Genomic DNA, 72,089 nt, shown 5'->3' on the forward strand with positions numbered 1-72,089 from the left:
ATGTGACATATGGCCTCCATATTGAATATGGCATAGTACTACATAGCCATCTATCACTGTATGAAGTTTCATGAGTTTTCATCAAGCGTTGGTTTTTATAGGCTTTTGAAAAGATACTGCGGAAAAATAACAATCCTAACAATAACAATAGGGTTCCAGCAACTTCGTTGCTTGGCCCCCAACATTTGAGGCTTCCAGGTGCTTGGAGTCGAGAAATGTATGGCTTCAGACTCATAAAAATATGAATCAGATGAAGACACATGTTGACAACAATTGTTGCTTAAAGGTTTTGGTAAGTAGAGTATTCAAGGTCAAGTTCCCCCTCTTGTGGTCTAATATTTTAAGGAACAAGCCATTTCAATCTCAATAAACCAACTACACTTATTTGATTGAAATGTATCAATTTAATTACATTAGTAGTACCATCAATACTTCTAATATCATAATATAGTAGTAAACACTTTATTCTCTAAGTTTCATTTTGTGTACTTTAAAACACAATCTAACCATTTAAGTAGCTTTAGATTGCTGCTGCTCTCCATTTTTCCATTTACCTTCTCAAGCTTATTTAGCTGCATACCTGGTGTTTCATATAGTTATCACGTTGATTTCTGATGTATGCGTTATATATATTTACAGCTGGAAAAGCAAAGTATATCACTAAGGAGCAAATAGCTCCAATTAGTTTTTACTATTGCGCCTGACCGAGTATGTCTGTATGTCCGTATGTTGTCTTATGTTCAACTCTATAGAGCCAGCGATTAAGTTATCCATTACAGAAATTATCCATTAGGACAAGGCACATCAGGAGGTCTGTGCAATAGGAACAGTCTGGACACCATTTTAAGTTCCGAACGGAATTAACGTCTTTACTATCTACATATTTATTTATTTATTTATACATTGTTTTTTTTTGTTTTGTTTGTTTTTTTACATTTTGGCACAAATTATCCTCCAAACTATCCATGACAAAATTTAAAATAAATACATGGAGAAAATAATAAATACATGAATTAATGTGGAAATAAATAGATGGATAGATAAACAGATTTTGAATGAAATACAATAATAAATAAATCTCCATGTATTTATTAGAACATGTATTTATTTATTTCAACATTTATTTATTATTTTCACTGCGAATTTGTTTTAAATTTTAATTAAAAATAAATACAGTGAAAATAATCAATACATTAATACATAAATACATGTTCAAATGGACATGTCAACACTACTACATTTATTCATTTATTTATGTAATGTGAAGCGATTCAAGTAATGAATAAACAATGTATTTGCTAAAATAAATTTTGCTTAAACTTTAAGGGGAACTGCACCACAATTGTATCTTAATTCTGTTATTTGTATAAATTGTTTTAAATATAGCAATGTCACAAATGTCTGAAGTGAAGATATATTTATTAATATGATTTTCTTAAGGAATAGGTGGCCATTTTCTCTCCACCAGACCCTCGGTAACAGTCTGTACTAGTATGTGTAAGACCTGTAGGCAATACAAAGTAAAAGCATAATAATAATGATGATATTATTTATAACTAGAATGCTAAAGTTCCATGAGAAACATTGTGGAAGTACAGTAAGCAGTATGTTTCAGTGTACATGTAATATATTAAGTACTATAGTACATCACAAGGTACTACAGTAAACTATAGTATACAACAGGGTAGTTCAATATTTGTCTAAGTACCGTAGGAGGCACTATAGTACATTACAAGATACTATAGTATATCACGTAACAAGAGTATACTATAGTATAACAGTGTACTATCGTATGTCACACATTATTCAGTATACCATAGTATAAAAGTTTAGTGTGGTATACAACAGTGTCCTACAGTATTTGTTGTACTACTGTAGTAAGTACTATAGTATAATTGTATTGTTTTATTGTCTATCTTAATTGTAGTTTTAATATTTAATTAACTATATTTTCTTGTAAAGAGCTTTGCGATACACTATGAAATTTCCATGGAATCCGAATGTGTTCAATTTCGTTGGATTTCATGAAATCCGAATGCATGAAATTGCATGATTTAATCAGGTGAATACAGATTAAATCGTGATGCAATTGCATGCTATATAAAGGGTGTTTGGGAGTGAGACTACATGGTGAAGTTTTGAGTTTTGAAAGAGAAAAGCAAGATCAAGAGTGTAAATATGTATAGGAATATTTAGTTATGGCAGCTTCTGCCATGCTGTACATTGGCAAAAAGAAGATGGCTTCACTCACATCTATGCAAGTGTACACTCAGTATTTGTTGCAGAAATTAATGAAAGCAATACTAGTTTCAGTACTGTACTTCGCAAAAACATATTTGCATATTTGTTCAAAACTTGTACTTTAATATTTTTGCGATATCTAACACTGATAGTCCTACATTGTTTCATGTGAGCATGTATTTAAACAAAACAAAAACAAACAAAAAACAACATTGTTCTCTTTTCTTTGCTAAAACTATTTTTGTTACATTGAATCAGGGGTATGCATACATCTGGAAGGCACACTATATGTAATGGTAAGTTACAACAACATAAATGACAGTATATATATATATATATATATATATATATATATATATATATATATATACACTCACCTAAAGGATTATTAGGAACACCTGTTCAATTTCTCATTAATGCAATTATCTAACCAACCAATCACATGGCAGTTGCTTCAATGCATTTAGGGGTGTGGTCCTGGTCAAGACAATCTCCTGAACTCCAAACTGAATGTCTGAATGGGAAAGAAAGGTGATTTAAGCAATTTTGAGCGTGGCATGGTTGTTGGTGCCAGACGGGCCGGTCTGAGTATTTCACAATCTGCTCAGTTACTGGGATTTTCACGCACAACCATTTCTAGGGTTTACAAAGAATGGTGTGAAAAGGGAAAAACATCCAGTATGCGGCATTCCTGTGGGCGAAAATGCCTTGTTGATGCTAGAGGTCAGAGGAGAATGGGCCGACTGATTCAAGCTGATAGAAGAGCAACTTTGACTGAAATAACCACTCGTTACAACCGAGGTATGCAGCAAAGCATTTGTGAAGCCACAACACGTACAACCTTGAGGTGGATGGGCTACAACAGCAGAAGACCCCACCGGGTACCACTCATCTCCACTACAAATAGGAAAAAGAGGCTACAATTTGCACAAGCTCACCAAAATTGGACAGTTGAAGACTGGAAAAATGTTGCCTGGTCTGATGAGTCTCGATTTCTGTTGAGACATTCAGATGGTAGAGTCAGAATTTGGCGTAAACAGAATGAGAACATGGATCCATCATGCCTTGTTACCACTGTGCAGGCTGCTGGTGGTGGTGTAATGGTGTGGGGGATGTTTTCTTGGCACACTTTAGGCCCCTTAGTGCCAATTGGGCATCGTTTAAATGCCACGGCCTACCTGAGCATTGTTTCTGACCATGTCCATCCCTTTATGACCACCATGTACCCATCCTCTGATGGCTACTTCCAGCAGGATAATGCACCATGTCACAAAGGTCGAATCATTTCAAATTGGTTTCTTGAACATGACAATGAGTTCACTGTACTAAACTGGCCCCCACAGTCACCAGATCTCAACCCAATAGAGCATCTTTGGGATGTGGTGGAACGGGAGCTTCGTGCCCTGGATGTGCATCCCACAAATCTCCATCAACTGCAAGATGCTATCCTATCAATATGGGCCAACATTTCTAAAGAATGCTTTCAGCACCTTGTTGAATCAATGCCACGTAGAATTAAGGCAGTTCTGAAGGCGAAAGGGGGTCAAACACAGTATTAGTATGGTGTTCCTAATAATCCTTTAGGTGAGTGTATATATATATATAATCATCACAGTATAGTTCTTAAAAGATCATTCATCAAGCAGATTTAAACAAATTAAAAATGTCTATTATAATGACTGGCTATTATACAGTACACACTAGAAGCACTGACATTTCAAACTACCTACAAGAGCCAAAACTATAGTATAATAATGATCAAATAAAAAACTTTATTTGCGTTTATGCAGCTAAAATGCTGTAGGCATATTTAATACATATATTTAGGAAAAGTCAGGAATTGGTATCCATAGTGTATTCAGGAACACATAGTAATTCAAATTAAATCAGTCAAACTGACCAGCCGTGCACTTCTAGAGTTAAATTATAAAGGCATATCATGCAAAAAGATCACATCACGTGTACAGTATCAGCACACAAACTACAGGGTCACAAGCCACTAATGGGAAACTAAACTTTGGATTCAAACTCGATTTGTAAGGAAATATTGAAGACAAGGAAAGGTTTTCTGTTTCATTTGCATGCAATGCTTTTCTTACAAGAGCAGTGTAGTTTACAGTATAATTTGTGAGCACCCATTTGCTGTAGCAATTATAATTTAGTTTGCTTATTATAATGATTTGGTGTTTTTTAAATATATATTCCTATATATATATATTTTACCATTCATGTTACAGGGTTGTTTTTATTTTAATAAGTGCCCGATTAATCAGCAATTGCCCATTGATTAACCGATCAAATATTTGAATGGACTGACAGCCTTAATATATATGTGTGTGTGTTATTGTAATGAAATGTATGGTTTGTATTATTATTAGCAACTGTACGCTATCCAAAACAGAGGTATGGAATATTTTGCTTTTGACAGCTTAAAAAGAAAAATATGTGAACAAAGACCAATCAAGGCTAACTTACCAGTATACAAAATAACATTTATAAATATAAATGTAAAACTTTTTGAAGAGCCGGTATTAATGTTTTGTATAAACTGTATAATGTTTTATATTAATGATTGAAAAACATGTCAACAGAGCCAATTGTATTAATTGTCAAGCAAGCAAATTTTAGCAAGGCTGTTCTGACACTCCCAGCATCTCCTTCAAGATTTCTGTGGCTAATCTGTGGCTGGAGAGGTCACCTCATCATTATTGATCAACAGTTGCTTTGAGAACTATGAGACCAGACCTCTGCCAGTAGATCAAAGGAAGCCATCTGGTTTCCACATTCCTACACCTCCCCCCAGGAAGACAACCACAAACATTCAGAAACCTGACCTCAAGATAACACTTCGGGAAACCTGTGACTGTCCCTGCCCACAAACCCACATGTCATGTAATGTATAAAAAGCTGTTAACTTCTGCTGTTCAGAGAAAGAGACTCTTCTGAGGTGGAGAGCTTCCATGTCAGGCCCTTCCAGGTCTGGCATGTTAAATAAATACATTTATCCTCTGTGCATCAAGACTGGGTTCTTCACTGCTGTTCAAGGTTCCCAGTGATGTCGTAATAGGACTTTGCTCCATTGCTTGAAATCGCATGAAATCGGAGTTCATGGAAATTTCATAGTGTTTCATCGTGGCCTTTAGTATAACAGTCGCTATATAAATACATTTTAGCAGGGCAGCATCAGTAATAGTATGAAAAAGTAACCAGCTTAGTAACTGGAGTAGAATCATAGGCAGAGTTTATTATTATCCACAATAAACTTGATATGTTTATTCATTTATTTACAGTAGTTTACAATTAAGATTAAACATAAATTAGTACATTTTGTGCACCCCCAATTCCTAATATGAGGGGCAAAACTAACGAACTGAGCTTCCGTCCCTCAGTCCCAACAGCTTTCATATATATATTATTTTAATATAGTGATACAACATTTTGTGACATTCCTGTTTTGGATGCCCTATTTTTCAAGTTTGATTGTAATACATGAGTGTTATTAATGTTTTAACTTAGAGTTACAGACTACATTTGCTGGGCACATCTAAAGACTAGCAAAAATTTATATTTGGATTTCGTTTTGTGAACATTACTTCACGCTGGGGAATGATTTATTGCAGGATTTACATATGGTAAGAACAGTATAATTATTAATACTATGTATGTGTAACAACGGAGATAAAGTGCTCAGTTTAATTTATTTAAAAATGTGTTATGCTAATTTAGGTAAGGTAGCTGGGGTTTATTAGGGTGTGTGCAGGGGTTTTAGAGTTGGTGACCACGTGTGCGGAGCAACACCTGGAACTGTGTGAACTTCTACTGGGCAAGAGGCGTGTAGTTTTTTTCTTCAATAAATCTAGCAGCAAGTAAGCAAGCGATTTGTGGGCTACTTGTTTTCCCCCGCTGAAAATACTACATTGGCATTAGAAATGAGGATGGACACTTACGGCTCCTGGCCAGCAGACAGGGGAGGAGGGGGCGCAGGCCAGAGACTCCAGCTCTTCAGGCAGTGCCTCGCAGCCAAGCGTGAGCGGCAGATAAACCGGCAGTGTGTACAGTGTCGGTCTGCTGTGTATCGCTGTTTCAATAATTAAATTATTATTATTATATATCTCTTGGCAGACACCCTTATCCTTACAAAACAAAATAATAAATAATAATTCATAATAACCAATAAAATGCCCCCCCAATGCTACAGTATGTAAGTTACTATAAGTACATGTAAGTTATTGTTAACAGTAGTAAGCTACTAGTAGTAGTTTTTGAAAATAATCGAAACGTTAAACGATTTGAAAAAGGTGTTTAAGGAAAATAAGCTAAGGCTATTAGATAAGGATAATATAGGGAATTAATTGGCTGGTATGTATACTATGTTTCTACCAAAGTTGTAACAGGAGTTGGAATTTTGGGGGTAGAAGAAAAGCTGTAAAAATCCTCAGATTAAATTTAATGGATAATTATTTACTGAATATTGGCATATATCATTTGTTTGTACATTTTCTTATCTTGAAAATTATCAAAAAGAAATATAACAAACATTAGAATTAGAGTTACCCTGTGTTAGACTTGTGTCCTTAATTAGAGATAATTAGAGTTGCCTTGTGATAGACTGGTGTTGCTGTAGGGTTGGGCTTCGGAACACTTTAATTTTGTTAAAAAGTAAACAAAATTGGAAACATATATATACACACACATTTAATTGCATGTAATTAACTTAATTAAAAAAAAGTAAATTAAAAACTAAAACAGTAAAATATGTGTATACAAAAAAACAAATCAGTCTGTTACTATTTTTATATTATACATACTTATTTAAAATAACACATCATCCAATAGGCTTCTGGTTTGGAGCCAAACAATAGCACTAAATGCTACTCCTCATTGCTAATTGCAATAGATTGATTGCATTTTTTTTTTTACTTTGGATAGTTATGTCTGCTACTACAGGGAGAAGCTGTTCGATCTCCTCCACAGTCTTCAATCCCATCTGCCGTAGAAGGTCCTCCACTGGGGCAAGCAATTGCTCCCCTTTCTCTGTGAACAGTAGGAAACCTTCTTCGGTGTCACAGAACCTCAGGATGGTTTTCTGTTTCTTTTCTGTTTTTTATGTTGACTCCTGAATGAGAATTAATTAGATGCTTTTCTGGTTTTACCCAATTTATCCTGATTTCTAAAGGAATTAACGGAATGTAAAAAAGATTTGGAGAGGTTGAGCTTGAGGTGGTGTGAGTGCATCCAGGCAGAGATAGCAGACAAGCAGGAAGAGATGCAAGAGGGGATGAGAATGTCGGAGGAGGGAAAAGACAGGAAGATCTGGGCATCATCTGTGTAAAAATGGTAAGAGAAACCATGGGATGCAATGAGGGGGCCCAGGGAGTGAGTGTAGAGAGAGGACAAGAGGGGACCCAGAATGGAGCCTTGGGTTACACCTGTGAGGAGAGGTTGGGGGGTGGATGAGGAACCTCGCCATGTCACTTGGTAGGTCCCGTCGCTGAGGTAGGAGTAGAACCAGGTGAGAGCAGTTCAGAGATTCCAAGGTCAGCGAGGCAGGAGAGGAGGATGGAGTGATCGACAGTGTCAAATTCTGCAGAGAGATTGAGGAGGATGAGGACTGAGGAGAAGAAGGCCACCCAAGCACAGCTGAGGGAGTCAGTGACTGTAATTACATAAAATCCATTACCAGTAAAAACATGGAATATGCATACCTTACAAAGGTTACAGATATTTTTTTATCATTCTTGCCTCATTGAACTACAGAGCAGTTTGCAGCAGTGAAGTTGAAACTCAAGAACCTTCTTGTTTGTTTAGATTTGCACTCTTCTCACAGAACTGGTAACTGAAGTGCCCATAGGAAACCCACACAGACAGAGGTAGATCATGTGAACTCCACACAGACAAGCCCCCAAGCCAGGACTCAAACCCCAGACCCCTGTACCGGTGAGGCAGCAGTGCTAACCACCATGCCACCATGCTGCCCTACTAGGTCCACATTATTTTATACAGCTCTGGAAAGAATTAAGAGACCACTGCACATTTTTCTTAAATCAGCATCTCGACATGTATGGCAGTCATTCCATGCCAGTGTCTGTTGAATTCCAACACAGACACACCTCAATCTACTCAATGAGGTACTAATTAGGTGATCACCTGAACCAAATCATATTTAAGGAAGAAAAGTATATCACTATCCTCTTGCATTAGGACCAGCTGGATGGCAAAAACAGTGCTAGTAGAACCTCAAAAGTAATTGGAATCAGAAAATAACTATTGACCATGCCAAAAGAGTTGAAAAGGAAAGTTTTGAGAAAATTAGGTTTCAATTCTGGCTTTACTGGCAGAGGGATACAGTGAGCATTGCTTCCATTCTTAAAATGTCAAAGATGGCGGTTCATAAGAACAAGGTCAAGCAGCAGACATTGGGGACAACAAAGCTACAAAGCTACCAGCAGAAGACAAAAACGACTCTCCACTGACCGGGATGACCGCCAACTCATTGGAATGTCACTCAACAACCGTAGGATGACATCAAGTGACCTACAAAAAGAATGGCAAACGACAGCTGGGGTGAAGTGCACTGTGAGGATGGTTCGAAACAGGCTCCTAGGGGCAGAGCTGAAGTCTTGCAAAGCTAGAAAAAAGCGAGAAGCAAAGAAGAGCCAGGCTGAGGTTTGCAAAAGACCATAAGGTTTGGACCGTAGAGGACTGGAGTAAGTTCATCTTCTCTGATGAGTCAAATTTTCATCTTTGCCCAACACCTGGTCATCTAATGGTTAGACGGAGACCTGGAGAGGCCTACAAGCCACAGTGTCTCGCACCCACTGTGGAATTTGGTGAAGGATCAGTGATAATCTGGGGGTGCTTCAGCAAGGCTGGAATCGGGAAGATTTGTCTTTGTGAAGGACACATGAATCAAGCCATGTACAAGGTTGTCCTGAATGAAAACTTGCTTCCTTCTGCTCTGATCCTTCTGCTGTGTTCCCCAAATCTGAGGATTGTTTTTTCCAGCAGGACAATGCTCCATGCCACACTGCCAGGTCAATCAAGGTGTGGATGGAGGACCACCAGATCAAGACCCTGTTATGGCCAGCCCAATCTCCAGACCTGAACCCCATTGAAAACCTCTGGAATGTGATGGATGGAAGATGGATGGTCACAAGCCATCATTTAAAGCCGAGTTGCTTGAATTTGTGCGCCAGGAGTGGCATAAAGTCACCCAACAGCGATGTGAAAGACTGGTGGAGAGCATGCCAAGACGCATGAATGCTGTGATTGAAAATCACCAAATATTAGTTTCTGAACTCTTTGTAAGTTAAAACATTAGTATTATGTTGTTTAAAAATTAATATGAACTTATTTTCTTTGCATTATTTGAGGTCTGACAACACTGCATCTTTTTTGTAATTATGTCCAGTTGTAAATTTCTGCAAATAAATGCTCTAAATGACAATATTTTTTTTTGGAATTTGGGAAAAATGTTTTCAGCAGTTTATAGAATAAAACAAAAATGTTCATTTTACCAAAACATATACCTATAAATAGTAAAACCAGAGAAACTGATAATTGTGCACTGGTCTCTTAATTTTTTCCAGAGCTGTATACACCTTTATATGTGCTGCCATATCAAACATTTAACACTAAAGCATGTTGTGAATAAATGTTATGCTTTGGAATTTTAATATTGACATGAATAGACAATCCATGCAAGTAAACTCAAACACACAATAACAAGTGGTATTGTCACTGTTGTATCCCACACATCCCGCAATTCACAAGCTCCCCTGCAGAGGTCAGCATCACCGGAATTCTAAACCCTCACATTCCCCAGCAATCAGCCACTTAACATTCCTCGGCACCATGTGCACTTGTTCTATCATCCTCGAACTCCCATTGGACCAGCACCCTCCTTCACCGTCCTCTGCTCCTCTCTGCTACACATATAAACCCCTCTGTGACTTTAATTCACTGCTAAGTCTTGTATCCTTTTGTTATTGATTGTTTACAACCTCCACGTGTTCCTCCACCAATTCCCGTATTCTCCCTACCAGCCTGTTTGCCTGATCATTGACCCCCTGCTTGTCTTATCGACCAGGACTTGTGGATTTCCCTGGACATTACGGTTTGCCGGCATTGACCACAGCCTGTTTCTGACCACCTCTCACTCCGCACCTGGGTTCCCCGCCATGGCAGTCCTTCGTTACAGGTATACAGTCCGGTCCATAAATATTTGGACAGACCCAATTGTCAATTTGGCTCTGTACACCATCACAATGGATTGGAAAGGAAACAATCAAGATGTGCTTTAAGTGTAGACTTTCATCTTTAATTGGAGGGTAGTTACATCCAAATCGGGTGAATGGTGTAGGAATTAAACCAATTTTTATGTGGTCCCCCAATTTTAGGGGCTCAAAAGTATTTGGACAAACTAACATAATCATTAATTAAATTGTGAGTTTCAATACTTGGTTGTGATGCGGGACAGTGGCCTGTCTGAATGCCAAATATATTTGCACCATTGTTGTAGTAAGATTGTGTAACCCATGTATGAATTTAAGCTTTGTGTATTGCTCCGCAGAGGACAGGTGCAGTAGTTCTGTGTAGCTGATTTTTAGAAAAACATTTTCATCCAAGGCTATAGAGAAAACAGAAGACAAAGGAGAAGTCTGTGATCAAGTTTGGGGTACATCATTGACGTCATCCAGTTGCCCAGCAACCAAAGGGAGTCATCTTGTATATGATAGCATGTTCTTTAGAAAAACCTTAGATGTGTCTTGCTGACTGACCATCTCCAGAGCACTTAGTTGTAGCTGAATAAACTATTTTGGTATTATTTCAGTTAAATCGGGTCCTGAGTATTCCTTGTCCGCCTGTTTATTGAGGGAGTAAAATTTCTCCCTATCAGTTGCAAATCCTTTGCAGTCAATGACTGCCTGAAGTCTGGAACCCATAGACATCACCAGATGCTGGGTTTCTTCCCTGGTGATGCTATGCCAGGCCTGCACTACAGCTGTCTTTAGATCCTGCTTGTTCTTGGGGTGTTTTGATATCAAAACAAACCAATCAGAGAGCAAAAACATTAGGTGGGGCCAAATTCACTAATAAGAACGTACTGGTGAGTGCAGGAACACCAAAAGGCCAGGAACACCACGGAAAACAACTGTGGTGGATGACAGAATTTTTTCCCTGGTGAGGAAAACCCCTTCACAACAGTTGGCCAGATCAAGAATACCCTCCAGGAGGTAGGCGTATCTGTGTCAATGTCAACAATCAAGAGAACACTTCACCAGAGTACATCTTGTGGTAAACCCTCTGTATTTAAACAGGAAATGGGAAGACCATATTAGAGTTTGGCAAAAAACATCTAAAAAACCCTGTACAGTTCTGGAACAACATCTTATGTACAGATGAGACAAAGATCAACTTGTACCAGAATGATGGGAAGAGAAGAGTATGGAGAAGGGAAGGAACTGCTCATGATCTGAAGCATACCACCTCATCTGTGAAACATGGTGAAGGTAGTGTTATGGTAAGGGCATGTATGGCTGTCAAGAGAACTGGTTGACTTTTGACAAAAGCAGCAGGATGAATTCTGAAATGTTTAGGGCTATGTTATCTGCTCAGATTCAGCCAAATGATTCAAAACTCATTTAACAGCACTTCACAGTGCAGATGAACAATAATGCGAAAGCAGGTAGAGGAAAGCAACCCCAAGAAGACTACCGTCACCAGCAACGAAACCAGACGGCTTCATGCCCTAGGGCTCGTTCAGGAGTTGAACACGGGACCTCTCGCACACTAAGTGAGAATCATACTCCTAGACCAACGGGCCAACTGAACAAGTGGCTTCACAAAGTTCTCCTCCTCAACAAAACACTACATGTCCTCCTCCTCCTCAACAACCACAACAAACTTGCATAATACACATTTGTTTTATAGAAAAACACACAGATGACAGTCTGATTTCCCTTCAGCTGCACAGGCAACAGCATCTGAGGTCAAAAGCCCTCTTGTGCAGAGGAGCCCAAAAGCTGGCTTTTGACAGAGAGCACACTGTTCAGTAACCATCAGAGGACGTAATGAACCGGAAAGCCAACTGGACAGACACCGGTTTGTAAAGAAGCAGAACCCAAAGGACACGCGCTACGCGCACCGAACGGCCAACGTCCAATTCCCATTGCCGCCCTTGGACTGTCGGAACAGGGAGCTTGTTGCTCCCGTCAACCTTACGTTTTCACCTCTGTGTGCTTCCTCTGTTGCAGCCTGCATCCAGATTTTGTTTTGTTTTGTTTTGTTTTGTTTTGTTTTGTTTTGTTTTGTTTTGTTTTGTTTTGTTTTGTTTTGTTTTGTTTTGTTCCTTACACCTGAGTGTAGGCACTGGGGAATGGGAGAGTCCTGACACCGTGGCTTAGTTGGTCAAAGTGCCTGTCTTGTAAACAGGAAACCCTGGGTTCGACTCCCAGAGTTTCAAGTTCATAGTTGCCAGAAATCATTTCCAGCACACGATTTTCTTTGTCGTTGAATGCAACATACGTGACCATTGGGGGAGCGATAGCAAGCAAGAGAGTTAGATATCGAGAGTCATAGATAGATAGCTAGCTAGATAGATAGATAGATGGATGGATGGACATCAAGGCAAGCATCTGATTGACAGTGGTCCGTGAGCTGCTGTTATGCTACAATGCTACTGACCATTGGGGGAGCGATAGCAAGCAAGAGAGTTAGATATCGAGAGTCATAGATAGATAGATAGATAGATGGATGGATGGACGGCAAGGCAAGCATCTGATTGACAGTGGTCTGTGATCTGCTGTTATGCTACTATGCTACTGACCATTGGGGGAGCGATAGCAAGCAAGAGTTAGATATCGAGAGTCATAGATAGATAGATAGATAGATGGATGGATGGACGGCAAGGCAAGCATCTGATTGACAGTGGTATGTGATCTGCTGTTATGAAACTATGATACTGACCATTGGGGGAGCGATAGCAAGCAAGAGAGTTAGATATCGAGAGTCATAGATAGATAGATAGATAGATAGATAGATGGATGGATGGACGGCAAGGTAAGCATCTGATTGACAGTGGTCCGTGATCTGCTGTTATGCTACTATGCTACTGACCATTGGGGAGCGATAGCAAGCAAGAGAGTTAGATATCGAGAGTCATAGATAGATAGATAGATAGATGGATGGATGGATGGACGGCAAGGCAAGCACCTGATTGACAGTGGTCCGTGATCTGCTGTTATGCTACTATGCTACTGATCATTGGGGGAGCGATAGCAAGCAAGAGAGTTAGATATCGTGAGTCATAGATAGATAGATAGATAGATAGATGGACGGCAAGGCAAGCATCTGATTGACAGTGGTCCGTGATCTGCTGTTATGCTACTATGCTACTGACCATTGGGGGAGCGATAGCAAGCAAGAGAGTTAGATATCAAGAGTCATAGATAGATAGATAGATAGATGGATGGACGGCAAGGCAAGCATCTGATTGACAGTGGTCCGTGATCTGCTGTTATGCTACTATGCTACTGACCATTGGGGAGCGATTGCAAGCAAGAGAGTTAGATATCGAGAGACATAGATACATAGATAGATAGATGGATGGATGGATGGACGGCAAGGCAAGCACCGGATTGACAGTGGTCCATGATCTGCTGTTATGCTACTATGCTACTGACCATTGGGGGAGCGATTGCAAGCAAGAGAGTTAGATATCGAGAGTCATAGATAGATAGATAGATAGATGGATGGATTGATGGACGGCAAGGCAAGCACCGGATTGACAGTGGTCCGTGATCTGCTGTTATGCTACTATGCTACTGACCATTGGGTGAGCGATAGCAAGCAAGAGAGTTAGATATCGAGAGTCATAGATAGATAGATAGATAGATGGATGGACGGCAAGGTAAGCATCTGATTGACAGTGGTCCGTGATCTGCTGTTATGCTACTATGCTACTGACCATTGGGGAGCGATAGCAAGCAAGAGAGTTAGATATCGAGAGTCATAAATAGATAGATAGATAGATGGATGGATGGATGGACGGCAAGGCAAGCACCTGATTGACAGTGGTCCATGATCTGCTGTTATGCTACTATGCTACTGACCATTGGGGGAGCGATAGCAAGCAAGAGAGTTAGATATCGTGAGTCATAGATAGATAGATAGATAGATAGATAGTTGGATGGACGGCAAGGCAAGCATCTGATTGACAGTGGTCCATGATCTGCTGTTATGCTACTATGCTACTGACCATTGGGGAGCGATAGCAAGCAAGAGAGTTAGATATCGAGAGTCATAGATAGATAGATAGATAGATAGATGGATGGATGGATGGACGGCAAGGCAAGCACCTGATTGACAGTGGTCCGTGATCTGCTGTTATGCTACTATGCTACTGACCATTGGGGGAGCGATAGCAAGCAAGAGAGTTAGATATCGTGAGTCATAGATAGATAGATAGATAGATAGTTGGATGGACGGCAAGGCAAGCATCTGATTGACAGTGGTCCGTGATCTGCTGTTATGCTACTATGCTACTGACCATAGGGGGAGCGATAGCAAGCAAGAGAGTTAGATATCGAGAGTCATAGATAGATAGATAGATAGATGGATGGATTGATGGACGGACGGCAAGGCAAGCACCGGATTGACAGTGGTCCGTGATCTGCTGTTATGCTACTATGCTACTGACCATTGGGTGAGCGATAGCAAGCAAGAGAGTTAGATATCGAGAGTCATAGATAGATAGATAGATAGATAGATGGATGGACGGCAAGGTAAGCATCTGATTGACAGTGGTCCGTGATCTGCTGTTATGCTACTATGCTACTGACCATTGGGGAGCGATAGCAAGCAAGAGAGTTAGATATCGAGAGACATAGATACATAGATAGATAGATGGATGGATGGATGGACGGCAAGGTAAGCATCTGATTGACAGTGGTCCGTAATCTGCTGTTATGCTAATATGCTACTGACCATTGTGGGAGCGATAGCAAGCAAGAGAGTAAGATATTGAGAGTCATAGATAGATAGATAGATAGATGGATGGATGGACGGCAAGGCAAGCATCTGATTGACAGTGGTCAGTGATCTGCTGTTATGCTACTATGCTACTGACCATTGGGGGAGAGATAGCAAGCAAGAGAGTTAGATATCGAGAGTCATAGATAGATAGATAGATAGATAGATGGATGGACGGCAAGGCAAGCACCTGATTGACAGTGGTCCGTGATCTGCTGTGATGCTACTATGCTACTGACCATTGGGGGAGCGATTGCAAGCAAGAGAGTTAGATATCGAGAGACATAGATACATAGATAGATAGATGGATGGATGGATGGACGGCAAGGCAAGCATCTGATTGACAGTGGTCCGTGATCTGCTGTTATGCTACTATGCTACTGACAATTGGGGAGCGATTGCAAGCAAGAGAGTTAGATATCGAGAGACATAGATACATAGATAGATAGATGGATGGATGGATGGACGGCAAGGCAAGCACCGGATTGACAGTGGTCCATGATCTGCTGTTATGCTACTATGCTACTGACCATTGGGGGAGCGATAGCAAGCAAGAGAGTTAGATATCGAGAGTCATAGATAGATAGATAGATAGATAGATGGATGGATGGACGGCAAGGCAACCATCTGATTGACAGTGGTCTGTGATCTGCTGTTATGCAACTATGCTACTGACCATTGGGGGAGCGATAGCAAGCAAGAGAGTTAGATATCGAGAGTCATAGATAGATAGATAGATAGATGGATGGATGGATGGCAAGGCAAGCATCTGATTGACAGTGGTCCGTGATCTGCTGTTATGCTACTATGCTACTGACCATTGGGGGAGCGATAGCAAGCAAGAGAGTTAGATATCGAGAGTCATAGATAGATAGATAGATAGATGGATGGATTGATGGACGGCAAGGCAAGCATCGGATTGACAGTGATCCGTGATCTGCTGTTATGCTACTATGCTACTGACCATTGGGTGAGCGATAGCAAGCAAGAGAGTTAGATATCGAGAGTCATAGATAGATAGATAGATAGATGGATGGACGGCAAGGTAAGCATCTGATTGACAGTGGTCCGTGATCTGCTGTTATGCTACTATGATACTGACCATTGGGGAGCGATAGCAAGCAAGAGAGTTAGATATCGAGAGTCATAGATAGATAGATAGATAGATAGATGGATGGATGGATGGACGGCAAGGCAAGCACCTGATTGACAGTGGTCCGTGATCTGCTGTTATGCTACTATGCTACTGACCATTGGGGGAGCGATAGCAAGCAAGAGAGTTAGATATCGTGAGTCATAGATAGATAGATAGATAGATAGTTGGATGGACGGCAAGGCAAGCATCTGATTGACAGTGGTCCGTGATCTGCTGTTATGCTACTATGCTACTGACCATTGGGGGAGCGATAGCATGCAAGAGAGTTAGATATCGAGAGTCATAGATAGATAGATAGATAGATGGATGGATTGATGGACGGCAAGGCAAGCACCGGATTGACAGTGGTCCGTGATCTGCTGTTATGCTACTATGCTACTGACCATTGGGTGAGCGATAGCAAGCAAGAGAGTTAGATATCGAGAGTCATAGATAGATAGATAGATAGATGGATGGATGGATGGACGGCAAGGCAAGCACCTGATTGACAGTGGTCCGTGATCTGCTGTTATGCTACTATGCTACTGACCATTGGGGGAGCGATAGCAAGCAAGAGAGTTAGATATCGTGAGTCATAGATAGATAGATAGATAGATAGATGGATGGATGGATGGCAAGGCAAGCATCTAATTGACAGTGGTCCGTGATCTGCTGTTATGCTACTATGCTACTGACCATTGGGGGAGCGATAGCAAGCAAGAGAGTTAGATATCAAGAGTCATAGATAGATAGATAGATAGATGGATGGACGGCAAGGCAAGCATCTGATTGACAGTGGTCCGTGATCTGCTGTTATGCTACTATGATACTGACCATTGGGGAGCGATTGCAAGCAAGAGAGTTAGATATCGAGAGACATAGATACATAGATAGATAGATGAATGGATGGATGGACGGCAAGGCAAGCACCGGATTGACAGTGGTCCATGATCTGCTGTTATGCTACTATGCTACTGACCATTGGGGGAGCGATTGCAAGCAAGAGAGTTAGATATCGAGAGTCATAGATAGATAGATAGATAGATGGATGGATTGATGGACGGCAAGGCAAGCACCGGATTGACAGTGGTCCGTGATCTGCTGTTATGCTACTATGCTACTGACCATTGGGTGAGCGATAGCAAGCAAGAGAGTTAGATATCGAGAGTCATAGATAGATAGATAGATAGATGGATGGACGGCAAGGTAAGCATCTGATTGACAGTGGTCCGTGATCTGCTGTTATGCTACTATGCTACTGACCATTGGGGAGCGATAGCAAGCAAGAGAGTTAGATATCGAGAGTCATAAATAGATAGATAGATAGATGGATGGATGGATGGACGGCAAGGCAAGCACCTGATAGACAGTGGTCCGTGATCTGCTGTTATGCTACTATGCTACTGACCATTGGGGGAGCGACAGCAAGCAAGAGAGTTAGATATCGTGAGTCATAGATAGATAGATAGATAGATGGATGGATGGACGGCAAGGCAAGCACCTGATTGACAGTGGTCCGTGATCTGCTGTTATGCTACTATGCTACTGACCATTGGGGGAGCGATAGCAAGCAAGAGAGTTAGATATCGAGAGTCATAGATAGATAGATAGATAGATGGATGGATTGATGGACGGCAAGGCAAGCACCGGATTGACAGTGGTCCGTGATCTGCTGTTATGCTACTATGCTACTGACCATTGGGTGAGCGATAGCAAGCAAGAGAGTTAGATATCGAGAGTCATAGATAGATAGATAGATAGATGGATGGACGGCAAGGTAAGCATCTGATTGACAGTGGTCCGTGATCTGCTGTTATGCTACTATGCTACTGACCATTGGGGAGCGATAGCAAGCAAGAGAGTTAGATATCGAGAAACATAGATACATAGATAGATAGATGGATGGATGGATGGACGGCAAGGTAAGCATCTGATTGACAGTGGTCCGTAATCTGCTGTTATGCTACTATGCTACTGACCATTGGGGGAGAGATAGCAAGCAAGAGAGTTAGATATCGAGAGTCATAGATAGATAGATAGATAGATAGATGGATGGACGGCAAGGCAAGCATCTGATTGACAGTGGTCCGTGATTTGCTGTGATGCTACTATGCTACTGACCATTGGGGAGCGATTGCAAGCAAGAGAGTTAGATATCGAGAGACATAGATACATAGATAGATAGATGGATGGATGGATGGACGGCAAGGCAAGCATCTGATTGACAGTGGTCCGTGATCTGCTGTTATGCTACTATGCTACTGACCATTGGGGAGCGATTGCAAGCAAGAGAGTTAGATATCGAGAGACATAGATACATAGATAGATAGATGGATGGATGGATGGACGGCAAGGCAAGCACCGGATTGACAGTGGTCCATGATCTGCTGTTATGCTACTATGCTACTGACCATTGGGGGAGCGATAGCAAGCAAGAGAGTTAGATATCGAGAGTCATAGATAGATAGATAGATAGATAGATGGATGGATGGACGGCAAGGCAACCATCTGATTGACAGTGGTCTGTGATCTGCTGTTATGCAACTATGCTACTGACCATTGGGGGAGCGATAGCAAGCAAGAGAGTTAGATATCGAGAGTCATAGATAGATAGATAGATAGATGGATGGATTGATGGACGGCAAGGCAAGCATCGGATTGACAGTGGTCCGTGATCTGCTGTTATGCTACTATGCTACTGACCATTGGGTGAGCGATAGCAAGCAAGAGAGTTAGATATCGAGAGTCATAGATAGATAGATAGATAGATGGATGGACGGCAAGGTAAGCATCTGATTGACAGTGGTCCGTGATCTGCTGTTATGCTACTATGCTACTGACCATTGGGGAGCGATAGCAAGCAAGAGAGTTAGATATCGAGAGTCATAGATAGATAGATAGATAGATAGATGGATGGATGGATGGACGGCAAGGCAAGCACCTGATTGACAGTGGTCCGTGATCTGCTGTTATGCTACTATGCTACTGACCATTGGGGGAGCGATAGCAAGCAAGAGAGTTAGATATCGTGAGTCATAGATAGATAGATAGATAGATAGTTGGATGGACGGCAAGGCAAGCATCTGATTGACAGTGGTCCGTGATCTGCTGTTATGCTACTATGCTACTGACCATTGGGGGAGCGATAGCATGCAAGAGAGTTAGATATCGAGAGTCATAGATAGATAGATAGATAGATGGATGGATTGATGGACGGCAAGGCAAGCACCGGATTGACAGTGGTCCGTGATCTGCTGTTATGCTACTATGCTACTGACCATTGGGTGAGCGATAGCAAGCAAGAGAGTTAGATATCGAGAGTCATAGATACATAGATAGATAGATGGATGGATGGATGGACGGCAAGGCAAGCACCGGATTGACAGTGGTCCGTGATCTGCTGTTATGCTACTATGCTACTGACCATTGGGTGAGCGATAGCAAGCAAGAGAGTTAGATATCGAGAGTCATAGATAGATAGATAGATAGATAGATGGATGGATGGACGGCAAGGCAACCATCTGATTGACAGTGGTCTGTGATCTGCTGTTATGCAACTATGCTACTGACCATTGGGGGAGCGATAGCAAGCAAGAGAGTTAGATATCGAGAGTCATAGATAGATAGATAGATAGATGGATGGATTGATGGACGGCAAGGCAAGCATCGGATTGACAGTGGTCCGTGATCTGCTGTTATGCTACTATGCTACTGACCATTGGGTGAGCGATAGCAAGCAAGAGAGTTAGATATCGAGAGTCATAGATAGATAGATAGATAGATGGATGGACGGCAAGGTAAGCATCTGATTGACAGTGGTCCGTGATCTGCTGTTATGCTACTATGCTACTGACCATTGGGGAGCGATAGCAAGCAAGAGAGTTAGATATCGAGAGTCATAGATAGATAGATAGATAGATAGATGGATGGATGGATGGACGGCAAGGCAAGCACCTGATTGACAGTGGTCCGTGATCTGCTGTTATGCTACTATGCTACTGACCATTGGGGGAGCGATAGCAAGCAAGAGAGTTAGATATCGTGAGTCATAGATAGATAGATAGATAGATAGTTGGATGGACGGCAAGGCAAGCATCTGATTGACAGTGGTCCGTGATCTGCTGTTATGCTACTATGCTACTGACCATTGGGGGAGCGATAGCATGCAAGAGAGTTAGATATCGAGAGTCATAGATAGATAGATAGATAGATGGATGGATTGATGGACGGCAAGGCAAGCACCGGATTGACAGTGGTCCGTGATCTGCTGTTATGCTACTATGCTACTGACCATTGGGTGAGCGATAGCAAGCAAGAGAGTTAGATATCGAGAGTCATAGATAGATAGATAGATAGATGGATGGATGGATGGACGGCAAGGCAAGCACCTGATTGACAGTGGTCCGTGATCTGCTGTTATGCTACTATGCTACTGACCATTGGGGGAGCGATAGCAAGCAAGAGAGTTAGATATCGTGAGTCATAGATAGATAGATAGATAGATAGATGGATGGATGGATGGCAAGGCAAGCATCTAATTGACAGTGGTCCGTGATCTGCTGTTATGCTACTATGCTACTGACCATTGGGGGAGCGATAGCAAGCAAGAGAGTTAGATATCAAGAGTCATAGATAGATAGATAGATAGATGGATGGACGGCAAGGCAAGCATCTGATTGACAGTGGTCCGTGATCTGCTGTTATGCTACTATGCTACTGACCATTGGGGAGCGATTGCAAGCAAGAGAGTTAGATATCGAGAGACATAGATACATAGATAGATAGATGAATGGATGGATGGACGGCAAGGCAAGCACCGGATTGACAGTGGTCCATGATCTGCTGTTATGCTACTATGCTACTGACCATTGGGGGAGCGATTGCAAGCAAGAGAGTTAGATATCGAGAGTCATAGATAGATAGATAGATAGATGGATGGATTGATGGACGGCAAGGCAAGCACCGGATTGACAGTGGTCCGTGATCTGCTGTTATGCTACTATGCTACTGACCATTGGGTGAGCGATAGCAAGCAAGAGAGTTAGATATCGAGAGTCATAGATAGATAGATAGATAGATGGATGGACGGCAAGGTAAGCATCTGATTGACAGTGGTCCGTGATCTGCTGTTATGCTACTATGCTACTGACCATTGGGGAGCGATAGCAAGCAAGAGAGTTAGATATCGAGAGTCATAAATAGATAGATAGATAGATGGATGGATGGATGGACGGCAAGGTAAGCATCTGATTGACAGTGGTCCGTAATCTGCTGTTATGCTACTATGCTACTGACCATTGGGGGAGAGATAGCAAGCAAGAGAGTTAGATATCGAGAGTCATAGATAGATAGATAGATAGATAGATGGATGGACGGCAAGGCAAGCATCTGATTGACAGTGGTCCGTGATCTGCTGTGATGCTACTATGCTACTGACCATTGGGGAGCGATTGCAAGCAAGAGAGTTAGATATCGAGAAACATAGATACATAGATAGATAGATGGATGGATGGATGGACGGCAAGGTAAGCATCTGATTGACAGTGGTCCGTAATCTGCTGTTATGCTAATATGCTACTGACCATTGGGTGAGCGATAGCAAGCAAGAGAGTTAGATATCGAGAGTCATAGATAGATAGATAGATAGATGGATGGACGGCAAGGTAAGCATCTGATTGACAGTGGTCCGTGATCTGCTGTTATGCTACTATGCTACTGACCATTGGGGAGCGATAGCAAGCAAGAGAGTTAGATATCGAGAGTCATAGATAGATAGATAGATAGATGGATGGATTGATGGACGGCAAGGCAAGCACCGGATTGACAGTGGTCCGTGATCTGCTGTTATGCTACTATGCTACTGACCATTGGGTGAGCGATAGCAAGCAAGAGAGTTAGATATCGAGAGTCATAGATAGATAGATAGATAGATAGATGGATGGATGGACGGCAAGGCAAGCATCTGATTGACAGTGGTCCGTGATCTGCTGTTATGCTACTATGCTACTGACCATTGGGGAGCGATTGCAAGCAAGAGAGTTAGATATCGAGAGACATAGATACATAGATAGATAGATGAATGGATGGATGGACGGCAAGGCAAGCACCGGATTGACAGTGGTCCATGATCTGCTGTTATGCTACTATGCTACTGACCATTGGGGGAGCGATTGCAAGCAAGAGAGTTAGATATCGAGAGTCATAGATAGATAGATAGATAGATGGATGGATTGATGGACGGCAAGGCAAGCACCGGATTGACAGTGGTCCGTGATCTGCTGTTATGCTACTATGCTACTGACCATTGGGTGAGCGATAGCAAGCAAGAGAGTTAGATATCGAGAGTCATAGATAGATAGATAGATAGATGGATGGACGGCAAGGTAAGCATCTGATTGACAGTGGTCCGTGATCTGCTGTTATGCTACTATGCTACTGACCATTGGGGAGCGATAGCAAGCAAGAGAGTTAGATATCGAGAGTCATAAATAGATAGATAGATAGATGGATGGATGGATGGACGGCAAGGTAAGCATCTGATTGACAGTGGTCCGTAATCTGCTGTTATGCTACTATGCTACTGACCATTGGGGGAGAGATAGCAAGCAAGAGAGTTAGATATCGAGAGTCATAGATAGATAGATAGATAGATAGATGGATGGACGGCAAGGCAAGCATCTGATTGACAGTGGTCCGTGATCTGCTGTGATGCTACTATGCTACTGACCATTGGGGAGCGATTGCAAGCAAGAGAGTTAGATATCGAGAAACATAGATACATAGATAGATAGATGGATGGATGGATGGACGGCAAGGTAAGCATCTGATTGACAGTGGTCCGTAATCTGCTGTTATGCTAATATGCTACTGACCATTGGGTGAGCGATAGCAAGCAAGAGAGTTAGATATCGAGAGTCATAGATAGATAGATAGATAGATGGATGGACGGCAAGGTAAGCATCTGATTGACAGTGGTCCGTGATCTGCTGTTATGCTACTATGCTACTGACCATTGGGGAGCGATAGCAAGCAAGAGAGTTAGATATCGAGAGTCATAGATAGATAGATAGATAGATAGATGGATGGATGGATGGACGGCAAGGCAAGCACCTGATTGACAGTGGTCCGTGATCTGCTGTTATGCTACTATGCTACTGACCATTGGGGGAGCGATAGCAAGCAAGAGAGTTAGATATCGTGAGTCATAGATAGATAGATAGATAGATAGTTGGATGGACGGCAAGGCAAGCATCTGATTGACAGTGGTCCGTGATCTGCTGTTATGCTACTATGCTACTGACCATTGGGGGAGCGATAGCAAGCAAGAGAGTTAGATATCGAGAGTCATAGATAGATAGATAGATAGATGGATGGATTGATGGACGGCAAGGCAAGCACCGGATTGACAGTGGTCCGTGATCTGCTGTTATGCTACTATGCTACTGACCATTGGGTGAGCGATAGCAAGCAAGAGAGTTAGATATCGAGAGTCATAGATAGATAGATAGATAGATGGATGGACGGCAAGGTAAGCATCTGATTGACAGTGGTCCGTGATCTGCTGTTATGCTACTATGCTACTGACCATTGGGGAGCGATAGCAAGCAAGAGAGTTAGATATCGAGAGTCATAGATAGATAGATAGATAGATGGATGGATGGATGGACGGCAAGGCAAGCACCTGATTGACAGTGGTCCGTGATCTGCTGTTATGCTACTATGCTACTGACCATTGGGGGAGCGATAGTAAGCAAGAGAGTTAGATATCGTGAGTCATAGATAGATAGATAGATGGATGGATGGATGGACGGCAAGGCAAGCACCGGATTGACAGTGGTCCGTGATCTGCTGTTATGCTACTATGCTACTGACCATTGGGGGAGCGATAGCAAGCAAGAGAGTTAGATATCGAGAGTCATAGATAGATAGATAGATAGATAGATGGATGGATGGACGGCAAGGCAAGCATCTGATTGACAGTGGTCCGTGATCTGCTGTTATGCTACTATGCTACTGACCATTGGGGGAGCGATAGCAAGCAAGAGAGTTAGATATCGAGAGTCATAGATAGATAGATAGATAGATGGATGGATTGATGGACGGCAAGGCAAACACCGGATTGACAGTGGTCCGTGATCTGCTGTTATGCTACTATGCTACTGACCATTGGGTGAGCGATAGCAAGCAAGAGAGTTAGATATCGAGAGTCATAGATAGATAGATAGATAGATGGATGGACGGCAAGGTAAGCATCTGATTGACAGTGGTCCGTGATCTGCTGTTATGCTACTATGCTACTGACCATTGGGGAGCGATAGCAAGCAAGAGAGTTAGATATCGAGAGACATAGATACATAGATAGATAGATGGATGGATGGATGGACGGCAAGGTAAGCATCTGATTGACAGTGGTCCGTAATCTGCTGTTATGCTAATATGCTTCTGACCATTGTGGGAGCGATAGCAAGCAAGAGAGTAAGATATTGAGAGTCATAGATAGATAGATAGATAGATGGATGGATGGATGGCAAGGCAAGCATCTGATTGACAGTGGTCAGTGATCTGCTGTTATGCTACTATGCTACTGACCATTGGGGGAGAGATAGCAAGCAAGAGAGATAGATATCGAGAGTCATAGATAGATAGATAGATAGATAGATGGATGGACGGCAAGGCAAGCATCTGATTGACAGTGGTCAGTGATCTGCTGTTATGCTACTATGCTACTGACCATTGGGGGAGAGATAGCAAGCAAGAGAGTTAGATATCGAGAGTCATAGATAGATAGATAGATAGATAGATGGATGGACGGCAAGGCAAGCACCTGATTGACAGTGGTCCGTGATCTGCTGTGATGCTACTATGCTACTGACCATTGGGGAGCGATTGCAAGCAAGAGAGTTAGATATCGAGAGACATAGATACATAGATAGATAGATGGATGGATGGATGGACGGCAAGGCAAGCATCTGATTGACAGTGGTCCGTGATCTGCTGTTATGCTACTATGCTACTGACCATTGGGGAGCGATTGCAAGCAAGAGAGTTAGATATCGAGAGACATAGATACATAGATAGATAGATGGATGGATGGATGGACGGCAAGGCAAGCACCGGATTGACAGTGGTCCATGATCTGCTGTTATGCTACTATGCTACTGACCATTGGGGGAGCGATAGCAAGCAAGAGAGTTAGATATCGAGAGTCATAGATAGATGGATGGATGGACGGCAAGGCAACCATCTGATTGACAGTGGTCTGTGATCTGCTGTTATGCAACTATGCTACTTACCATTGGGGGAGCGATAGCAAGGAAGAGAGTTAGATATCGAGAGTCATAGATAGATAGATAGATAGATGGATGGATGGATGGCAAGGCAAGCATCTGATTGACAGTGGTCCGTGATCTGCTGTTATGCTACTATGCTACTGACCATTGGGGGAGCGATAGCAAGCAAGAGAGTTAGATATCGTGAGTCATAGATAGATAGATAGATAGATAGTTGGATGGACGGCAAGGCAAGCATCTGATTGACAGTGGTCCGTGATCTGCTGTTATGCTACTATGCTACTGACCATTGGGGGAGCGATAGCAAGCAAGAGAGTTAGATATCGAGAGTCATAGATAGATAGATAGATAGATGGATGGATTGATGGACGGCAAGGCAAGCACCGGATTGACAGTGGTCCGTGATCTGCTGTTATGCTACTATGCTACTGACCATTGGGTGAGCGATAGCAAGCAAGAGAGTTAGATATTGAGAGTCATAGATAGATAGATAGATAGATGGATGGACGGCAAGGTAAGCATCTGATTGACAGTGGTCCGTGATCTGCTGTTATGCTACTATGCTACTGACCATTGGGGAGCGATAGCAAGCAAGAGAGTTAGATATCGAGAGACATAGATACATAGATAGATAGATGGATGGATGGATGGACGGCAAGGTAAGCATCTGATTGACAGTGGTCCGTAATCTGCTGTTATGCTAATATGCTACTGACCATTGTGGGAGCGATAGCAAGCAAGAGAGTAAGATATTGAGAGTCATAGATAGATAGATAGATAGATAGATAGATGGATGGATGGACGGCAAGGCAAGCATCTGATTGACAGTGGTCAGTGATCTGCTGTTATGCTACTATGCTACTGACCATTGGGGGAGAGATAGCAAGCAAGAGAGTTAGATATCGAGAGTCATAGATAGATAGATAGATAGATAGATGGATGGACGGCAAGGCAAGCACCTGATTGACAGTGGTCCGTGATCTGCTGTGATGCTACTATGCTACTGACCATTGGGGAGCGATTGCAAGCAAGAGAGTTAGATATCGAGAGACATAGATACATAGATAGATAGATGGATGGATGGATGGACGGCAAGGCAAGCATCTGATTGACAGTGGTCCGTGATCTGCTGTTATGCTACTATGCTACTGACCATTGGGGAGCGATTGCAAGCAAGAGAGTTAGATATCGAGAGACATAGATACATAGATAGATAGATGGATGGATGGATGGACGGCAAGGCAAGCACCGGATTGACAGTGGTCCATGATCTGCTGTTATGCTACTATGCTACTGACCATTGGGGGAGCGATAGCAAGCAAGAGAGTTAGATATCGAGAGTCATAGATAGATAGATAGATAGATAGATGGATGGATGGACGGCAAGGCAACCATCTGATTGACAGTGGTCTGTGATCTGCTGTTATGCAACTATGCTACTGACCATTGGGGGAGCGATAGCATGCAAGAGAGTTAGATATCGAGAGTCATAGATAGATAGATAGATAGATGGATGGATGGATGGCAAGGCAAGCATCTGATTGACAGTGGTCCGTGATCTGCTGTTATGCTACTATGCTACTGACCATTGGGGGAGCGATAGCAAGCAAGAGAGTTAGATATCGAGAGTCATAGATAGATAGATAGATAGATGGATGGATTGATGGACGGCAAGGCAAGCATCGGATTGACAGTGGTCCGTGATCTGCTGTTATGCTACTATGCTACTGACCATTGGGGGAGCGATAGCAAGCAAGAGAGTTAGATATCGAGAGTCATAGATAGATAGATAGATAGATGGATGGACGGCAAGGTAAGCATCTGATTGACAGTGGTCCGTGATCTGCTGTTATGCTACTATGCTACTGACCATTGGGGAGCGATAGCAAGCAAGAGAGTTAGATATCGAGAGTCATAGATAGATAGATAGATAGATGGATGGATGGATGGACGGCAAGGCAAGCACCTGATTGACAGTGGTCCGTGATCTGCTGTTATGCTACTATGCTACTGACCATTGGGGGAGCGATAGCAAGCAAGAGAGTTAGATATCGTGAGTCATAGATAGATAGATAGATGGATGGATGGATGGACGGCAAGGCAAGCACCGGATTGACAGTGGTCCGTGATCTGCTGTTATGCTACTATGCTACTGACCATTGGGGGAGCGATAGCAAGCAAGAGAGTTAGATATCGAGAGTCATAGATAGATAGATAGATAGATAGATGGATGGATGGACGGCAAGGCAACCATCTGATTGACAGTGGTCTGTGATCTGCTGTTATGCAACTATGCTACTGACCATTGGGGGAGCGATAGCAAGCAAGAGAGTTAGATATCGAGAGTCATAGATAGATAGATAGATAGATGGATGGATGGATGGCAAGGCAAGCATCTGATTGACAGTGGTCCGTGATCTGCTGGTATGCTACTATGCTACTGACCATTGGGGAGCGATTGCAAGCAAGAGAGTTAGATATCGAGAGACATAGATAGATAGATAGATAGATGGATGGACGGCAAGGTAAGCATCTGATTGACAGTGGTCCGTGATCTGCTGTTATGCTACTATGCTACTGACCATTGGGGAGCGATAGCAAGCAAGAGAGTTAGATATCGAGAGACATAGATACATAGATAGATAGATGGATGGATGGATGGACGGCAAGGTAAGCATCTGATTGACAGTGGTCCGTAATCTGCTGTTATGCTAATATGCTTCTGACTATTGTGGGAGCGATAGCAAGCAAGAGAGTAAGATATTGAGAGTCATAGATAGATAGATAGATAGATAGATAGATGGATGGATGGACGGCAAGGCAAGCATCTGATTGACAGTGGTCAGTGATCTGCTGTTATGCTACTATGCTACTGACCATTGGGGGAGAGATAGCAAGCAAGAGAGTTAGATATCGAGAGTCATAGATAGATAGATAGATAGATAGATGGATGGACGGCAAGGCAAGCATCTGATTGACAGTGGTCAGTGATCTGCTGTTATGCTACTATGCTACTGACCATTGGGGGAGAGATAGCAAGCAAGAGAGTTAGATATCGAGAGTCATAGATAGATAGATAGATAGATAGATGGATGGACGGCAAGGCAAGCACCTGATTGACAGTGGTCCGTGATCTGCTGTGATGCTACTATGCTACTGACCATTGGGGAGCGATTGCAAGCAAGAGAGTTAGATATCGAGAGTCATAGATAGATAGATAGATAGATAGATGGATGGACGGCAAGGCAAGCACCTGATTGACAGTGGTCCGTGATCTGCTGTGATGCTACTATGCTACTGACCATTGGGGAGCGATTGCAAGCAAGAGAGTTAGATATCGAGAGACATAGATACATAGATAGATAGATGGATGGATGGATGGACGGCAAGGCAAGCATCTGATTGACAGTGGTCCGTGATCTGCTGTTATGCTACTATGCTACTGACCATTGGGGAGCGATTGCAAGCAAGAGAGTTAGATATCGAGAGACATAGATACATAGATAGATAGATGGATGGATGGATGGACGGCAAGGCAAGCACCGGATTGACAGTGGTCCATGATCTGCTGTTATGCTACTATGCTACTGACCATTGGGGGAGCGATAGCAAGCAAGAGAGTTAGATATCGAGAGTCATAGATAGATAGATAGATAGATAGATGGATGGATGGACGGCAAGGCAACCATCTGATTGACAGTGGTCTGTGATCTGCTGTTATGCAACTATGCTACTGACCATTGGGGGAGCGATAGCAAGCAAGAGAGTTAGATATCGAGAGTCATAGATAGATAGATAGATAGATGGATGGATGGATGGCAAGGCAAGCATCTGATTGACAGTGGTCCGTGATCTGCTGTTATGCTACTATGCTACTGACCATTGGGGGAGCGATAGCAAGCAAGAGAGTTAGATATCGAGAGTCATAGATAGATAGATAGATAGATGGATGGATTGATGGACGGCAAGGCAAGCATCGGATTGACAGTGGTCCGTGATCTGCTGTTATGCTACTATGCTACTGACCATTGGGGGAGCGATAGCAAGCAAGAGAGTTAGATATCGAGAGTCATAGATAGATAGATAGATAGATGGATGGACGGCAAGGTAAGCATCTGATTGACAGTGGTCCGTGATCTGCTGTTATGCTACTATGCTACTGACCATTGGGGAGCGATAGCAAGCAAGAGAGTTAGATATCGAGAGTCATAGATAGATAGATAGATAGATGGATGGATGGATGGACGGCAAGGCAAGCACCTGATTGACAGTGGTCCGTGATCTGCTGTTATGCTACTATGCTACTGACCATTGGGGGAGCGATAGCAAGCAAGAGAGTTAGATATCGTGAGTCATAGATAGATAGATAGATGGATGGATGGATGGACGGCAAGGCAAGCACCGGATTGACAGTGGTCCGTGATCTGCTGTTATGCTACTATGCTACTGACCATTGGGGGAGCGATAGCAAGCAAGAGAGTTAGATATCGAGAGTCATAGATAGATAGATAGATAGATAGATGGATGGATGGACGGCAAGGCAACCATCTGATTGACAGTGGTCTGTGATCTGCTGTTATGCAACTATGCTACTGACCATTGGGGGAGCGATAGCAAGCAAGAGAGTTAGATATCGAGAGTCATAGATAGATAGATAGATAGATGGATGGATGGATGGCAAGGCAAGCATCTGATTGACAGTGGTCCGTGATCTGCTGGTATGCTACTATGCTACTGACCATTGGGGAGCGATTGCAAGCAAGAGAGTTAGATATCGAGAGACATAGATAGATAGATAGATAGATGGATGGACGGCAAGGTAAGCATCTGATTGACAGTGGTCCGTGATCTGCTGTTATGCTACTATGCTACTGACCATTGGGGAGCGATAGCAAGCAAGAGAGTTAGATATCGAGAGACATAGATACATAGATAGATAGATGGATGGATGGATGGACGGCAAGGTAAGCATCTGATTGACAGTGGTCCGTAATCTGCTGTTATGCTAATATGCTTCTGACCATTGTGGGAGCGATAGCAAGCAAGAGAGTAAGATATTGAGAGTCATAGATAGATAGATAGATAGATAGATAGATGGATGGATGGACGGCAAGGCAAGCATCTGATTGACAGTGGTCAGTGATCTGCTGTTATGCTACTATGCTACTGACCATTGGGGGAGAGATAGCAAGCAAGAGAGTTAGATATCGAGAGTCATAGATAGATAGATAGATAGATAGATGGATGGACGGCAAGGCAAGCATCTGATTGACAGTGGTCAGTGATCTGCTGTTATGCTACTATGCTACTGACCATTGGGGGAGAGATAGCAAGCAAGAGAGTTAGATATCGAGAGTCATAGATAGATAGATAGATAGATAGATGGATGGACGGCAAGGCAAGCACCTGATTGACAGTGGTCCGTGATCTGCTGTGATGCTACTATGCTACTGACCATTGGGGAGCGATTGCAAGCAAGAGAGTTAGATATCGAGAGACATAGATACATAGATAGATAGATGGATGGATGGATGGACGGCAAGGCAAGCATCTGATTGACAGTGGTCCGTGATCTGCTGTTATGCTACTATGCTACTGACCATTGGGGAGCGATTGCAAGCAAGAGAGTTAGATATCGAGAGACATAGATACATAGATAGATAGATGGATGGATGGATGGACGGCAAGGCAAGCACCGGATTGACAGTGGTCCATGATCTGCTGTTATGCTACTATGCTACTGACCATTGGGGGAGCGATAGCAAGCAAGAGAGTTAGATATCGAGAGTCATAGATAGATAGATAGATAGATAGATGGATGGATGGACGGCAAGGCAACCATCTGATTGACAGTGGTCTGTGATCTGCTGTTATGCAACTATGCTACTTACCATTGGGGGAGCGATAGCAAGCAAGAGAGTTAGATATCGAGAGTCATAGATAGATAGATAGATAGATGGATGGATGGATGGCAAGGCAAGCATCTGATTGACAGTGGTCCGTGATCTGCTGTTATGCTACTATGCTACTGACCATTGGGGGAGCGATAGCAAGCAAGAGAGTTAGATATCGTGAGTCATAGATAGATAGATAGATAGATAGTTGGATGGACGGCAAGGCAAGCATCTGATTGACAGTGGTCCGTGATCTGCTGTTATGCTACTATGCTACTGACCATTGGGGGAGCGATAGCAAGCAAGAGAGTTAGATATCGAGAGTCATAGATAGATAGATAGATAGATGGATGGATTGATGGACGGCAAGGCAAGCACCGGATTGACAGTGGTCCGTGATCTGCTGTTATGCTACTATGCTACTGACCATTGGGTGAGCGATAGCAAGCAAGAGAGTTAGATATCGAGAGTCATAGATAGATAGATAGATAGATGGATGGACGGCAAGGTAAGCATCTGATTGACAGTGGTCCGTGATCTGCTGTTATGCTACTATGCTACTGACCATTGGGGAGCGATAGCAAGCAAGAGAGTTAGATATCGAGAGACATAGATACATAGATAGATAGATGGATGGATGGATGGACGGCAAGGTAAGCATCTGATTGACAGTGGTCCGTAATCTGCTGTTATGCTAATATGCTACTGACCATTGTGGGAGCGATAGCAAGCAAGAGAGTAAGATATTGAGAGTCATAGATAGATAGATAGATAGATGGATGGATGGACGGCAAGGCAAGCATCTGATTGACAGTGGTCAGTGATCTGCTGTTATGCTACTATGCTACTGACCATTGGGGGAGAGATAGCAAGCAAGAGAGTTAGATATCGAGAGTCATAGATAGATAGATAGATAGATAGATGGATGGACGGCAAGGCAAGCACCTGATTGACAGTGGTCCGTGATCTGCTGTGATGCTACTATGCTACTGACCATTGGGGAGCGATTGCAAGCAAGAGAGTTAGATATCGAGAGACATAGATACATAGATAGATAGATGGATGGATGGATGGACGGCAAGGCAAGCATCTGATTGACAGTGGTCCGTGATCTGCTGTTATGCTACTATGCTACTGACCATTGGGGAGCGATTGCAAGCAAGAGAGTTAGATATCGAGAGACATAGATACATAGATAGATAGATGGATGGATGGATGGACGGCAAGGCAAGCACCGGATTGACAGTGGTCCGTGATCTGCTGTTATGCTACTATGCTACTGACCATTGGGGGAGCGATAGCAAGCAAGAGAGTTAGATATCGAGAGTCATAGATAGATAGATAGATAGATGGATGGATTGATGGACGGCAAGGCAAGCACCGGATTGACAGTGGTCCGTGATCTGCTGTTATGCTACTATGCTACTGACCATTGGGTGAGCGATAGCAAGCAAGAGAGTTAGATATCGAGAGTAATAGATAGATAGATAGATAGATGGATGGACGGCAAGGTAAGCATCTGATTGACAGTGGTCCGTGATCTGCTGTTATGCTACTATGCTACTGACCATTGGGGAGCGATAGCAAGCAAGAGAGTTAGATATCGAGAGACATAGATACATAGATAGATAGATGGATGGATGGATGGACGGCAAGGTAAGCATCTGATTGACAGTGGTCCGTAATCTGCTGTTATGCTAATATGCTACTGACCATTGTGGGAGCGATAGCAAGCAAGAGAGTAAGATATTGAGAGTCATAGATAGATAGATAGATAGATGGATGGATGGACGGCAAGGCAAGCATCTGATTGACAGTGGTCAGTGATCTGCTGTTATGCTACTATGCTACTGACCATTGGGGGAGAGATAGCAAGCAAGAGAGTTAGATATCGAGAGTCATAGATAGATAGATAGATAGATAGATGGATGGACGGCAAGGCAAGCACCTGATTGACAGTGGTCCGTGATCTGCTGTGATGCTACTATGCTACTGACCATTGGGGAGCGATTGCAAGCAAGAGAGTTAGATATCGAGAGACATAGATACATAGATAGATAGATGGATGGATGGATGGACGGCAAGGCAAGCATCTGATTGACAGTGGTCCGTGATCTGCTGTTATGCTACTATGCTACTGACCATTGGGGAGCGATTGCAAGCAAGAGAGTTAGATATCGAGAGACATAGATACATAGATAGATAGATGGATGGATGGATGGACGGCAAGGCAAGCACCGGATTGACAGTGGTCCGTGATCTGCTGTTATGCTACTATGCTACTGACCATTGGGGGAGCGATAGCAAGCAAGAGAGTTAGATATCGAGAGTCATAGATAGATAGATAGATAGATGGATGGATTGATGGACGGCAAGGCAAGCACCGGATTGACAGTGGTCCGTGATCTGCTGTTATGCTACTATGCTACTGACCATTGGGTGAGCGATAGCAAGCAAGAGAGTTAGATATCGAGAGTAATAGATAGATAGATAGATAGATGGATGGACGGCAAGGTAAGCATCTGATTGACAGTGGTCCGTGATCTGCTGTTATGCTACTATGCTACTGACCATTGGGGAGCGATAGCAAGCAAGAGAGTTAGATATCGAGAGACATAGATACATAGATAGATAGATGGATGGATGGATGGACGGCAAGGTAAGCATCTGATTGACAGTGGTCCGTAATCTGCTGTTATGCTAATATGCTACTGACCATTGTGGGAGCGATAGCAAGCAAGAGAGTAAGATATTGAGAGTCATAGATAGATAGATAGATAGATGGATGGATGGACGGCAAGGCAAGCATCTGATTGACAGTGGTCAGTGATCTGCTGTTATGCTACTATGCTACTGACCATTGGGGGAGAGATAGCAAGCAAGAGAGTTAGATATCGAGAGTCATAGATAGATAGATAGATAGATAGATGGATGGACGGCAAGGCAAGCACCTGATTGACAGTGGTCCGTGATCTGCTGTGATGCTACTATGCTACTGACCATTGGGGAGCGATTGCAAGCAAGAGAGTTAGATATCGAGAGACATAGATACATAGATAGATAGATGGATGGATGGATGGACGGCAAGGCAAGCATCTGATTGACAGTGGTCCGTGATCTGCTGTTATGCTACTATGCTACTGACCATTGGGGAGCGATTGCAAGCAAGAGAGTTAGATATCGAGAGACATAGATACATAGATAGATAGATGGATGGATGGATGGACGGCAAGGCAAGCACCGGATTGACAGTGGTCCATGATCTGCTGTTATGCTACTATGCTACTGACCATTGGGGGAGCGATAGCAAGCAAGAGAGTTAGATATCGAGAGTCATAGATAGATAGATAGATAGATGGATGGATGGATGGCAAGGCAAGCATCTGATTGACAGTGGTCCGTGATCTGCTGTTATGCTACTATGCTACTGACCATTGGGGGAGCGATAGCAAGCAAGAGAGTTAGATATCGAGAGTCATAGATAGATAGATAGATAGATGGATGGATTGATGGACGGCAAGGCAAGCATCGGATTGACAGTGGTCCGTGATCTGCTGTTATGCTACTATGCTACTGACCATTGGGTGAGCGATAGCAAGCAAGAGAGTTAGATATCGAGAGTCATAGATAGATAGATAGATAGATAGATGGATGGACGGCAAGGTAAGCATCTGATTGACAGTGGTCCGTGATCTGCTGTTATGCTACTATGCTACTGACCATTGGGGAGCGATAGCAAGCAAGAGAGTTAGATATCGAGAGTCATAGATAGATAGATAGATAGATGGATGGATGGATGGACGGCAAGGCAAGCACCTGATTGACAGTGGTCCGTGATCTGCTGTTATGCTACTATGCTACTGACCATTGGGGGAGCGATAGCAAGCAAGAGAGTTAGATATCGTGAGTCATAGATAGATAGATAGATGGATGGATGGATGGACGGCAAGGCAAGCACCGGATTGACAGTGGTCCGTGATCTGCTGTTATGCTACTATGCTACTGACCATTGGGGGAGCGATAGCAAGCAAGAGAGTTAGATATCGAGAGTCATAGATAGATAGATAGATCGATAGATGGATGGATGGACGGCAAGGCAACCATCTGATTGACAGTGGTCTGTGATCTGCTGTTATGCAACTATGCTACTGACCATTGGGGGAGCGATAGCAAGCAAGAGAGTTAGATATCGAGAGTCATAGATAGATAGATAGATAGATGGATGGATGGATGGCAAGGCAAGCATCTGATTGACAGTGGTCCGTGATCTGCTGTTATGCTACTATGCTACTGACCATTGGGGGGAGCGATAGCAAGCAAGAGAGTTAGATATCGAGAGTCATAGATAGATAGATAGATAGATGGATGGACGGCAAGGTAAGCATCTGATTGACAGTGGTCCGTGATCTGCTGTTATGCTACTATGCTACTGACCATTGGGGAGCGATAGCAAGCAAGAGAGTTAGATATCGAGAGACATAGATACATAGATAGATAGATGGATGGATGGATGGACGGCAAGGTAAGCATCTGATTGACAGTGGTCCGTAATCTGCTGTTATGCTAATATGCTACTGACCATTGTGGGAGCGATAGCAAGCAAGAGAGTAAGATATTGAGAGTCATAGATAGATAGATAGATAGATGGATGGATGGACGGCAAGGCAAGCATCTGATTGACAGTGGTCAGTGATCTGCTGTTATGCTACTATGCTACTGACCATTGGGGGAGAGATAGCAAGCAAGAGAGTTAGATATCGAGAGTCATAGATAGATAGATAGATAGATAGATGGATGGACGGCAAGGCAAGCACCTGATTGACAGTGGTCCGTGATCTGCTGTGATGCTACTATGCTACTGACCATTGGGGAGCGATTGCAAGCAAGAGAGTTAGATATCGAGAGACATAGATACATAGATAGATAGATGGATGGATGGATGGACGGCAAGGCAAGCATCTGATTGACAGTGGTCCGTGATCTGCTGTTATGCTACTATGCTACTGACCATTGGGGAGCGATTGCAAGCAAGAGAGTTAGATATCGAGAGACATAGATACATAGATAGATAGATGGATGGATGGATGGACGGCAAGGCAAGCACCGGATTGACAGTGGTCCATGATCTGCTGTTATGCTACTATGCTACTGACCATTGGGGGAGCGATAGCAAGCAAGAGAGTTAGATATCGAGAGTCATAGATAGATAGATAGATAGATAGATGGATGGATGGACGGCAAGGCAACCATCTGATTGACAGTGGTCTGTGATCTGCTGTTATGCAACTATGCTACTTACCATTGGGGGAGCGATAGCAAGCAAGAGAGTTAGATATCGAGAGTCATAGATAGATAGATAGATAGATGGATGGATGGATGGCAAGGCAAGCATCTGATTGACAGTGGTCCGTGATCTGCTGTTATGCTACTATGCTACTGACCATTGGGGGAGCGATAGCAAGCAAGAGAGTTAGATATCGAGAGTCATAGATAGATAGATAGATAGATGGATGGATTGATGGACGGCAAGGCAAGCACCGGATTGACAGTGGTCCGTGATCTGCTGTTATGCTACTATGCTACTGACCATTGGGTGAGCGATAGCAAGCAAGAGAGTTAGATATCGAGAGTCATAGATAGATAGATAGATAGATGGATGGACGGCAAGGTAAGCATCTGATTGACAGTGGTCCGTGATCTGCTGTTATGCTACTATGCTACTGACCATTGGGGAGCGATAGCGAGCAAGAGAGTTAGATATCGAGAGTCATAGATAGATAGATAGATAGATAGATGGATGGATGGATGGACGGCAAGGCAAGCACCTGATTGACAGTGGTCCGTGATCTGCTGTTATGCTACTATGCTACTGACCATTGGGGGAGCGACAGCAAGCAAGAGAGTTAGATATCGTGAGTCATAGATAGATAGATAGATAGATAGTTGGATGGACGGCAAGGCAAGCATCTGATTGACAGTGGTCCGTGATCTGCTGTTATGCTACTATGCTACTGACCATTGGGGGAGCGATAGCAAGCAAGAGAGTTAGATATCGAGAGTCATAGATAGATAGATAGATAGATGGATGGATTGATGGACGGCAAGGCAAGCATCTAATTGACAGTGGTCCGTGATCTGCTGTTATGCTACTATGCTACTGACCATTGGGTGAGCGATAGCAAGCAAGAGAGTTAGATATCGAGAGTCATAGATAGATAGATAGATAGATGGATTGGACGGCAAGGTAAGCATCTGATTGACAGTGGTCCGTGATCTGCTGTTATGCTACTATGCTACTGACCATTGGGGAGCGATAGCAAGCAAGAGAGTTAGATATCGAGAGACATAGATACATAGATAGATAGATGGATGGATGGATGGACGGCAAGGTAAGCATCTGATTGACAGTGGTCCGTAATCTGCTGTTATGCTAATATGCTACTGACCATTGTGGGAGCGATAGCAAGCAAGAGAGTAAGATATTGAGAGTCATAGATAGATAGATAGATAGATGGATGGATGGACGGCAAGGCAAGCATCTGATTGACAGTGGTCAGTGATCTGCTGTTATGCTACTATGCTACTGACCATTGGGGGAGAGATAGCAAGCAAGAGAGTTAGATATCGAGAGTCATAGATAGATAGATAGATAGATAGATGGATGGACGGCAAGGCAAGCACCTGATTGACAGTGGTCCGTGATCTGCTGTGATGCTACTATGCTACTGACCATTGGGGAGCGATTGCAAGCAAGAGAGTTAGATATCGAGAGACATAGATACATAGATAGATAGATGGATGGATGGATGGACGGCAAGGCAAGCATCTGATTGACAGTGGTCCGTGATCTGCTGTTATGCTACTATGCTACTGACCATTGGGGAGCGATTGCAAGCAAGAGAGTTAGATATCGAGAGACATAGATACATAGATAGATAGATGGATGGATGGATGGACGGCAAGGCAAGCACCGGATTGACAGTGGTCCATGATCTGCTGTTATGCTACTATGCTACTGACCATTGGGGGAGCGATTGCAAGCAAGAGAGTTAGATATCGAGAGACATAGATACATAGATAGATAGAAGGATGGATGGATGGACGGCAAGGCAAGCACCGGATTGACAGTGGTCCATGATCTGCTGTTATGCTACTATGCTACTGACCATTGGGGGAGCGATAGCAAGCAAGAGAGTTAGATATCGAGAGTCATAGATAGATAGATAGATAGATGGATGGATTGATGGACGGCAAGGCAAGCACCGGATTGACAGTGGTCCGTGATCTGCTGTTATGCTACTATGCTACTGACCATTGGGTGAGCGATAGCAAGCAAGAGAGTTAGATATCGAGAGTCATAGATAGATAGATAGATAGATGGATGGACGGCAAGGTAAGCATCTGATTGACAGTGGTCCGTGATCTGCTGTTATGCTACTATGCTACTGACCATTGGGGAGTGATAGCAAGCAAGAGAGTTAGATATCGAGAGTCATAGATAGATAGATAGATAGATAGATGGATGGATGGATGGCAAGGCAAGCATCTAATTGACAGTGGTCCGTGATCTGCTGTTATGCTACTATGCTACTGACCATTGGGGGAGCGATAGCAAGCACGAGAGTTAGATATCAAGAGTCATAGATAGATAGATAGATAGATGGATGGACGGCAAGGCAAGCATCTGATTGACAGTGGTCCGTGATCTGCTGTTATGCTACTATGCTACTGACCATTGGGGAGCGATTGCAAGCAAGAGAGTTAGATATCGAGAGTCATAGATAGATAGATAGATAGATAGATGGATGGACGGCAAGGCAAGCACCTGATTGACAGTGGTCCGTGATCTGCTGTGATGCTACTATGCTACTGACCATTGGGGGAGCGATAGCAAGCAAGAGAGTTAGATATCGAGAGTCATAGATAGATAGATAGATCGATAGATGGATGGATGGACGGCAAGGCAACCATCTGATTGACAGTGGTCTGTGATCTGCTGTTATGCAACTATGCTACTGACCATTGGGGGAGCGATAGCAAGCAAGAGAGTTAGATATCGAGAGTCATAGATAGATAGATAGATAGATGGATGGATGGATGGCAAGGCAAGCATCTAATTGACAGTGGTCCGTGATCTGCTGTTATGCTACTATGCTACTGACCATTGGGGGAGCGATAGCAAGCAAGAGAGTTAGATATCAAGAGTCATAGATAGATAGATAGATAGATGGATGGACGGCAAGGCAAGCATCTGATTGACAGTGGTCCGTGATCTGCTGTTATGCTACTATGCTACTGACCATTGGGGAGCGATTGCAAGCAAGAGAGTTAGATATCGAGAGACATAGATACATAGATAGATAGATGGATGGATGGATGGACGGCAAGGCAAGCACCGGATTGACAGTGGTCCATGATCTGCTGTTATGCTACTATGCTACTGACCATTGGGGGAGCGATAGCAAGCAAGAGAGTTAGATATCGAGAGTCATAGATAGATAGATAGATCGATAGATGGATGGATGGACGGCAAGGCAACCATCTGATTGACAGTGGTCTGTGATCTGCTGTTATGCAACTATGCTACTGACCATTGGGGGAGCGATAGCAAGCAAGAGAGTTAGATATCGAGAGTCATAGATAGATAGATAGATAGATGGATGGATGGATGGCAAGGCAAGCATCTGATTGACAGTGGTCCGTGATCTGCTGTTATGCTACTATGCTACTGACCATTGGGGGGAGCGATAGCAAGCAAGAGAGTTAGATATCGAGAGTCATAGATAGATAGATAGATAGATGGATGGATTGATGGACGGCAAGGCAAGCACCGGATTGACAGTGGTCCGTGATCTGCTGTTATGCTACTATGCTACTGACCATTGGGTGAGCGATAGCAAGCAAGAGAGTTAGATATCGAGAGTCATAGATAGATAGATAGATAGATGGATGGACGGCAAGGTAAGCATCTGATTGACAGTGGTCCGTGATCTGCTGTTATGCTACTATGCTACTGACCATTGGGGAGCGATAGCAAGCAAGAGAGTTAGATATCGAGAGACATAGATACATACACTCACCTAAAGGATTATTAGGAACACCATACTAAAACTGTGTTTGACCCCCTTTCGCCTTCAGAACTGCCTTAATTCTACGTGGCATTGATTCAACAAGGTGCTGAAAGCATTCTTTAGAAATGTTGGCCCATATTGATAGGCTAGCATCTTGCAGTTGATGGAGATTTGTGGGATGCACATCCAGGGCATGAAGCTCCCGTTCCACCACATCCCAAAGATGCTCTATTGGGTTGAGATTTGGTGACTGTGGGGGCCAGTTTAGTACAGTGAACTCATTGTCATGTTCAAGAAACCAATTTGAAATGATTCGACCTTTGTGACATGGTGCATTATCCTGCTGGAAGTAGCCATCAGAGGATGGGTACATGGTGGTCATAAAGGGATGGACATGGTCAGAAACAATGCTCAGGTAGGCCGTGGCATTTAAACGATGCCCAATTGGCACTAAGGGGCCTAAAGTGTGCCAAGAAAACATCCCCCACACCATTACACCACCACCACCAGCCTGCACAGTGGTAACAAGGCATGATGGATCCATGTTCTCATTCTGTTTACGCCAAATTCTGACTCTACCATCTGAATGTCTCAACAGAAATCAAGACTCATCAGACCAGGCAACATTTTTCCAGTCTTCAACTGTCCAATTTTGGTGAGCTTGTGCAAATTGTAGCCTCTTTTTCCTATTTGTAGTGGAGATGAGTGGTACCCGGTGGGGTCTTCTGCTGTTGTAGCCCATCCGCCTCAAGGTTGTACGTGTTGTGGCTTCACAAATGCTTTGCTGCATACCTCGGTTGTAACGAGTCGTTATTTCAGTCAAAGTTGCTCTTCTATCAGCTTGAATCAGTCGGCCCATTCTCCTCTGACCTCTAGCATCAACAAGGCATTTTCGCCCACAGGACTGCCGCATACTGGATGTTTTTCCCTTTTCACACCATTCTTTGTAAACCCTAGAAATGGTTGTGCATGAAAATCCCAGTAACTGAGCAGATTGTGAAATACTCAGACCGGCCCGTCTGGCACCAACAACCATGCCACGCTCAAAATTGCTTAAATCACCTTTCTTTCCCATTCAGACATTCAGTTTGGAGTTCAGGAGATTGTCTTGACCAGGACCACACCCCTAAATGCATTGAAGCAACTGCCATGTGATTGGTTGGTTAGATAATTGCATTAATGAGAAATTGAACAGGTGTTCCTAATAATCCTTTAGGTGAGTGTAGATAGATAGATGGATGGATGTATGGACGGCAAGGTAAGCATCTGATTGACAGTGGTCCGTAATCTGCTGTTATGCTAATATGCTACTGACCATTGTGGGAGCGATAGCAAGCAAGAGAGTAAGATATTGAGAGTCATAGATAGATAGATAGATAGATGGATGGATGGACGGCAAGGCAAGCATCTGATTGACAGTGGTCAGTGATCTGCTGTTATGCTACTATGCTACTGACCATTGTGGGAGAGATAGCAAGCAAGAGAGTTAGATATCGAGAGTCATAGATAGATAGATAGATAGATAGATGGATGGACGGCAAGGCAAGCACCTGATTGACAGTGGTCCGTGATCTGCTGTGATGCTACTATGCTACTGACCATTGGGGAGCGATTGCAAGCAAGAGAGTTAGATATCGAGAGACATAGATACATAGATAGATAGATGGATGGATGGATGGACGGCAAGGCAAGCATCTGATTGACAGTGGTCCGTGATCTGCTGTTATGCTACTATGCTACTGACCATTGGGGAGCGATTGCAAGCAAGAGAGTTAGATATCGAGAGACATAGATACATAGATAGATAGATGGATGGATGGATGGACGGCAAGGCAAGCACCGGATTGACAGTGGTCCATGATCTGCTGTTATGCTACTATGCTACTGACCATTGGGGGAGCGATAGCAAGCAAGAGAGTTAGATATCGAGAGTCATAGATAGATAGATAGATAGATAGATGGATGGACGGCAAGGTAAGCATCTGATTGACAGTGGTCCGTGATCTGCTGTTATGCTACTATGCTACTGACCATTGGGGAGCGATAGCAAGCAAGAGAGTTAGATATCGAGAGTCATAGATAGATAGATAGATAGATAGATGGATGGATGGATGGACGGCAAGGCAAGCACCTGATTGACAGTGGTCCGTGATCTGCTGTTATGCTACTATGCTACTGACCATTGGGGGAGCGACAGCAAGCAAGAGAGTTAGATATCGTGAGTCATAGATAGATAGATAGATAGATAGTTGGATGGACGGCAAGGCAAGCATCTGATTGACAGTGGTCCGTGATCTGCTGTTATGCTACTATGCTACTGACCATTGGGGGAGCGATAGCAAGCAAGAGAGTTAGATATCGAGAGTCAAAGATAGATAGATAGATAGATAGATGGATGGATGGATGGCAAGGCAAGCATCTAATTGACAGTGGTCCGTGATCTGCTGTTATGCTACTATGCTACTGACCATTGGGGGAGCGATAGCAAGCAAGAGAGTTAGATATCAAGAGTCATAGATAGATAGATAGATAGATGGATGGACGGCAAGGCAAGCATCTGATTGACAGTGGTCCGTGATCTGCTGTTATGCTACTATGCTACTGACCATTGGGGGGAGCGATAGCAAGCAAGAGAGTTAGATATCGAGAGTCATAGATAGATAGATAGATAGATGGATGGATTGATGGACGGCAAGGCAAGCACCGGATTGACAGTGGTCCGTGATCTGCTGTTATGCTACTATGCTACTGACCATTGGGGGAGCGATAGCAAGCAAGAGAGTTAGATATCGAGAGTCATAGATAGATAGATAGATCGATAGATGGATGGATGGACGGCAAGGCAACCATCTGATTGACAGTGGTCTGTGATCTGCTGTTATGCAACTATGCTACTGACCATTGGGGGAGCGATAGCAAGCAAGAGAGTTAGATATCGAGAGTCATAGATAGATAGATAGATAGATGGATGGATGGATGGCAAGGCAAGCATCTGATTGACAGTGGTCCGTGATCTGCTGTTATGCTACTATGCTACTGACCATTGGGGGGAGCGATAGCAAGCAAGAGAGTTAGATATCGAGAGTCATAGATAGATAGATAGATAGATGGATGGATTGATGGACGGCAAGGCAAGCACCGGATTGACAGTGGTCCGTGATCTGCTGTTATGCTACTATGCTACTGACCATTGGGTGAGCGATAGCAAGCAAGAGAGTTAGATATCGAGAGTCATAGATAGATAGATAGATAGATGGATGGACGGCAAGGTAAGCATCTGATTGACAGTGGTCCGTGATCTGCTGTTATGCTACTATGCTACTGACCATTGGGGAGCGATAGCAAGCAAGAGAGTTAGATATCGAGAGACATAGATACATAGATAGATAGATGGATGGATGTATGGACGGCAAGGTAAGCATCTGATTGACAGTGGTCCGTAATCTGCTGTTATGCTAATATGCTACTGACCATTGTGGGAGCGATAGCAAGCAAGAGAGTAAGATATTGAGAGTCATAGATAGATAGATAGATAGATGGATGGATGGACGGCAAGGCAAGCATCTGATTGACAGTGGTCAGTGATCTGCTGTTATGCTACTATGCTACTGACCATTGGGGGAGAGATAGCAAGCAAGAGAGTTAGATATCGAGAGTCATAGATAGATAGATAGATAGATAGATGGATGGACGGCAAGGCAAGCACCTGATTGACAGTGGTCCGTGATCTGCTGTGATGCTACTATGCTACTGACCATTGGGGAGCGATTGCAAGCAAGAGAGTTAGATATCGAGAGACATAGATACATAGATAGATAGATGGATGGATGGATGGACGGCAAGGCAAGCATCTGATTGACAGTGGTCCGTGATCTGCTGTTATGCTACTATGCTACTGACCATTGGGGAGCGATTGCAAGCAAGAGAGTTAGATATCGAGAGACATAGATACATAGATAGATAGATGGATGGATGGATGGACGGCAAGGCAAGCACCGGATTGACAGTGGTCCATGATCTGCTGTTATGCTACTATGCTACTGACCATTGGGGGAGCGATAGCAAGCAAGAGAGTTAGATATCGAGAGTCATAGATAGATAGATAGATAGATAGATGGATGGACGGCAAGGTAAGCATCTGATTGACAGTGGTCCGTGATCTGCTGTTATGCTACTATGCTACTGACCATTGGGGAGCGATAGCAAGCAAGAGAGTTAGATATCGAGAGTCATAGATAGATAGATAGATAGATAGATGGATGGATGGATGGACGGCAAGGCAAGCACCTGATTGACAGTGGTCCGTGATCTGCTGTTATGCTACTATGCTACTGACCATTGGGGGAGCGACAGCAAGCAAGAGAGTTAGATATCGTGAGTCATAGATAGATAGATAGATAGATAGTTGGATGGACGGCAAGGCAAGCATCTGATTGACAGTGGTCCGTGATCTGCTGTTATGCTACTATGCTACTGACCATTGGGGGAGCGATAGCAAGCAAGAGAGTTAGATATCGAGAGTCAAAGATAGATAGATAGATAGATAGATGGATGGATGGATGGCAAGGCAAGCATCTAATTGACAGTGGTCCGTGATCTGCTGTTATGCTACTATGCTACTGACCATTGGGGGAGCGATAGCAAGCAAGAGAGTTAGATATCAAGAGTCATAGATAGATAGATAGATAGATGGATGGACGGCAAGGCAAGCATCTGATTGACAGTGGTCCGTGATCTGCTGTTATGCTACTATGCTACTGACCATTGGGGAGCGATTGCAAGCAAGAGAGTTAGATATCGAGAGACATAGATACATAGATAGATAGATGGATGGATGGATGGACGGCAAGGCAAGCACCGGATTGACAGTGGTCCATGATCTGCTGTTATGCTACTATGCTACTGACCATTGGGGGAGCGATAGCAAGCAAGAGAGTTAGATATCGAGAGTCATAGATAGATAGATAGATCGATAGATGGATGGATGGACGGCAAGGCAACCATCTGATTGACAGTGGTCTGTGATCTGCTGTTATGCAACTATGCTACTGACCATTGGGGGAGCGATAGCAAGCAAGAGAGTTAGATATCGAGAGTCATAGATAGATAGATAGATAGATGGATGGATGGATGGCAAGGCAAGCATCTGATTGACAGTGGTCCGTGATCTGCTGTTATGCTACTATGCTACTGACCATTGGGGGAGCGATAGCAAGCAAGAGAGTTAGATATCGAGAGTCATAGATAGATAGATAGATAGATGGATGGATTGATGGACGGCAAGGCAAGCACCGGATTGACAGTGGTCCGTGATCCGCTGTTATGCTACTATGCTACTGACCATTGGGTGAGCGATAGCAAGCAAGAGAGTTAGATATCGAGAGTCATAGATAGATAGATAGATAGATGGATTGGACGGCAAGGCAAGCACCTGATTGACAGTGGTCCGTGATCTGCTGTTATGCTACTATGCTACTGACCATTGGGGAGCGATAGCAAGCAAGAGAGTTAGATATCGAGAGACATAGATACATAGATAGATAGATGGATGGATGGATGGACGGCAAGGTAAGCATCTGATTGACAGTGGTCCGTAATCTGCTGTTATGCTAATATGCTACTGACCATTGTGGGAGCGATAGCAAGCAAGAGAGTAAGATATTGAGAGTCATAGATAGATAGATAGATAGATGGATGGATGGACGGCAAGGCAAGCATCTGATTGACAGTGGTCAGTGATCTGCTGTTATGCTACTATGCTACTGACCATTGGGGGAGAGATAGCAAGCAAGAGAGTTAGATATCGAGAGCCATAGATAGATAGATAGATGGATAGATGGATGGACGGCAAGGCAAGCACCTGATTGACAGTGGTCCGTGATCTGCTGTGATGCTACTATGCTACTGACCATTGGGGAGCGATTGCAAGCAAGAGAGTTAGATATCGAGAGACATAGATACATAGATAGATAGATGGATGGATGGATGGACGGCAAGGCAAGCATCTGATTGACAGTGGTCCGTGATCTGCTGTTATGCTACTATGCTACTGACCATTGGGGAGCGATTGCAAGCAAGAGAGTTAGATATCGAGAGACATAGATACATAGATAGATAGATGGATGGATGGATGGACGGCAAGGCAAGCACCGGATTGACAGTGGTCCATGATCTGCTGTTATGCTACTATGCTACTGACCATTGGGGGAGCGATTGCAAGCAAGAGAGTTAGATATCGAGAGACATAGATAGATAGATAGATAGATGGATGGATGGATGGACGGCAAGGCAAGCACCGGATTGACAGTGGTCCATGATCTGCTGTTATGCTACTATGCTACTGACCATTGGGGGAGCGATAGCAAGCAAGAGAGTTAGATATCGAGAGTCATAGATAGATAGATAGATAGATGGATGGATTGATGGACGGCAAGGCAAGCACCGGATTGACAGTGGTCCGTGATCTGCTGTTATGCTACTATGCTACTGACCATTGGGTGAGCGATAGCAAGCAAGAGAGTTAGATATCGAGAGTCATAGATAGATAGATAGATAGATGGATGGACGGCAAGGTAAGCATCTGATTGACAGTGGTCCGTGATCTGCTGTTATGCTACTATGCTACTGACCATTGGGGAGCGATAGCAAGCAAGAGAGTTAGATATCGAGAGTCATAGATAGATAGATAGATAGATAGATGGATGGATGGATGGACGGCAAGGCAAGCACCTGATTGACAGTGGTCCGTGATCTGCTGTTATGCTACTATGCTACTGACCATTGGGGGAGCGATAGCAAGCAAGAGAGTTAGATATCGAGAGTCATAGATGGATGGATGGATGGCAAGGCAAGCATCTAATTGACAGTGGTCCGTGATCTGCTGTTATGCTACTATGCTACTGACCATTGGGGGAGCGATAGCAAGCACGAGAGTTAGATATCAAGAGTCATAGATAGATAGATAGATAGATGGATGGACGGCAAGGCAAGCATCTGATTGACAGTGGTCCGTGATCTGCTGTTATGCTACTATGCTACTGACCATTGGGGAGCGATTGCAAGCAAGAGAGTTAGATATCGAGAGACATAGATACATAGATAGATAGATGGATGGATGGATGGACGGCAAGGCAAGCACCGGATTGACAGTGGTCCATGATCTGCTGTTATGCTACTATGCTACTGACCATTGGGGGAGCGATAGCACGCAAGAGAGTTAGATATCGAGAGTCATAGATAGATAGATAGATCGATAGATGGATGGATGGACGGCAAGGCAACCATCTGATTGACAGTGGTCTGTGATCTGCTGTTATGCAACTATGCTACTGACCATTGGGGGAGCGATAGCAAGCAAGAGAGTTAGATATCGAGAGTCATAGATAGATAGATAGATAGATGGATGGATGGATGGCAAGGCAAGCATCTAATTGACAGTGGTCCGTGATCTGCTGTTATGCTACTATGCTACTGACCATTGGGGGAGCGATAGCAAGCAAGAGAGTTAGATATCAAGAGTCATAGATAGATAGATAGATAGATGGATGGACGGCAAGGCAAGCATCTGATTGACAGTGGTCCGTGATCTGCTGTTATGCTACTATGCTACTGACCATTGGGGAGCGATTGCAAGCAAGAGAGTTAGATATCGAGAGACATAGATACATAGATAGATAGATGGATGGATGGATGGACGGCAAGGCAAGCACCGGATTGACAGTGGTCCATGATCTGCTGTTATGCTACTATGCTACTGACCATTGAGGGAGCGATAGCAAGCAAGAGAGTTAGATATCGAGAGTCATAGATAGATAGATAGATCGATAGATGGATGGATGGACGGCAAGGCAACCATCTGATTGACAGTGGTCTGTGATCTGCTGTTATGCAACTATGCTACTGACCATTGGGGGAGCGATAGCAAGCAAGAGAGTTAGATATCGAGAGTCATAGATAGATAGATAGATAGATGGATGGATGGATGGCAAGGCAAGCATCTGATTGACAGTGGTCCGTGATCTGCTGTTATGCTACTATGCTACTGACCATTGGGGAGCGATTGCAAGCAAGAGAGTTAGATATCGAGAGACATAGATACATAGATAGATAGATGGATGGATGGATGGACGGCAAGGCAAGCACCGGATTGACAGTGGTCCATGATCTGCTGTTATGCTACTATGCTACTGACCATTGGGGGAGCGATAGCAAGCAAGAGAGTTAGATATCGAGAGTCATAGATAGATAGATAGATAGATAGATGGATGGACGGCAAGGTAAGCATCTGATTGACAGTGGTCCGTGATCTGCTGTTATGCTACTATGCTACTGACCATTGGGGAGCGATAGCAAGCAAGAGAGTTAGATATCGAGAGTCATAGATAGATAGATAGATAGATAGATGGATGGATGGATGGACGGCAAGGCAAGCACCTGATTGACAGTGGTCCGTGATCTGCTGTTATGCTACTATGCTACTGACCATTGGGGGAGCGACAGCAAGCAAGAGAGTTAGATATCGTGAGTCATAGATAGATAGATAGCTAGATAGTTGGATGGACGGCAAGGCAAGCATCTGATTGACAGTGGTCCGTGATCTGCTGTTATGCTACTATGCTACTGACCATTGGGGGAGCGATAGCAAGCAAGAGAGTTAGATATCGAGAGTCATAGATAGATAGATAGATAGATAGATGGATGGATGGATGGCAAGGCAAGCATCTAATTGACAGTGGTCCGTGATCTGCTGTTATGCTACTATGCTACTGACCATTGGGGGAGCGATAGCAAGCAAGAGAGTTAGATATCAAGAGTCATAGATAGATAGATAGATAGATGGATGGACGGCAAGGCAAGCATCTGATTGACAGTGGTCCGTGATCTGCTGTTATGCTACTATGCTACTGACCATTGGGGAGCGATTGCAAGCAAGAGAGTTAGATATCGAGAGACATAGATACATAGATAGATAGATGGATGGATGGATGGACGGCAAGGCAAGCACCGGATTGACAGTGGTCCATGATCTGCTGTTATGCTACTATGCTACTGACCATTGGGGGAGCGATAGCAAGCAAGAGAGTTAGATATCGAGAGTCATAGATAGATAGATAGATCGATAGATGGATGGATGGACGGCAAGGCAACCATCTGATTGACAGTAGTCTGTGATCTGCTGTTATGCAACTATGCTACTGACCATTGGGGGAGCGATAGCAAGCAAGAGAGTTAGATATCGAGAGTCATAGATAGATAGATAGATAGATGGATGGATGGATGGCAAGGCAAGCATCTGATTGACAGTGGTCCGTGATCTGCTGTTATGCTACTATGCTACTGACCATTGGGGGAGCGATAGCAAGCAAGAGAGTTAGATATCGAGAGTCATAGATAGATAGATAGATAGATGGATGGATTGATGGACGGCAAGGCAAGCACCGGATTGACAGTGGTCCGTGATCTGCTGTTATGCTACTATGCTACTGACCATTGGGGGAGAGATAGCAAGCAAGAGAGTTAGATATCGAGAGCCATAGATAGATAGATAGATGGATAGATGGATGGACGGCAAGGCAAGCACCTGATTGACAGTGGTCCGTGATCTGCTGTGATGCTACTATGCTACTGACCATTGGGGAGCGATTGCAAGCAAGAGAGTTAGATATCGAGAGACATAGATACATAGATAGATAGATGGATGGATGGATGGACGGCAAGGCAAGCACCGGATTGACAGTGGTCCATGATCTGCTGTTATGCTACTATGCTACTGACCATTGGGGAGCGATAGCAAGCAAGAGAGTTAGATATCGAGAGTCATAGATAGATAGATAGATAGATAGATGGATGGATGGATGGACGGCAAGGCAAGCACCTGATTGACAGTGGTCCGTGATCTGCTGTTATGCTACTATGCTACTGACCATTGGGGGAGCGATAGCAAGCAAGAGAGTTAGATATCGAGAGTCATAGATAGATAGATAGATAGATAGATGGATGGATGGATGGCAAGGCAAGCATCTAATTGACAGTGGTCCGTGATCTGCTGTTATGCTACTATGCTACTGACCATTGGGGGAGCGATAGCAAGCACGAGAGTTAGATATCAAGAGTCATAGATAGATAGATAGATAGATGGATGGACGGCAAGGCAAGCATCTGATTGACAGTGGTCCGTGATCTGCTGTTATGCTACTATGCTACTGACCATTGGGGAGCGATTGCAAGCAAGAGAGTTAGATATCGAGAGACATAGATACATAGATAGATAGATGGATGGATGGATGGACGGCAAGGCAAGCACCGGATTGACAGTGGTCCATGATCTGCTGTTATGCTACTATGCTACTGACCATTGGGGGAGCGATAGCAAGCAAGAGAGTTAGATATCGAGAGTCATAGATAGATAGATAGATCGATAGATGGATGGATGGACGGCAAGGCAACCATCTGATTGACAGTGGTCTGTGATCTGCTGTTATGCAACTATGCTACTGACCATTGGGGGAGCGATAGCAAGCAAGAGAGTTAGATATCGAGAGTCATAGATAGATAGATAGATAGATGGATGGATGGATGGCAAGGCAAGCATCTAATTGACAGTGGTCCGTGATCTGCTGTTATGCTACTATGCTACTGACCATTGGGGGAGCGATAGCAAGCAAGAGAGTTAGATATCAAGAGTCATAGATAGATAGATAGATAGATGGATGGACGGCAAGGCAAGCATCTGATTGACAGTGGTCCGTGATCTGCTGTTATGCTACTATGCTACTGACCATTGGGGAGCGATTGCAAGCAAGAGAGTTAGATATCGAGAGACATAGATACATAAATAGATAGATGGATGGATGGATGGACGGCAAGGCAAGCACCGGATTGACAGTGGTCCATGATCTGCTGTTATGCTACTATGCTACTGACCATTGAGGGAGCGATAGCAAGCAAGAGAGTTAGATATCGAGAGTCATAGATAGATAGATAGATCGATAGATGGATGGATGGACGGCAAGGCAACCATCTGATTGACAGTGGTCTGTGATCTGCTGTTATGCAACTATGCTACTGACCATTGGGGGAGCGATAGCAAGCAAGAGAGTTAGATATCGAGAGTCATAGATAGATAGATAGATAGATGGATGGATGGATGGCAAGGCAAGCATCTGATTGACAGTGGTCCGTGATCTGCTGTTATGCTACTATGCTACTGACCATTGGGGGGAGCGATAGCAAGCAAGAGAGTTAGATATCGAGAGTCATAGATAGATAGATAGATAGATGGATGGATTGATGGACGGCAAGGCAAGCACCGGATTGACAGTGGTCCGCGATCTGCTGTTATGCTACTATGCTACTGACCATTGGGTGAGCGATAGCAAGCAAGAGAGTTAGATATCGAGAGTCATAGATAGATAGATAGATAGATGGATGGACGGCAAGGTAAGCATCTGATTGACAGTGGTCAGTGATCTGCTGTTATGCTACTATGCTACTGACCATTGGGGGAGCGATAGCAAGCAAGAGAGTTAGATATCAAGAGTCATAGATAGATAGATAGATAGATGGATGGACGGCAAGGCAAGCATCTGATTGACAGTGGTCCGTGATCTGCTGTTATGCTACTATGCTACTGACCATTGGGGAGCGATTGCAAGCAAGAGAGTTAGATATCGAGAGACATAGATACATAGATAGATAGATGGATGGATGGATGGACGGCAAGGCAAGCACCGGATTGACAGTGGTCCATGATCTGCTGTTATGCTACTATGCTACTGACCATTGGGGGAGCGATAGCAAGCAAGAGAGTTAGATATCGAGAGTCATAGATAGATAGATAGATCGATAGATGGATGGATGGACGGCAAGGCAACCATCTGATTGACAGTGGTCTGTGATCTGCTGTTATGCAACTATGCTACTGACCATTGGGGGAGCGATAGCAAGCAAGAGAGTTAGATATCGAGAGTCATAGATAGATAGATAGATAGATGGATGGATGGATGGCAAGGCAAGCATCTGATTGACAGTGGTCCGTGATCTGCTGTTATGCTACTATGCTACTGACCATTGGGGGAGCGATAGCAAGCAAGAGAGTTAGATATCGAGAGTCATAGATAGATAGATAGATAGATGGATTGGACGGCAAGGCAAGCACCTGATTGACAGTGGTCCGTGATCTGCTGTTATGCTACTATGCTACTGACCATTGGGGAGCGATAGCAAGCAAGAGAGTTAGATATCGAGAGACATAGATACATAGATAGATAGATGGATGGATGGATGGACGGCAAGGTAAGCATCTGATTGACAGTGGTCCGTAATCTGCTGTTATGCTAATATGCTACTGACCATTGTGGGAGCGATAGCAAGCAAGAGAGTAAGATATTGAGAGTCATAGATAGATAGATAGATAGATGGATGGATGGACGGCAAGGCAAGCATCTGATTGACAGTGGTCAGTGATCTGCTGTTATGCTACTATGCTACTGACCATTGGGGGAGAGATAGCAAGCAAGAGAGTTAGATATCGAGAGCCATAGATAGATAGATAGATGGATAGATGGATGGACGGCAAGGCAAGCACCTGATTGACAGTGGTCCGTGATCTGCTGTGATGCTACTATGCTACTGACCATTGGGGAGCGATTGCAAGCAAGAGAGTTAGATATCGAGAGACATAGATACATAGATAGATAGATGGATGGATGGATGGACGGCAAGGCAAGCATCTGATTGACAGTGGTCCGTGATCTGCTGTTATGCTACTATGCTACTGACCATTGGGGAGCGATTGCAAGCAAGAGAGTTAGATATCGAGAGACATAGATACATAGATAGATAGATGGATGGATGGATGGACGGCAAGGCAAGCACCGGATTGACAGTGGTCCATGATCTGCTGTTATGCTACTATGCTACTGACCATTGGGGGAGCGATTGCAAGCAAGAGAGTTAGATATCGAGAGACATAGATACATAGATAGATAGATGGATGGATGGATGGACGGCAAGGCAAGCACCGGATTGACAGTGGTCCATGATCTGCTGTTATGCTACTATGCTACTGACCATTGGGGGAGCGATAGCAAGCAAGAGAGTTAGATATCGAGAGTCATAGATAGATAGATAGATAGATGGATGGATTGATGGACGGCAAGGCAAGCACCGGATTGACAGTGGTCCGTGATCTGCTGTTATGCTACTATGCTACTGACCATTGGGTGAGCGATAGCAAGCAAGAGAGTTAGATATCGAGAGTCATAGATAGATAGATAGATAGATGGATGGACGGCAAGGTAAGCATCTGATTGACAGTGGTCCGTGATCTGCTGTTATGCTACTATGCTACTGACCATTGGGGAGCGATAGCAAGCAAGAGAGTTAGATATCGAGAGTCATAGATAGATAGATAGATAGATAGATGGATGGATGGATGGACGGCAAGGCAAGCACCTGATTGACAGTGGTCCGTGATCTGCTGTTATGCTACTATGCTACTGACCATTGGGGGAGCGATAGCAAGCAAGAGAGTTAGATATCGAGAGTCATAGATAGATAGATAGATAGATAGATGGATGGATGGATGGCAAGGCAAGCATCTAATTGACAGTGGTCCGTGATCTGCTGTTATGCTACTATGCTACTGACCATTGGGGGAGCGATAGCAAGCACGAGAGTTAGATATCAAGAGTCATAGATAGATAGATAGATAGATGGATGGACGGCAAGGCAAGCATCTGATTGACAGTGGTCCGTGATCTGCTGTTATGCTACTATGCTACTGACCATTGGGGAGCGATTGCAAGCAAGAGAGTTAGATATCGAGAGACATAGATACATAGATAGATAGATGGATGGATGGATGGACGGCAAGGCAAGCACCGGATTGACAGTGGTCCATGATCTGCTGTTATGCTACTATGCTACTGACCATTGGGGGAGCGATAGCACGCAAGAGAGTTAGATATCGAGAGTCATAGATAGATAGATAGATCGATAGATGGATGGATGGACGGCAAGGCAACCATCTGATTGACAGTGGTCTGTGATCTGCTGTTATGCAACTATGCTACTGACCATTGGGGGAGCGATAGCAAGCAAGAGAGTTAGATATCGAGAGTCATAGATAGATAGATAGATAGATGGATGGATGGATGGCAAGGCAAGCATCTAATTGACAGTGGTCCGTGATCTGCTGTTATGCTACTATGCTACTGACCATTGGGGGAGCGATAGCAAGCAAGAGAGTTAGATATCAAGAGTCATAGATAGATAGATAGATAGATGGATGGACGGCAAGGCAAGCATCTGATTGACAGTGGTCCGTGATCTGCTGTTATGCTACTATGCTACTGACCATTGGGGAGCGATTGCAAGCAAGAGAGTTAGATATCGAGAGACATAGATACATAGATAGATAGATGGATGGATGGATGGACGGCAAGGCAAGCACCGGATTGACAGTGGTCCATGATCTGCTGTTATGCTACTATGCTACTGACCATTGAGGGAGCGATAGCAAGCAAGAGAGTTAGATATCGAGAGTCATAGATAGATAGATAGATCGATAGATGGATGGATGGACGGCAAGGCAACCATCTGATTGACAGTGGTCTGTGATCTGCTGTTATGCAACTATGCTACTGACCATTGGGGGAGCGATAGCAAGCAAGAGAGTTAGATATCGAGAGTCATAGATAGATAGATAGATAGATGGATGGATGGATGGCAAGGCAAGCATCTGATTGACAGTGGTCCGTGATCTGCTGTTATGCTACTATGCTACTGACCATTGGGGAGCGATTGCAAGCAAGAGAGTTAGATATCGAGAGACATAGATACATAGATAGATAGATGGATGGATGGATGGACGGCAAGGCAAGCACCGGATTGACAGTGGTCCATGATCTGCTGTTATGCTACTATGCTACTGACCATTGGGGGAGCGATAGCAAGCAAGAGAGTTAGATATCGAGAGTCATAGATAGATAGATAGATAGATAGATGGATGGACGGCAAGGTAAGCATCTGATTGACAGTGGTCCGTGATCTGCTGTTATGCTACTATGCTACTGACCATTGGGGAGCGATAGCAAGCAAGAGAGTTAGATATCGAGAGTCATAGATAGATAGATAGATAGATAGATGGATGGATGGATGGACGGCAAGGCAAGCACCTGATTGACAGTGGTCCGTGATCTGCTGTTATGCTACTATGCTACTGACCATTGGGGGAGCGACAGCAAGCAAGAGAGTTAGATATCGTGAGTCATAGATAGATAGATAGATAGATAGTTGGATGGACGGCAAGGCAAGCATCTGATTGACAGTGGTCCGTGATCTGCTGTTATGCTACTATGCTACTGACCATTGGGGGAGCGATAGCAAGCAAGAGAGTTAGATATCGAGAGTCATAGATAGATAGATAGATAGATAGATGGATGGATGGATGGCAAGGCAAGCATCTAATTGACAGTGGTCCGTGATCTGCTGTTATGCTACTATGCTACTGACCATTGGGGGAGCGATAGCAAGCAAGAGAGTTAGATATCAAGAGTCATAGATAGATAGATAGATAGATGGATGGACGGCAAGGCAAGCATCTGATTGACAGTGGTCCGTGATCTGCTGTTATGCTACTATGCTACTGACCATTGGGGAGCGATTGCAAGCAAGAGAGTTAGATATCGAGAGACATAGATACATAGATAGATAGATGGATGGATGGATGGACGGCAAGGCAAGCACCGGATTGACAGTGGTCCATGATCTGCTGTTATGCTACTATGCTACTGACCATTGGGGGAGCGATAGCAAGCAAGAGAGTTAGATATCGAGAGTCATAGATAGATAGATAGATCGATAGATGGATGGATGGACGGCAAGGCAACCATCTGATTGACAGTGGTCTGTGATCTGCTGTTATGCAACTATGCTACTGACCATTGGGGGAGCGATAGCAAGCAAGAGAGTTAGATATCGAGAGTCATAGATAGATAGATAGATAGATGGATGGATGGATGGCAAGGCAAGCATCTGATTGACAGTGGTCCGTGATCTGCTGTTATGCTACTATGCTACTGACCATTGGGGGAGCGATAGCAAGCAAGAGAGTTAGATATCGAGAGTCATAGATAGATAGATAGATAGATGGATGGATTGATGGACGGCAAGGCAAGCACCGGATTGACAGTGGTCCGTGATCCGCTGTTATGCTACTATGCTACTGACCATTGGGTGAGCGATAGCAAGCAAGAGAGTTAGATATCGAGAGTCATAGATAGATAGATAGATAGATGGATTGGACGGCAAGGTAAGCATCTGATTGACAGTGGTCCGTGATCTGCTGTTATGCTACTATGCTACTGACCATTGGGGAGCGATAGCAAGCAAGAGAGTTAGATATCGAGAGACATAGATACATAGATAGATAGATGGATGGATGGATGGACGGCAAGGTAAGCATCTGATTGACAGTGGTCCGTAATCTGCTGTTATGCTAATATGCTACTGACCATTGTGGGAGCGATAGCAAGCAAGAGAGTAAGATATTGAGAGTCATAGATAGATAGATAGATAGATGGATGGATGGACGGCAAGGCAAGCATCTGATTGACAGTGGTCAGTGATCTGCTGTTATGCTACTATGCTACTGACCATTGGGGGAGAGATAGCAAGCAAGAGAGTTAGATATCGAGAGCCATAGATAGATAGATAGATGGATAGATGGATGGACGGCAAGGCAAGCACCTGATTGACAGTGGTCCGTGATCTGCTGTGATGCTACTATGCTACTGACCATTGGGGAGCGATTGCAAGCAAGAGAGTTAGATATCGAGAGACATAGATACATAGATAGATAGATGGATGGATGGATGGACGGCAAGGCAAGCACCGGATTGACAGTGGTCCATGATCTGCTGTTATGCTACTATGCTACTGACCATTGGGGAGCGATAGCAAGCAAGAGAGTTAGATATCGAGAGTCATAGATAGATAGATAGATAGATAGATGGATGGATGGATGGACGGCAAGGCAAGCACCTGATTGACAGTGGTCCGTGATCTGCTGTTATGCTACTATGCTACTGACCATTGGGGGAGCGATAGCAAGCAAGAGAGTTAGATATCGAGAGTCATAGATAGATAGATAGATAGATAGATGGATGGATGGATGGCAAGGCAAGCATCTAATTGACAGTGGTCCGTGATCTGCTGTTATGCTACTATGCTACTGACCATTGGGGGAGCGATAGCAAGCACGAGAGTTAGATATCAAGAGTCATAGATAGATAGATAGATAGATGGATGGACGGCAAGGCATGCATCTGATTGACAGTGGTCCGTGATCTGCTGTTATGCTACTATGCTACTGACCATTGGGGAGCGATTGCAAGCAAGAGAGTTAGATATCGAGAGACATAGATACATAGATAGATAGATGGATGGATGGATGGACGGCAAGGCAAGCACCGGATTGACAGTGGTCCATGATCTGCTGTTATGCTACTATGCTACTGACCATTGGGGGAGCGATAGCAAGCAAGAGAGTTAGATATCGAGAGTCATAGATAGATAGATAGATCGATAGATGGATGGATGGACGGCAAGGCAACCATCTGATTGACAGTGGTCTGTGATCTGCTGTTATGCAACTATGCTACTGACCATTGGGGGAGCGATAGCAAGCAAGAGAGTTAGATATCGAGAGTCATAGATAGATAGATAGATAGATGGATGGATGGATGGCAAGGCAAGCATCTAATTGACAGTGGTCCGTGATCTGCTGTTATGCTACTATGCTACTGACCATTGGGGGAGCGATAGCAAGCAAGAGAGTTAGATATCAAGAGTCATAGATAGATAGATAGATAGATGGATGGACGGCAAGGCAAGCATCTGATTGACAGTGGTCCGTGATCTGCTGTTATGCTACTATGCTACTGACCATTGGGGAGCGATTGCAAGCAAGAGAGTTAGATATCGAGAGACATAGATACATAAATAGATAGATGGATGGATGGATGGACGGCAAGGCAAGCACCGGATTGACAGTGGTCTGTGATCTGCTGTTATGCAACTATGCTACTGACCATTGGGGGAGCGATAGCAAGCAAGAGAGTTAGATATCGAGAGTCATAGATAGATAGATAGATAGATGGATGGATGGATGGCAAGGCAAGCATCTGATTGACAGTGGTCCGTGATCTGCTGTTATGCTACTATGCTACTGACCATTGGGGGGAGCGATAGCAAGCAAGAGAGTTAGATATCGAGAGTCATAGATAGATAGATAGATAGATGGATGGATTGATGGACGGCAAGGCAAGCACCGGATTGACAGTGGTCCGCGATCTGCTGTTATGCTACTATGCTACTGACCATTGGGTGAGCGATAGCAAGCAAGAGAGTTAGATATCGAGAGTCATAGATAGATAGATAGATAGATGGATGGACGGCAAGGTAAGCATCTGATTGACAGTGGTCCGTGATCTGCTGTTATGCTACTATGCTACTGACCATTGGGGAGCGATAGCAAGCAAGAGAGTTAGATATCGAGAGACATAGATACATAGATAGATAGATGGATGGATGGATGGACGGCAAGGTAAGCATCTGATTGACAGTGGTCCGTAATCTGCTGTTATGCTAATATGCTACTGACCATTGTGGGAGCGATAGCAAGCAAGAGAGTAAGATATTGAGAGTCATAGATAGATAGATAGATAGATGGATGGATGGACGGCAAGGCAAGCATCTGATTGACAGTGGTCAGTGATCTGCTGTTATGCTACTATGCTACTGACCATTGGGGGAGAGATAGCAAGCAAGAGAGTTAGATATCGAGAGTCATAGATAGATAGATAGATAGATAGATGGATGGACGGCAAGGCAAGCATCTGATTGACAGTGGTCCGTGATCTGCTGTGATGCTACTATGCTACTGACCATTGGGGAGCGATTGCAAGCAAGAGAGTTAGATATCGAGAGACATAGATACATAGATAGATAGATGGATGGATGGATGGACGGCAAGGCAAGCATCTGATTGACAGTGGTCCGTGATCTGCTGTTATGCTACTATGCTACTGACCATTGGGGAGCGATTGCAAGCAAGAGAGTTAGATATCGAGAGACATAGATACATAGATAGATAGATGGATGGATGGATGGACGGCAAGGCAAGCACCAGATTGACAGTGGTCCATGATCTGCTGTTATGCTACTATGCTACTGACCATTGGGGGAGCGATTGCAAGCAAGAGAGTTAGATATCGAGAGACATAGATACATAGATAGATAGATGGATGGATGGATGGACGGCAAGGCAAGCACCGGATTGACAGTGGTCCATGATCTGCTGTTATGCTACTATGCTACTGACCATTGGGGGAGCGATAGCAAGCAAGAGAGTTAGATATCGAGAGTCATAGATAGATAGATAGATAGATGGATGGATTGATGGACGGCAAGGCAAGCACCGGATTGACAGTGGTCCGTGATCTGCTGTTATGCTACTATGCTACTGACCATTGGGTGAGCGATAGCAAGCAAGAGAGTTAGATATCGAGAGTCATAGATAGATAGATAGATAGATGGATGGACGGCAAGGTAAGCATCTGATTGACAGTGGTCCGTGATCTGCTGTTATGCTACTATGCTACTGACCATTGGGGAGCGATAGCAAGCAAGAGAGTTAGATATCGAGAGTCATAGATAGATAGATAGATAGATAGATGGATGGATGGATGGACGGCAAGGCAAGCACCTGATTGACAGTGGTCCGTGATCTGCTGTTATGCTACTATGCTACTGACCATTGGGGGAGCGATAGCAAGCAAGAGAGTTAGATATCGTGAGTCATAGATAGATAGATAGATAGATAGTTGGATGGATGGACGGCAAGGTAAGCATCTGATTGACAGTGGTCCGTAATCTGCTGTTATGCTAATATGCTACTGACCATTGTGGGAGCGATAGCAAGCAAGAGAGTAAGATATTGAGAGTCATAGATAGATAGATAGATAGATGGATGGATGGACGGCAAGGCAAGCATCTGATTGACAGTGGTCAGTGATCTGCTGTTATGCTACTATGCTACTGACCATTGGGGGAGAGATAGCAAGCAAGAGAGTTAGATATCGAGAGTCATAGATAGATAGATAGATAGATAGATGGATGGACGGCAAGGCAAGCATCTGATTGACAGTGGTCCGTGATCTGCTGTGATGCTACTATGCTACTGACCATTGGGGAGCGATTGCAAGCAAGAGAGTTAGATATCGAGAGACATAGATACATAGATAGATAGATGGATGGATGGATGGACGGCAAGGCAAGCATCTGATTGACAGTGGTCCGTGATCTGCTGTTATGCTACTATGCTACTGACCATTGGGGAGCGATTGCAAGCAAGAGAGTTAGATATCGAGAGACATAGATACATAGATAGATAGATGGATGGATGGATGGACGGCAAGGCAAGCACCAGATTGACAGTGGTCCATGATCTGCTGTTATGCTACTATGCTACTGACCATTGGGGGAGCGATTGCAAGCAAGAGAGTTAGATATCGAGAGACATAGATACATAGATAGATAGATGGATGGATGGATGGACGGCAAGGCAAGCACCGGATTGACAGTGGTCCATGATCTGCTGTTATGCTACTATGCTACTGACCATTGGGGGAGCGATAGCAAGCAAGAGAGTTAGATATCGAGAGTCATAGATAGATAGATAGATAGATGGATGGATTGATGGACGGCAAGGCAAGCACCGGATTGACAGTGGTCCGTGATCTGCTGTTATGCTACTATGCTACTGACCATTGGGTGAGCGATAGCAAGCAAGAGAGTTAGATATCGAGAGTCATAGATAGATAGATAGATAGATGGATGGACGGCAAGGTAAGCATCTGATTGACAGTGGTCCGTGATCTGCTGTTATGCTACTATGCTACTGACCATTGGGGAGCGATAGCAAGCAAGAGAGTTAGATATCGAGAGTCATAGATAGATAGATAGATAGATAGATGGATGGATGGATGGACGGCAAGGCAAGCACCTGATTGACAGTGGTCCGTGATCTGCTGTTATGCTACTATGCTACTGACCATTGGGGGAGCGATAGCAAGCAAGAGAGTTAGATATCGTGAGTCATAGATAGATAGATAGATAGATAGTTGGATGGACGGCAAGGCAAGCATCTGATTGACAGTGGTCCGTGATCTGCTGTTATGCTACTATGCTACTGACCATTGGGGGAGCGATAGCAAGCAAGAGAGTTAGATATCGAGAGTCATAGATAGATAGATAGATAGATAGATGGATGGATGGATGGCAAGGCAAGCATCTAATTGACAGTGGTCCGTGATCTGCTGTTATGCTACTATGCTACTGACCATTGGGGGAGCGATAGCAAGCACGAGAGTTAGATATCAAGAGTCATAGATAGATAGATAGATAGATGGATGGACGGCAAGGCAAGCATCTGATTGACAGTGGTCCGTGATCTGCTGTTATGCTACTATGCTACTGACCATTGGGGAGCGATTGCAAGCAAGAGAGTTAGATATCGAGAGTCATAGATAGATAGATAGATAGATAGATGGATGGATTGATGGACGGCAAGGCAAGCACCGGATTGACAGTGGTCCGTGATCTGCTGTTATGCTACTATGCTACTGACCATTGGGTGAGCGATAGCAAGCAAGAGAGTTAGATATCGAGAGTCATAGATAGATAGATAGATAGATGGATGGACGGCAAGGTAAGCATCTGATTGACAGTGGTCCGTGATCTGCTGTTATGCTACTATGCTACTGACCATTGGGGAGCGATAGCAAGCAAGAGAGTTAGATATCGAGAGTCATAGATAGATAGATAGATAGATAGATAGATGGATGGATGGATGGACGGCAAGGCAAGCACCTGATTGACAGTGGTCCGTGATCTGCTGTTATGCTACTATGCTACTGACCATTGGGGGAGCGATAGCAAGCAAGAGAGTTAGATATCGTGAGTCATAGATAGATAGATAGATAGATAGTTGGATGGACGGCAAGGCAAGCATCTGATTGACAGTGGTCCGTGATCTGCTGTTATGCTACTATGCTACTGACCATTGGGGGAGCGATAGCAAGCAAGAGAGTTAGATATCGAGAGTCATAGATAGATAGATAGATAGATAGATGGATGGATGGATGGCAAGGCAAGCATCTAATTGACAGTGGTCCGTGATCTGCTGTTATGCTACTATGCTACTGACCATTGGGGGAGCGATAGCAAGCACGAGAGTTAGATATCAAGAGTCATAGATAGATAGATAGATAGATAGATGGATGGACGGCAAGGCAAGCATCTGATTGACAGTGGTCCGTGATCTGCTGTTATGCTACTATGCTACTGACCATTGGGGAGCGATTGCAAGCAAGAGAGTTAGATATCGAGAGACATAGATACATAGATAGATAGATGGATGGATGGATGGACGGCAAGGCAAGCACCGGATTGACAGTGGTCCATGATCTGCTGTTATGCTACTATGCTACTGACCATTGGGGGAGCGATAGCAAGCAAGAGAGTTAGATATCGAGAGTCATAGATAGATAGATAGATAGATAGATGGATGGATGGACGGCAAGGCAACCATCTGATTGACAGTGGTCTGTGATCTGCTGTTATGCAACTATGCTACTGACCATTGGGGGAGCGATAGCAAGCAAGAGAGTTAGATATCGAGAGTCATAGATAGATAGATAGATAGATGGATGGATGGATGGCAAGGCAAGCATCTGATTGACAGTGGTCCATGATCTGCTGTTATGCTACTATGCTACTGACCATTGGGGAGCGATAGCAAGCAAGAGAGTTAGATATCGAGAGACATAGATACATAGATAGATAGATGGATGGATGGATGGACGGCAAGGTAAGCATCTGATTGACAGTGGTCTGTAATCTGCTGTTATGCTAATATGCTACTGACCATTGTGGGAGCGATAGCAAGCAAGAGAGTAAGATATTGAGAGTCATAGATAGATACATAGATAGATGGATGGATGGACGGCAAGGCAAGCATTTGATTGACAGTGGTCAGTGATCTGCTGTTATGCTACTATGCTACTGACCATTGGGGGAGAGATAGCAAGCAAGAGAGTTAGATATCGAGAGTCATAGATAGATAGATAGATAGATAGATGGATGGACGGCAAGGCAAGCACCTGATTGACAGTGGTCCGTGATCTGCTGTGATGCTACTATGCTACTGACCATTGGGGAGCGATTGCAAGCAAGAGAGTTAGATATCGAGAGACATAGATACATAGATAGATAGATGGATGGATGGATGGACGGCAAGGCAAGCATCTGATTGACAGTGGTCCGTGATCTGCTGTTATGCTACTATGCTACTGACCATTGGGGAGCGATTGCAAGCAAGAGAGTTAGATATCGAGAGACATAGATACATAGATAGATAGATGGATGGATGGATGGACGGCAAGGCAAGCACCGGATTGACAGTGGTCCATTATCTGCTGTTATGCTACTATGCTACTGACCATTGGGGGAGCGATAGCAAGCAAGAGAGTTAGATATCGAGAGTCATAGATAGATAGATAGATAGATAGATGGATGGATGGATGGCAAGGCAAGCATCTGATTGACAGTGGTCCGTGATCTGCTGTTATGCTACTATGCTACTGACCATTGGGGGAGCGATAGCAAGCAAGAGAGTTAGATATCGAGAGTCATAGATAGATAGATAGATAGATGGATGGATTGATGGACGGCAAGGCAAGCACCGGATTGACAGTGGTCCGTGATCTGCTGTTATGCTACTATGCTACTGACCATTGGGTGAGCGATAGCAAGCAAGAGAGTTAGATATCGAGAGTCATAGATAGATAGATAGATAGATGGATGGACGGCAAGGTAAGCATCTGATTGACAGTGGTCCGTGATCTGCTGTTATGCTACTATGCTACTGACCATTGGGGAGCGATAGCAAGCAAGAGAGTTAGATATCGAGAGTCATAGATAGATAGATAGATAGATAGATGGATGGATGGATGGACGGCAAGGCAAGCACCTGATTGACAGTGGTCCGTGATCTGCTGTTATGCTACTATGCTACTGACCATTGGGGGAGCGATAGCAAGCAAGAGAGTTAGATATCGTGAGTCATAGATAGATAGATAGATAGATAGTTGGATGGACGGCAAGGCAAGCATCTGATTGACAGTGGTCCGTGATCTGCTGTTATGCTACTATGCTACTGACCATTGGGGGAGCGATAGCAAGTAAGAGAGTTAGATATCGAGAGTCATAGATAGATAGATAGATAGATAGATGGATGGATGGATGGCAAGGCAAGCATCTAATTGACAGTGGTCCGTGATCTGCTGTTATGCTACTATGCTACTGACCATTGGGGGAGCGATAGCAAGCAAGAGAGTTAGATATCAAGAGTCATAGATAGATAGATAGATAGATGGATGGACGGCAAGGCAAGCATCTGATTGACAGTGGTCCGTGATCTGCTGTTATGCTACTATGCTACTGACCATTGGGGAGCGATTGCAAGCAAGAGAGTTAGATATCGAGAGACATAGATACATAGATAGATAGATGGATGGATGGATGGACGGCAAGGCAAGCACCGGATTGACAGTGGTCCATGATCTGCTGTTATGCTACTATGCTACTGACCATTGGGGGAGCGATAGCAAGCAAGAGAGTTTGATATCGAGAGTCATAGATAGATAGATAGATAGATAGATGGATGGATGGACGGCAAGGCAACCATCTGATTGACAGTGGTCTGTGATCTGCTGTTATGCAACTATGCTACTGACCATTGGGGGAGCGATAGCAAGCAAGAGAGTTAGATATCGAGAGTCATAGATAGATAGATAGATAGATGGATGGATGGATGGCAAGGCAAGCATCTGATTGACAGTGGTCCGTGATCTGCTGTTATGCTACTATGCTACTGACCATTGGGGGAGCGATAGCAAGCAAGAGAGTTAGATATCGAGAGTCATAGATAGATAGATAGATAGATGGATGGATTGATGGACGGCAAGGCAAGCACCGGATTGACAGTGGTCCGTGATCTGCTGTTATGCTACTATGCTACTGACCATTGGGTGAGCGATAGCAAGCAAGAGAGTTAGATATCGAGAGTCATAGATAGATAGATAGATAGATGGATGGACGGCAAGGCAAGCATCTAATTGACAGTGGTCCGTGATCTGCTGTTATGCTACTATGCTACTGACCATTGGGGGAGCGATAGCAAGCAAGAGAGTTAGATATCGAGAGTCATAGATAGATAGATAGATAGATAGATGGATGGATGGATGGCAAGGCAAGCATCTAATTGACAGTGGTCCGTGATCTGCTGTTATGCTACTATGCTACTGACCATTGGGGGAGCGATAGCAAGCACGAGAGTTAGATATCAATAGTCATAGATAGATAGATAGATAGATGGATGGACGGCAAGGCAAGCATCTGATTGACAGTGGTCCGTGATCTGCTGTTATGCTACTATGCTACTGACCATTGGGGAGCGATTGCAAGCAAGAGAGTTAGATATCGAGAGACATAGATACATAGATAGATAGATGGATGGATGGATGGACGGCAAGGCAAGCACCGGATTGACAGTGGTCCATGATCTGCTGTTATGCTACTATGCTACTGACCATTGGGGGAGCGATAGCAAGCAAGAGAGTTAGATATCGAGAGTCATAGATAGATAGATAGATAGATGGATGGATGGATGGACGGCAAGGTAAGCATCTGATTGACAGTGGTCCGTAATCTGCTGTTATGCTAATATGCTACTGACCATTGTGGGAGCGATAGCAAGCAAGAGAGTAAGATATTGAGAGTCATAGATAGATACATAGATAGATGGATGGATGGACGGCAAGGCAAGCATTTGATTGACAGTGGTCAGTGATCTGCTGTTATGCTACTATGCTACTGACCATTGGGGGAGAGATAGCAAGCAAGAGAGTTAGATATCGAGAGTCATAGATAGATAGATAGATAGATAGATGGATGGACGGCAAGGCAAGCACCTGATTGACAGTGGTCCGTGATCTGCTGTGATGCTACTATGCTACTGACCATTGGGGAGCGATTGCAAGCAAGAGAGTTAGATATCGAGAGACATAGATACATAGATAGATAGATGGATGGATGGATGGACGGCAAGGCAAGCATCTGATTGACAGTGGTCCGTGATCTGCTGTTATGCTACTATGCTACTGACCATTGGGGAGCGATTGCAAGCAAGAGAGTTAGATATCGAGAGACATAGATACATAGATAGATAGATGGATGGATGGATGGACGGCAAGGCAAGCACCGGATTGACAGTGGTCCATTATCTGCTGTTATGCTACTATGCTACTGACCATTGGGGGAGCGATAGCAAGCAAGAGAGTTAGATATCGAGAGTCATAGATAGATAGATAGATAGATAGATGGATGGATGGACGGCAAGGCAACCATCTGATTGACAGTGGTCTGTGATCTGCTGTTATGCAACTATGCTACTGACCATTGGGGGAGCGATAGCAAGCAAGAGAGTTAGATATCGAGAGTCATAGATAGATAGATAGATAGATGGATGGATGGATGGCAAGGCAAGCATCTGATTGACAGTGGTCCGTGATCTGCTGTTATGCTACTATGCTACTGACCATTGGGGGAGCGATAGCAAGCAAGAGAGTTAGATATCGAGAGTCATAGATAGATAGATAGATAGATGGATGGATTGATGGACGGCAAGGCAAGCACCGGATTGACAGTGGTCCGTGATCTGCTGTTATGCTACTATGCTACTGACCATTGGGTGAGCGATAGCAAGCAAGAGAGTTAGATATCGAGAGTCATAGATAGATAGATAGATAGATGGATGGACGGCAAGGTAAGCATCTGATTGACAGTGGTCCGTGATCTGCTGTTATGCTACTATGCTACTGACCATTGGGGAGCGATAGCAAGCAAGAGAGTTAGATATCGAGAGTCATAGATAGATAGATAGATAGATAGATGGATGGATGGATGGACGGCAAGGCAAGCACCTGATTGACAGTGGTCCGTGATCTGCTGTTATGCTACTATGCTACTGACCATTGGGGGAGCGATAGCAAGCAAGAGAGTTAGATATCGTGAGTCATAGATAGATAGATAGATAGATAGTTGGATGGACGGCAAGGCAAGCATCTGATTGACAGTGGTCCGTGATCTGCTGTTATGCTACTATGCTACTGACCATTGGGGGAGCGATAGCAAGCAAGAGAGTTAGATATCGAGAGTCATAGATAGATAGATAGATAGATAGATGGATGGATGGATGGCAAGGCAAGCATCTAATTGACAGTGGTCTGTGATCTGCTGTTATGCTACTATGCTACTGACCATTGGGGGAGCGATAGCAAGCAAGAGAGTTAGATATCAAGAGTCATAGATAGATAGATAGATAGATGGATGGACGGCAAGGCAAGCATCTGATTGACAGTGGTCCGTGATCTGCTGTTATGCTACTATGCTACTGACCATTGGGGAGCGATTGCAAGCAAGAGAGTTAGATATCGAGAGACATAGATACATAGATAGATAGATGGATGGATGGATGGACGGCAAGGCAAGCACCGGATTGACAGTGGTCCATGATCTGCTGTTATGCTACTATGCTACTGACCATTGGGGGAGCGATAGCAAGCAAGAGAGTTAGATATCGAGAGTCATAGATAGATAGATAGATAGATAGATGGATGGATGGACGGCAAGGCAACCATCTGATTGACAGTGGTCTGTGATCTGCTGTTATGCAACTATGCTACTGACCATTGGGGGAGCGATAGCAAGCAAGAGAGTTAGATATCGAGAGTCATAGATAGATAGATAGATAGATGGATGGATGGATGGCAAGGCAAGCATCTGATTGACAGTGGTCCGTGATCTGCTGTTATGCTACTATGCTACTGACCATTGGGGGAGCGATTGCAAGCAAGAGAGTTAGATATCGAGAGACATAGATACATAGATAGATAGATGGATGGATGGATGGACGGCAAGGCAAGCACCGGATTGACAGTGGTCCATGATCTGCTGTTATGCTACTATGCTACTGACGATTGGGGGAGCGATAGCAAGCAAGAGAGTTAGATATCGAGAGTCATAGATAGATAGATAGATAGATAGATGGATGGATGGACGGCAAGGCAACCATCTGATTGACAGTGGTCTGTGATCTGCTGTTATGCAACTATGCTACGGACCATTGGGGGAGCGATAGCAAGCAAGAGAGTTAGATATCGAGAGTCATAGATAGATAGATAGATAGATGGATGGATGGATGGCAAGGCAAGCATCTGATTGACAGTGGTCCGTGATCTGCTGTTATGCTACTATGCTACTGACCATTGGGGGAGCGATAGCAAGCAAGAGAGTTAGATATCGAGAGTCATAGATAGATAGATAGATAGATGGATGGATTGATGGACGACAAGGCAAGCACCGGATTGACAGTGGTCCGTGATCTGCTGTTATGCTACTATGCTACTGACCATTAGGTGAGCGATAGCAAGCAAGAGAGTTAGATATCGAGAGTCATAGATAGATAGATAGATAGATGGATGGACGGCAAGGTAAGCATCTGATTGACAGTGGTCCGTGATCTGCTGTTATGCTACTATTCTACTGACCATTGGGGTAGCGATAGCAAGCAAGAGAGTTAGATATCAAGAGTCATAGATAGATAGATAGATGGATGGATGGATGGACGGCAAGGCAAGCACCTGATTGACAGTGGTCCGTGATCTGCTGTTATGCTACTATGCTACTGACCATTGGGGGAGCGATAGCAAGCAAGAGAGTTAGATATCGTGAGTCATAGATAGATAGATAGATAGATAGTTGGATGGACGGCAAGGCAAGCATCTGATTGACAGTGGTCCGTGATCTGCTGTTATGCTACTATGCTACTGACCATTGGGGGAGCGATAGCAAGCAAGAGAGTTAGATATCGAGAGTCATAGATAGATAGATAGATAGATAGATAGATGGATGGATGGATGGCAAGGCAAGCATCTAATTGACAGTTGTCCGTGATCTGCTGTTATGCTACTATGCTACTGACCATTGGGGGAGCGATAGCAAGCAAGAGAGTTAGATATCAAGAGTCATAGATAGATAGATAGATAGTTGGATGGACGGCAAGGCAAGCATCTGATTGACAGTGGTCCGTGATCTGCTGTTATGCTATTATGCTACTGACCATTGGGGAGCGATTGCAAGCAAGAGAGTTAGATATCGAGAGACATAGATACATAGATAGATAGATGGATGGATGGATGGACGGCAAGGCAAGCACCGGATTGACAGTGGTCCATGATCTGCTGTTATGCTACTATGCTACTGACCATTGGGGGAGCGATAGCAAGCAAGAGAGTTAGATATCGAGAGTCATAGATAGATAGATAGATAGATAGATAGATGGATGGATGGACGGCAAGGCAACCATCTGATTGACAGTGGTCTGTGATCTGCTGTTATGCAACTATGCTACTGACCATTGGGGGAGCGATAGCAAGCAAGAGAGTTAGATATCGAGAGTCATAGATAGATAGATAGATAGATGGATGGATGGATGGCAAGGCAAGCATCTGATTGACAGTGGTCCGTGATCTGCTGTTATGCTACTATGCTACTGACCATTGGGGGAGCGATAGCAAGCAAGAGAGTTAGATATCGAGAGTCATAGATAGATAGATAGATAGATGGATGGATTGATGGACGGCAAGGCAAGCACCGGATTGACAGTGGTCCGTGATCTGCTGTTATGCTACTATGCTACTGACCATTGGGTGAGCGATAGCAAGCAAGAGAGTTAGATATCGAGAGTCATAGATAGATAGATAGATAGATGGATGGATGGCAAGGTAAGCATCTGATTGACAGTGGTCCGTAATCTGCTGTTATGCTAATATGCTACTGACCATTGGGGGAGCGATAGCAAGCAAGAGAGTTAGATATCAAGAGTCATAGATAGATAGATAGATAGATGGATGGACGGCAAGGCAAGCATCTGATTGACAGTGGTCCGTGATCTGCTGTTATGCTACTATGCTACTGACCATTGGGGAGCGATTGCAAGCAAGAGAGTTAGATATCGAGAGACATAGATACATAGATAGATAGATGGATGGATGGATGGACGGCAAGGCAAGCACCGGATTGACAGTGGTCCATGATCTGCTGTTATGCTACTATGCTACTGACCATTGGGGGAGCGATAGCAAGCAAGAGAGTTAGATATCGAGAGTCATAGATAGATAGATAGATAGATAGATAGATAGATGGATGGATGGACGGCAAGGCAACCATCTGATTGACAGTGGTCTGTGATCTGCTGTTATGCAACTATGCTACTGACCATTGGGGGAGCGATAGCAAGCAAGAGAGTTAGATATCGAGAGTCATAGATAGATAGATAGATAGATGGATGGATGGATGGCAAGGCAAGCATCTTATTGACAGTGGTCCGTGATCTGCTGTAATGCTACTATGCTACTGACCATTGGGGGAGCGATAGCAAGCAAGAGAGTTAGATATCGAGAGTCATAGATAGATAGATAGATAGATGGATGGATTGATGGACGGCAAGGCAAGCACCGGATTGACAGTGGTCCGTGATCTGCTGTTATGCTACTATGCTACTGACCATTGGGTGAGCGATAGCAAGCAAGAGAGTTAGATATCGAGAGTCATAGATAGATAGATAGATAGATGGATGGATGGCAAGGTAAGCATCTGATTGACAGTGGTCCGTAATCTGCTGTTATGCTAATATGCTACTGACCATTGTGGGAGCGATAGCAAGCAAGAGAGTAAGATATTGAGAGTCATAGATAGATAGATAGATAGATGGATGGATGGACGGCAAGGCAAGCATCTGATTGACAGTGGTCAGTGATCTGCTGTTATGCTACTATGCTACTGACCATTGGGGGAGAGATAGCAAGCAAGAGAGTTAGATATCGAGAGTCATAGATAGATAGATAGATAGATAGATAGATAGATGGATGGACGGCAAGGCAAGCACCTGATTGACAGTGGTCCGTGATCTGCTGTGATGCTACTATGCTACTGACCATTGGGGGTGCAATAGCAAGCAAGAGAGTTAGATATCGATAGTCATAGATAGATACATAGATAGATAGATGGATGGATGGATGGCAAGGCAAGCATCTGATTGAAAGTGGTCCGTGATCTGCTGTTATGCTACTATGCTACTGACCATTGGGGGAGCAATAGCAAGCAAGAGAGTTAGATATCAAGAGTCATAGATAGATAGATAGATAGATGGATGGACGGCAAGGCAAGCATCTGATTG

Source organism: Amia ocellicauda, chromosome 2 (assembly GCF_036373705.1).
Source record: "Amia ocellicauda isolate fAmiCal2 chromosome 2, fAmiCal2.hap1, whole genome shotgun sequence".
Lineage (NCBI taxonomy): Eukaryota > Metazoa > Chordata > Actinopteri > Amiiformes > Amiidae > Amia > Amia ocellicauda.